Raw genomic sequence first — 54,688 nt, forward strand, 5'->3', positions numbered from 1 at the left:
ATTTTTATTGTGTTACTAATAGTCTCTAATATAAACTGGGTGATTCAGATTATTGTTGCGATTGGACTGATGGGAAGTGGTTGACACATCTTTGAAGCACTAATTAGACCCAAACTAAAAGGTAATTTTTGGATCCATGGCTAAGGCATGTTCTTTTTGGTGCCAACACACGAAACTCTTGTTTGTATCTGCTGCGCAGGCACAGAGGTACTGGCTCACCTCTGCCCAGCCTGGCTCTTCCAGGACAGAAATCCACGTCCAGTTCAAGAATCTGGGTGATAAAACCACTCTTTTTTTGTGGTTTTGCCATTTCAGGGGTCTCTGACCAACCTACCTGCACCCCACCGACGTTCCCCCCTTTTCCACAGCACCTCGATGAGAACGGTGAAAGGTAACCCCCTGAAAAAGGGGCTCGATCCAGAAGGGAGCTCAGGGAGAAATTAACTCTTGGTTGTGTGAAAGGGAAAAGGCAAAACTGGCCATGGATCTGCTGTTTTGAGGGCTCCACAGCCCAGACTTCCCCACCCTCCCCAGATCCACCTGGGCAGGCACGCGCACACACACGCACACACCGCTTTGGTTTATAATTTTTTTTTTCTTAGCAAAAAAATAAAAATTTATTGTCCTCTAAAAAAAAAAAAAAAAAAGAAAAAAAAAATCCATCCTGCCCTTGGAAACTGTGACACAGATTGAGTTCTTTCCAGCCCCACATGCAAAATTCACTCTGCCAAGAAAAGAGTCTAAACCAGGTTTCCGACAGCCAAAACACATATTTACAGAGTACGAGAGAACGACAGCTGAAATCACAGTTCTATACATGGAATCAACAACACGTTTTACACCACTGATCACCATTCTGCCAACTTCTACACGGACTAGGGGCGCTTCTGCCCAGTGCCCTTCCTCCTGGGGAAAGCAGGGAAGGGACTGGGCAAGAATTGCCACCAGAAATACTGCAGTGTGTATTATTATTATTTTTTTTAAAACGTATACTGTATTTATTTTGTTTTAACATTGGAAGCTACGGAGTGGGGAAGCCCCAGAAATCTCTCCGATGCAGTCACTACTTTGCAGGAATATTTCACCTTTAAAATACTAGGTTTTACATCAGTAACATCTATTTTGCTGTTGGCCATCACTCCAAGGATTATTACAACTCTGGAGGAAAACACTGGTAATATTCTTCCTTCTCAGGTGGGGGAAAAGGAGGAAGAGAGGAGGTTTGGAGGCTGGTGGAACAGCAATGGATGACTGAGTCCATTCAGTGTTATGGGCTTCCTCCCAGGGTAAGGAATTCTCTTCATTGTCTCAGCTGCACAAGCCTTGCAAGTGGCTCAGGTTCAGCTTCAGAGATGTACAGAAAGTGTAAAACCCTTCAGCAGGGGATCAGCTGCACTGACCCCCCCAGGGGTGGGGACCTGCTTAAGGAAATGTGCTCCAGCTCCGAGACCTTTCCCAGGTCCCTCCTGTGTCACCGGGTCTTTGCCACTGCTGGTACATGGCTACAGCATCTAAGGCTGGAGATGAGCTAAAAGTGCTCCTGTTAGCCCAAAATGATAAAATCCTTCAGCTCCTGGCTCTCATCTACAGCTCCAGCCTTGCTTTTTGCTCTCCATCTACCCAGCATAGTGTTGTCCTAAGCCAGCTGCTTCTAGACTGGTTTTCCATAATAATGTAAAAATTTATTGACCTTTAGGATACTGTGGTTTCACAACACAACCACAACTCCCTTCCCCCCAGCTCTTAATTCAGAAGTGCCTGACCTGCACCATTAGTCACAGAGGTTCAACACTTCTGAAGCTCCCAAAAACTGGGGGAGGAAAATGTCATTATCCAATAAGGAGTCTGTGTGAGGAGGCAGGACCCAGCCGTGGTCAGGGCTGGGCTGCTCCTCAGGGAGCCTCGTGGACCCAAACTTCGTTTTGAAGCCCCCTCAGTTCTGACGTGTTACTGTGTGTCCTGTAAAGGGAGTTCCTGCTTCAGAAGGAAGCCTGACAGTACGTGACAGGGGCTGCACTTATTAGCACCAGGTTTATTTCAGCTCTTTTCACACCATACAGAAGCTGATCACAGACTCTTAAGCCTTAACTGCAGTGCTGTGATTATGGTTTGTCCTTCCTGCCTAGGGCAGGCAGCAAAAACTGCTGGAGTGGGTCAGGAATGCTGCCCCTTCCCCCTGCTCTCACCTCATTTGGTTTGGAAATTGTCATAAAAGTGGCCCCCCAGAACATTCACAAAATATGCAAAGATGAAGTTCTCTTTTCCATCTGATGCTTAAGAAAATAAATTCACATTTCAGATATTCCTTTTTCTTTTTTTTTTTTTAAAGCAGCAAACAAATTAATAAAAACCTAAATTTAGGAAGTGTTGCTTCAAGAACCAGAGGAAAGTGAGAAACAGACTATGTGCTTGTGCAAAGAGAGTGTTAAGAGGTTGGGGTGGGGGCAAGGGAAGGGTCGAGTGCTAATTCCTTCAGGCTGTTCTGCCATGAGTGCAGTGTGGCAATGGAAAGTCAAAATTTAAGGGCCACAAACAGGTGAAATTTTGAATTCTTTGGTCCTTCAGTATAAATTTTAAAACAGAGAAACTGTTTTACTCAAAAGGGAAAAACATATTTTCTCTGGCCTGGAATTTTCCTTGTACCCCCTCCCTGCCTAAGCAAATGCACCCCATGGAAAGTGGGGGCAAACAGCTCTTCCCCCTCGACCCCCCAGCCCTGCATCACCCCGTGACTGGAATTCCCAGGGACACAGCCCCGAGGTGCCACCAGGGGACAAATTCCAGCTGAAGGGACAAGTGAAGAGCCCCTGTGGGAATTGTTGCAGTCACAGGGCTGGTGCTGGACAGATCTGAAAACAGAGGGTTGGCCAAAGGCAGCATCACCCTGAGCAGCCCCCGGGGAGGCAGAGGAGCAGAAAAACCCCCACGCTCATAAAAAGTGTTACAAACCATAGCCAAAACGGGCTGATCAGCTCTGCTGCTTATAAATATTAAAGTCCTGATTCAAGAGTTTATTTCCTATGATTTAAGTTAGTTACAAAAAAAAACTTTTTAGTAAATTTTTTATCTTAATTGGGCTTTTTTCCTCCTCCCCCCCCACTTTTAAATTTTTTTTTTTATTTTTTATTTTTCCTAAAAAAAAGAGAAATGTTCACGTATTTTAATAAAAGGTCTTTCCTTAAGATCAGACCAAGGCAGATGTGCTGCCCCATGGCACAGACATTCAAAGGCTATAACCAAACAACATAGCCACAATAGTCACTCAACAGTGTCTCTCCATTAAAAAAAATTTTAAAAAAAATGATGCTAGTTACAATAAAATACACATGGAAAAAAAAAAGCATTTTTACCAAAAAACCCAAAAACAAGTTAATGGGAAAACATAAAAAAGAACTACACAGAGCTGCACTTAAGAGATCATCTGGGAATGCATATTAACCCTTTCCATGGAGAGGAAAGGTGGAATTACGGAAGCAAACCTAATTATGTGTTTGTATTAAATATGAAGCTTTCTGAGAGGCTCTGGTAAAAATTCAGTTTTCCTACAATAGTGGGCTGCTGGAGGTTCCAGTGCTTTTCCAGGTCAGGGAGGGGCAGCACGGGAGCATCCCTGTGCAAAATAAAAATGTTTAGTCCAACTGAGTGGCCTTTTGGTTGAGATCCCAGCAGGTTACTGCAATCCACCTGATGTGAAAATCCAACGGACACACTGGTAAGGAAAAAAAAATCACAGGAAAGCTCAGCTGCTGGACAGGAAAAGGTGGTGGCATTTCCCTGTCCTGCTGGACTTTCTGTCACCACACACACCTCTAACATGAGGCTTTCTGGAGCCAGCAGTCCACAAACCAACCTTGAGCTGCTGACACAGGCAACATCAACTCTGTTTAACAAAACTCAGCCTACCTGGAACTGTTTCATGCACTTCAGCAGTGACTACAAATCAGGTCCCTGTGGCTAAAACAAAACTGATCTGGTCTGAAACAGTAAAAAAACCTCTAGACAGCCACCAGACAAAGGGGTGCCTGGAGAGAACTAACCTCTGCATCCAAATTTCCTTCATAAAGGGCTTTAGCTGACCCAAGGGCAATACTTTTAAGGCTGCTCAGACCTGGAACATGTTGGCTGTATCAGCAATGAACACCAGTCACTGAATTTTGGGGCTTGGCTTGCTCTAGGTCCAATAGAATTATTTTTTTTTTCCCTCTTTTCTTCTTTTCATACAAATATACAAAGAGCGTAAAAAAATTTAAAAAGTGAACTTTGCTGCTTAAATGACAGACAAAGTTCCTGCACATTCAGAGATGGGCAATGTGAGGCCCACCAGGCAGAGCTTCCATCAGGGAGGACGGCTTTAACCAAGCTGGGTCAGTGAAAGAGCAGGGGGACCGAAGGCATGAACGAGTCATTTCAATCCACCTCGGTCCTCCCCGTGATCTCAACTCTTCCTCTGGAAAGCACATGGAAGCCCCTCTTGCCCACTCTAAGTCCTTCTGGAAATAGTCAAAAATTTGTTATCACCTAAATAGAAAAGAGGAGAAACACAGACTCTTTGCAAACGGCCCTTTGATCTGTATTAAAAACAGCTCTCAAAGTTCATCAAGAGTTAGAATTAGTGGGGCACGGGTGAGGGGCAGTTTAGATACGGGATGTAAAATATTAAAAAGTGCTCTGCAACTAATTTTTTGTTTCATGTGTGTATGTGCCTGCGTGTGCATATCCCTACACATGCACACACACGCACATACACACACATATATACATATATATATATACACATACATATATATGTACGTATGTATAAAGTTAAAAAGTTCTATACGATATGATTAGAACAAGTGTCCTTGGAAGGTCACGACTGGAGAGAGTGGGGCCTGTTGGGATGGCAGATGGGGCACTCGCCCCCCTCCTCGGCGCAGGTTTCACACAGCACTGCGTGTTGGCACGGTAACACCACCCGGTTCTCCTTCTGACACTTAAGGCATTTCACTGACTGCATCTGAAATACCGCCTGCAAGAGAGGGGGACAGGGCACAGCGTCAGCAAAGGGGGCTGCACGGTCCGGGGGACAGCAGGGAAGGACTTGCAGCTGCCCATCTCCTGAAGCAAAAGCGAAGAAGCACGGCACGATGCCTTTTAGGAGGTTTGGGATCAGCAGAGCAGCTCTGATTGACTCAAACTCTGCACATCAGGCATAAAGGTGGAGGCATTTTCCTGTAAGCTGGCTAAAACTCACTGTGGTTACATAACCTGGAAGTGCTCTGATTTCTGGTTACATTAAAGAAAAGGGGAAAAGCTGAGATCTGTAGGAGCACAGGGAGCAGAGCCCTGCAAACCCCTGGCACTCACCTTGTCGACCTTCTCCAGGTTTGCCCGCAGCTGTTTCTGAAGGGTGTAAAGCGACGAGAGCGAGAGCGTCTCCAGGTCAGAGAAGGAGCGCAGGAATTGTGGGTCCTGGCCTGTGTGGATCCTCTCCAGCTCCTCCTGCAGTTTCTTCACTTGCAGCTCCAAGGCTTCCCTCTGCTCCCGGGCCAGTTCACATTCCATGTTAGCTGTGTTGGCGCGATCATTTGCTTCCTCTGCCTCCTTTTTCCAAGCATCACAAGCCTACGAGTTCCAACAAAGAGGGTAAAAGAAGCACCCTGAAAACTCAGTCTCCCAAGAGAATTCCAGGCAAAAGAATCCACTTCCATACACTTCTCACCAGTTCTGTCCAATCTGCCCTGGTCCCAAATTCTGAAACATGTCTGGAGCTTTGCTTCAAGGCTCTGCTCATTCCAGACATCCCATCTGGCTGGGCTGTGGTTCTACACATCTGGCTCACACCGTTCAGTGGATGAACTTTGCATGCTGGCAAATTACCATGGATCAAAGTCAACTGGCAGGTCTGAGACACTGTCAAGTGCCTCAGTGCATCTGTTATGACACCTGGCCTTGCACTGCCAGCACCTGAACCACATCAGGCACGGTGATTCATCCCCCTTTCCAAGGGATGGGAAAGAAGAAGAATGCTGAAGAGAATCTGTAAAACCTACAGCTCTATCCATCACCTCAGTGTCTGGAGGACTCCTGTTGAAAGGCTGACACCCTCCTATTCTATACTCCCTAATCCCTGTTCCCAGGAGTTGTCCAAGTACCTGTTTGGCTTGTTTCCAAGACTCTTCCCACTGCTTTATTGTGCCGTTGGCCTCATCCAGTTCTTGTCGCAGCCGTGCCAGCTCCGCAGCACCTGGACCTGACAGAAATGCAGGTGAGGTACTGGGCGAAAAACTCCCCGAAGCAAAGTGTTCCCATATGCTGCTGTTCATCCCATTTAAACCTGTTTCACAGGGAAATAGAGAGGGTTATGTCACAGGTGCTGGCAATTTCCCCATTTCCTCCCTACCCCTGTGAAATCCGGGATTCAAAAATGTACCAACAGGATAAAAAGTTCATCTTAAGAATCAGTTTCATCCCCAGGACCCCGGAGTCCATCACAGAGGAACTTTATAGGGAAATTTCACACCATTAAGCCTCATCTTTAGTGGAGGACCCACGATACTGAGTGGAGGCAACTCTTGAATCAGACTGCTTTTAGAAGCATCGATTTTACAGCAGAGCTGACGATCAGCTGGAATCCCCCTTCTCACAGGAGAACCCCTGACCTGCTACTACATTCCCACTTTTCCATGCAGCACAGCCACCACAGTTGGTTCACACAGCCCAGGTGGTGCTTCCTCTCACACTGCACCCTAAGAAACTTCTGCTTTTGGCTCCTCAGTCTGGGGCTTAGAAAAGGAGTCTCACTTGCAAACAGTGGCATGAAAATGTTCCAAGTCATCACTGTTTCCACGTGCAAAAAACAGAACTAACTAGAAAATCCTGTTTATAAAAGGGTAGAGAGACAACAGTATCTACATCAGCTTCATCCTCAGCAGAGTTCTAGCACAGAGCTAGTGAACAGCATCAGAGAAGACTGACTAACCACCTCCCTATTTTAGCTTGTTGAAATAAATGCCCTTTTCAGGAAGAAATTCAAGGTTTAGGAGACAAAGCAGTGGGAAAACAGGAGTAGACAAAACTAGCTATTTTTCCACTGAGTCCAATGTTTGTACTCTTTTAATAACAAAAATGTTTTCACCTAAATGAATTACCCACACCTTGTACTCAGGGGAGAACTAGTAGGAAAAGGTAATATTGAGACAGAGTGTGGACTCTTACCCACACAGTTTGCTCCAGTCTGATGTGGGAATCATTTTCATGCTATGGTGCTCACCACTGGCTGTGAACATTCCTAAATTAAGTTGCAAGTGATAATTCTGATCTTAGAGCAGCTGAACTGTGTCTGCAAGTAAGCCCTGGAGCCAACGGCCTCTCCCCAAGGTCTAACCCACCACCACCGACTTCCCATTTAGTACCAGCCAAGACACAAATAGTTACAAAAATGCAGTTGAAAAATGGTAACTTGTCTTCACCAAGGGTTCAAGGCACATTAACAACTCATTTAGCAGAGCAGCAAAGGATCTTTGCTGGCTCAGGCCACTTACCAGAGATCATTTCAGCTGCTCTGAAGGGTGCTCAGTAGAAAGCAAGAAGTTTTAATGGAACCCCAACTCACATTCTGTTTTTTAAACTTCAGTTTTCTTGAATGGGAATCTAGCACTAAATGGGATGCTGGCAAGCCACAAATTCTGCCATAATGCTGATCGAGCTGATCTTGCAATTTGTTTTTACTCTCTCTTTCCACCTGCTGTTCTCATTTCACATCTGAAGTCTCAAGCCTCTTTGGTCAGGAATGCCTTCTCTGTGCATTTTGCATCAGCACAGTGGAAACCAGCCCAGGACTAGGTATTTTTCACTCAATTGCAATACAAAAAAAATAATAACTACACACTCTACACGTTACTTATGTGCATTCAGTAATTTACATGGAACAGACAGATTCCAGATTACCAACTGCTAGGTAACTATTTATATATCTTCTCAAAACCTCACCAACCGGTATTTCAGGAAAATATCTAACCTTTTTCTTATAAATGAATTATTAAAATGCATTTGTGAATCTCCTGCATTTTTTTTGGCTTTTCATTTGCATAAATACATAGTCAAGAAAAAATATAACTCTTATTTCTTCAGAAATTAAAAACAGGCCTTATCAGCAATTTTTCTTTTCCTTACTAAAACGGGGACAAACAGCCAGCCTCAACCCTAATTAATAGCTGAGATGCCCTCTGATGTCTCTTATTATAGTAATTGTAAAAGCTGCTGAAGCCAAACAAACAGCAATGACAAGCATGGAAACATGGGTTTGGGCTGTGCAAACACGGGATGCAGTTACACAGATAAGTGCATGCTGAAACAGATTACAAAAGCATGTAATCGTTTTATTAGGTTAAGCTGAATATTAAAGATTAAAGTGTATCTCAAATTTGAAGAGGCATTTATGTCTAGCATCAATAGAGAGAATTAATATTTACTGTTATTAACAGAAACGAGCGGAACACTGGTGTCACTGTAGCCTGGAGCCCAAACAGTTTTATTTCTCATGGCAACCCTGTGTCTTGATAACAAAATAGTTTGTCCCCTCAGTTCCCAGTTCTTCCTGATACAGCTGAAGCTCCAAAGCACTTTCTCCTCCCTTCACTCCCTCATACAGGAAAGAGATTCTCAAGGGGGGGAAGGAGCCAAGGGGACAAAGCTGGAAAATTAACTTTTTGCAAAGTCCACACTGCAAAACTGGTGCAGAGCATCAAACAGAAAAATTACAATGCCCTAAGCCTGCTCTAGAGCTTCCAGAGCCAACCTGACCCACAAGCAGCCCCAAAGGCAAAATGCAATCCCCACCTTAACTAAGCAAAGCTGAGGACCCAGCTCTGAGTTTTATATGAAGTCTCAGCACAGAACTGCTGTCAGGAAAAGGCAGAGATCTTTTCCCTGAAAGGCATCATCAGAGCAAGTCAATTAACCTATCTGCCCCTTTCTCTCAGCCTAGAAACACAGAAAGTAGAGGGAATTGCTCCCTTGCTCACAAGGTATTAGCTGATTTTTTGTAAAGCAGCTTCTAGTACCATTGCTGTTCTCATGGGAAGAAGAGATACAAATGACAGCAGTGAAATAACACATTAAATTAAAGCTAACTTAAAAGAAAATACTTACATGGCACAGACAGGCATGTACATGGGGACACACACACTGTGCATTTACCTAATGATCCATGAGAAGCTGATGTCCCCAGGAACGTGTTTTCTGATTGGCTTAAGTGTCCCTGGGGCTGATGGAGGAAATGCGATGAGAGGCTGACCGGTGGAGAAGGAGAGGCAGAGTGAAAGGAGGCAGAGCTTCCAAGGGACCCGGGGATATTTACAGGAGCAGAACTTTGCAGCAAACTCCCACCTGGACAAAGAACACACAGAGAGGATGGCTATGTATGACCATGAGGTGTGGGCACAGGGCAGGAGTTCAGAGCAGAAGGCGGTAGGTTCCCTTTCTCCTCCCTAAGCCCCTCGGGATTCCCTCCACTTCTCCTCATGTTTTATTCCCCTCTTTTAGAGGGGCCTTTAAGAGGAGCACTGAAGCTGCCATCCCATGACCCACGTAGGTTAAGACCCTCCAGGATTCAATGGATCATTCTTTTACTGGCCAAAGCAACAGAAGGTTTCCTGAGCAGAGTTCAGTCCCTGTCAGCCTAGAGAAGATGAATTTGGTAAAACACTCTGTCACGAAAAATTCACTGCTAAAACATGTGTCTCTGCCTCTAATGCTTCCAAACAACCTGTAATGAGAAGACTGTCATGCCAGGTGAAGTCATGATCTTAACCACTAAAAATCAGTGCCTAGCTTTAGATAGTTCAGATATACCTGAGTGCCTGGATCTATCAGTAATAAAAAAACCAAATAAAGGAAAGCCTAAGCTCAAAAGACATCAACTTCCCTTACACTGGAGGTTAGTCTGCCTGCCACACAGATTAAGGGAGGTCTGAGCCCTGCTCCCTTCTCAGAAGATCACTAGGTAACACCAGCCCTGATGGGAACAGAAGGATCCCTAAGGCACTGCAGATGGGGAGCAGCAGAAGCAGGGCTGGCAGCAGAAGGTACAGTAAACTCTCTGACCAGGTTCTAACCTTTGGCAAGGAAGTAGAAGTGATATTCTCTAGAGCTCTTTCCACAGCTCCCTTCCTACCTCTACAGCTCCAGGCAGTGCAGCTCCCTTGGAAACCTTCAGACAAGCAGAGTTTGCTCCTGTTCAAACACTTGCTTTACACAGCAAGGGCGGCCAGAAACTACAACCACTTCCAAAAAGCTACGAGACGTTTCGTTTTTCCCTGGACACCCATCAGAGACAGGCAGAAGAGGCCTTAGCCTACCTCCACGTATCAAAATGAGACAGACAGTACAGGAATCAGATCAGCAGACCATGACGACACTCTGTGACAGATGGATGGCATTACCAGGTCAGTGAGTTTCCTCTTACAGCTAGGGAGAACTTTCTGCTTAAGATGCAAATTGTTATGCTTTGGTTTTTAAATTTATCAGATGCCTTCTAGAGTCCACTTACACACTCAAAAAAAAAAAAAAGGAAAAAAAAGAAAAAAAAAAAAAGAAAAAAAGAAAAAAAATCAAGCAAGTCCCATTCAGTCTCAAGAAACATCCCCAAGACATCTGGGCCCAATGGCAACAACTCAGCTCTGCTAGTCAGTAAGGGCAAGCTCTCACTTCAAAGATGCTCAGGGGTTGCCAGAGTTTGTTATAATTGCTGCTTTAACCAATGTTATTTTGGGACTGGTTTTAGAGCTTGGTTGGGCTGGCTCCACTGAGGTGACTGGGCAACACTGCTTGGCAGAAGATAAAGAAAGCTCTGTTGCTTTCATGTACCTATCATGATGCCACTCGTGTGGGGCACTGTGCTGCTGTCAAATGTCTTCTCCAGGGCAGCCACTCCGAATTCATTCAGGTCCAGGTCATCCAAGGCAGACTCTGCCAGACACAGAGGTACCAATTATGTTATAAAGGACCAACAACTTCAAGAGATAGGATGGCCCAAAGAGCCTACATGCAGAGGAGCCTGCACTCTTTATCTGTCAGGGCCCTACTCTATGCCCTGTTCTGAGACTGTTTGGCAGAAGAGTCATGGGCAGCTTTTCAATTCAGGTTCTTTTACCTGATCTGATTTCTTTTTGTCTCAAAGTATTCCCAAATGTTTTATGAAAACAAAAATCCAATGAAATAACAGCAGATCCCATAAGCCTTCCCCAAACTGCTCTCCTAAAGCTGTCTCTAATATGCAGGAACACTGGCTTATGGAATGTCTGGGTCTGGTTTGTGCTTTGTCCCTACCTTCCCAAAAAGTAGAAGGGAACACTGAAAAACATCTCTGAGGTTCAAAGATAGGGTAAAATAAAGCTTATTAATGCCTGCAAGTGTTATATCTGTTTGAACATGCCTCATCACTAATGATGATCAATATAATTCCATCCCACACATGCCCACTCATTTCTATTATTATTTTTATCAAATTAGTGAGATCACCTCAGAAATGTTATATTTAATTAAATAAAAATGAAAAAAGAAAAAAGAAAAACAGGTGACCAAAAAGCCTGTACCTATCTAAGAGTGACTCCACTCTCTGGATTCTCATGTTTTCCTTTTTCTTTCAGCCTCTGTCCTACACTCTGTGAAGGGCAAGTCCTTACAATCCACCTGGAGGCAGCCCTGGCTATAAAACTGTCATTTAGAACATAAGGGATTGTAACTGTGGAAAAATGCCCCTGTGATTTCCTGCCTAGTCCAAGACCTCTTTGTCACTTTGACAAACCTAAAACTAAGGCCCTTTACAACCATGTGACATTCTGAGTAAGTGGCTCAGAGGCCTTCAGTTGGTCCCGTGGGTGAATTTCATCCATAATGACCTGCAGAAAACATCAGATGTGTCACAGTCACAGAACAAGCCTCAGGAATCTGCCAGCACTGACAGAGACGGAAAACTGGAGGTCACTGGAACACCCATGATATTCCAGCTCTCATACCTGGCAATCCATGTCTGAGGAAGCCCTACCAGCACGAATAAAAAAAAGCAAAGTTACCTATGACAGACTCAACGGTGTCACTGGTTGGGTAGAAGGGAAGGGCATTGGCATTCATGCCTGGAATGCTGCTGGTGCCAGCAGGGCTCGGGGGTGTTGCAGCCAGACTGGAGGTGATACTAGAGGAGATGCTGGATGTCAGTGGGCTCCCCACTGGGAGAATACCCAGAATGTCCTGAAACAAGAGTTTGAGAAGGGAAAGAGGAAGGACATAAAACATCTTTACAGAAGAACCCCTTCAGAAACACGCAGCAACGAGCCACAGATCAGCAGCAAACCTGTTTCCTGCCTGCTTCCAAGCTGACAGATGGCTACTGCTACTACTGGGCTGGGGGTGGGGAGAGATTAACAGCTTTTCTTTAATTTCTGTCGACTGGTCTCCATTCCATGTCCCTCCCCCAGTATTCTAAACATCTTTCAGGCTGCCCCAGAATTAACTCCTGTGACCCACAGGTTGCATGCAATCACAGCCATGGGCCACACAATCACTCACTCGGTTCAGCACACGACTTAGAACCTGATATTAAATTCCCTTTGCCAAATCCTTGAACTCAGATGACTCCAGAGATCCATTCCAGCTCAATTTTCTGTAATTTGAAGACTCTCTCCAGCACAGTTCATCCCTATGAATCCATCCTGAATTCATTCAGGTCTAACTACTGACAAATAACACCTCCAGCAAATCATCCCATCCTCATAAAGTAATCCCTCCAGCTGAGCATCCCTAATGGTGTCTGGACTGTTATTTACTCCCTGCAGAGCTGTCTGGATCCACAGAGATTTCTCAGTGGTGGTTGAAGCACTGAGCTGGGTTCAGAGCCCTGCTGGCAGTACCATACCTGTTTGGGCTGTAACAAAGGTTGCTCCTGGCTCCTGTGTTCCAGTGAGTGGGATTTCATTTTTGCTTGCTGCAGTAAAGAAACAAAACAAAAGATAAGCAGAGGGATTATTTAGCAAAATTTGAAATGGTAAACACAGCCCACTCCTCTCTCAGTCTGCTCAAGGCACTAGAGAATTTGGAGAGAGGGAAAGCACAGCAAACTGAAAACGCTCCAAGTAATTTATGCTTTCTGTACACCAAGATATCACCCTTAGAGTTATGTAAAGACTTGTCACAATGACATTTGCCTTCAGTGCTGCTCCAAGTCCCCTGCTACCACAAAGCACATCCTAAGAACCAAGATCAAAAATGAATTATTTTGCCTTGCTATAACTAACTCATCAGCCCTACTAGCATCTAAAAACCAGAAAGGGCCAGAAATGGTGGGAGGCATACTACATTTTTAAATTATGTAAATATTTTTCAGTTTGGGGAAAATAAAGTCTGTATATTACGTTTTTGCTCAAACTCTTCCAGTTCCCAGCTAGGACTGCAAAGTAAAATACAGAGATAACTAATCAACTTTCAAAAAAACATCATTAAAACTGATTTTATAAAAAAATCCTTCCCCCATCCATTAACATGAGAGCTCAAAGCTATAAAACATAAGTGAGGTTAAGACTGCCTGGAATTGCAAAAGTTCACAATGCCAACATACACTTAGAATTCCACTACCCAGTCTAAAAATTCAGCTTAAGGACCTTCCAGCACTATATCCTTAATGGATATCAATTCTCTTGCCTTGCAACATCAGTCAATTCTGATGGAACTCAGTTGGGAAGGAAGTGGCCTCAGGAGCCTGTCAGTGTGTAACAGTCTGTCTGCAGACCTTGCTCCCTTCCTCCCGTGCTGTGACACGGCACAGGGAGATCAATCACAGCCTCTGGGCACAGAGAGGGAGCAAAAAAAGTACTGAGAGTCAGTGCTGCTTGTTTACTCCCTCTCCAGCCTCCCCAGTCTGAAACACAGACATATATTCCAGGCATAAAGTGCACACGATGGTTTTTATCCCAAATGCAGGCAAGGCACCATCTCTGCAGGGAGATGTGCAACAGCAGCACACGAGACACCCCGCTGACCTGAAGTGATATGCCTTGACTTCTTGGCTTAAACAGTCTCATGACAAAGATAAATGATTGCTGGAGAGGGATGACATAACCAGACAGGCGAAAGAGCAGCGGAAGAATTCATCCCTTGGTTTTACTTCATTAAATCATTTTCCCTGCTCAGCTGTACGCCTGTGGGCAGATGGGGAGGTCAAAGCCTGGCAGCCAGGCAGTTGAGATATGGACACAAAGATCCTTCTGCAGTGGGTACCACTCTCTCACGCTTCCCTGAACAACATGCAGTGTGTTTACACACAGCAGAACTGCCACTGAACCCACCACGGGCTTGTTCTCCTTTGTGAGCGGGAGCTGCGTTACGTGAGTGCATCTGTGTGTGTCTGATAACACGCCTGCTACATTATCCAACACATCCCTGCCCCCCCCGACACTCCTCTGAACACAAAATGTGCTATCACAGACGTCACAGCTGAAGGGAAGGCACTTACACAGCCGTGCCCCCACTGAGAGGCTTCCTGCCAACGTAGGGAGTTTGCTCTGCTGCAGTTTAGTCGTACTGGAAGGGGTTTTTTTCCTTTAAGGAGGGGAAAAGTGAACCCATTTCCACGTTAGTCCCAATTTCCACTGCCTTGAATTCACAAAACATGAGCAAACCAAATGTCACCACTAAGCCAGTCTCCTTTAGCTCTGAATAACATTAGAAAGGGCATACATCGAGACAAAAATTCAAAGGACAGGCTGAAATTCTCCAGTTCACTCTGCTGCAGTCAGGGAAGAGGACAAGGGACATAAATTATGAGTGAAACTAAATGTTTTCTGACCAGCATGGAACAAACCTACTGTGCTGTGTGTCAGGACTTGGGAACACCTCCTGGTCGTGGCATTCAAGTCCTTCCAGTGCAGCCAGCATTTTTCCAGCTTGCTAAATCTTTTGGGACTGGGGAAAAGTATTTTTAGCTTTAACTGCTGGCTCAGCCTTACCACAAACTATGTGGAATCTATTAAGACAGAAGGTGTATTTTTCATTCTAATAAGATAGAAACTATTTGTACTAATTCTACAGAGGAAAAATGACAAGCCCATTGCAGAGCTGAGCCAGAGCGACTCCAACGTTTTTATATAGGAGTTGACAAAGTTAAATGCCTAATTAGTGGTCCAATTTATAGGGTACATGAGAATCTCTGGTGCCCACTGCAGCCAAAGGGAATTACAGAAGAATTTAAAAAGTAAGTAATTACAGATTAAAATAAAATTAAATCAGGACATTTATGAGACACCTAATTTTGTCTGTAGAAGCCTAGCATAAGGTAATTGTGATTACTTCTGTCTATACCTTAATAGCTATTTATTCCAGTCATTTAACACAGGTTTTGCTTAATTAAAGCCACATAATTAAGAAGCTATGTGAATAAAGCATCTTTGTAGCACAGATTCAACTTCAGATATGAATGCTCATCCTCTGGTCCTCCTTTTAAAAGTCCTATTCATGCTCCAACCCCTTTCTCCTTGGCTTAGGCTTGCTGCCCATTTTCTCCAAAGCAGGGCCTCCCTGGCACTCTGCCTCTGCTGGCAGCAGACAGGGGTTCTCTCAGTCCTTCAGCTCTGGGTTCACTCCTCCTTTGCAGCAGAGGCCACAGAGAACGAGGACATGCTTTTTCTTTTGTTTCTAAACAACTGTTACAAGCTGCTGTGCCCATGAGAAGTGCCAGGATCACAGCATGGTCTGCTCTTTACCCCCAAAGACGTGTTGCATCAATTTGCAGTTTCCTAAGCCACATCCCCGTTAAGCCAGACAATGGAAGCATTTATAAGAGAGCACACATGCATATAGCTTAATCTGGATTTGTCACTGCATCATTTTAATTAGACTAAACAGTGTTCAAGACTTGGTCCTACTGCAAAGCTTGGTCATATTTTCCCAAAGCTGTAAAAATAAATAAAACAAACCCCATGGAGTCTGCTTCTAAATTCAACTACTCTATGCAAGACCTTGTCTGGACGGGATATTTCCACTGTTTTCTCACAGCAGTGCAATACAGAAGCAGCAGTACAGACTCATTAAGGCTGACTTCTTTAATGGCACAGACAAGAGCTTAAACGTAGCCAGGCTGAAAGCAGCTCTTCTTGTCATCTCTGTTCTCAGGCAACACAGACCTGGTATTCTTATTCCTTTTTATATTTATTTTTTCAAAAGAACTTGGGAGATATATTTGCAGGCACCTCCTCATGCAAGTAGCTATTCCCTTCCCCCTAAATCAAGATGTTGTTCTATTACAATTACAAACCCAGTGAGACATAAAACCTGAGACCAGAGCTCTGGGTTGGGCTCAGGTTGGAAGGGACAGTGCAGAGAAACTATTCATTGTAACATCAAGAAAGCAAATTCACACTAAGAAGCTGACTGTGGAGAAGCTCATGTGTGGCAAAGAGATGGAAGAGACTGTTGCAGGCCTAGGGAGCACTATGAATAAGGCATGACACCAGGAAGAAGACTGGGGAAGCAGCAAGGAGAGACTGGGATATCCAAAAGGGATAAGAGGGAATGTCATTAAAAGATATGGATTGGGTAAGATTCAGAGGATTCTTCAAATGAGAATGAGGAATTGAAATTTAATACAGAAGCCACAGGAGAGTCAAGGATCAGAATGATAGGGCCAGAGAGGAAAGACACAACTAACATGACATTTTTAATACACCAGAGAAATGAACAGTGAAAACAGAAGACAAACCAAGTCATAGAGGTCAAGGTAAGAGTCTGGAGTGGGAACAGAGAAGGAAGGATGAGACAATGAGACAATACAGCAAAAGAAACAGCAACTCTTGGCAAGGAACTAAATATGGAAAAAGAAAGACCAAGAAGTGATGTGAGAAGCTACCGAGGGTCAACACAGGACAGGAGTTGTGAGGGGTCGGGAAAACAAGCAGCAGCTCCACTTCCACAAAACAGAGTGTGTGATGGCAGCAAGGCAGACAAGAATGGATGTAAGATGAAAGGGGCTGGAAGGGAGGCTGAAAGCAACAGCAGAGATCTGGAAATGCACAGGAGAACAGTGCTTTCCCACTTCTGTTCCATCAAAAATAAAAACACAATCAAGCTAGACTGGGCAATCTCTCATTCTTCCTCATCCCCCCAGCTCTTCCAGCCAATATTCCCTACTAACCTGGCATTTGAAACTCTTCAAATACTCGGCCCCCACCTGATCTTCTCGCTCAAACCCCGGTGCCTTCTTGTAGCTGCCGGCTGCTGTTACTGAGTCTGGAGGAAAACCAATGGTCTCCAAGCTGTGGGGCTTTCCAATGGCACCGGGAGGAGACCCACATATATTAGATGGGCTTCCAAGACTGCTGTTCCTACAAAGAATCTAACAGAAGGAACAAGTGTCAGGAAAGTACAGCCAGCCAGGAGCAATGACATGAAGGGGAGAGGCACCCCATGGAAGGGCTCAATTCACTTCACTGTTTGCAGACTGATTACACTGACAGTCAACAAAACTACACAAGCTTTCAGTAAACAGTAATTAAAAAAACAGGGAAAAGCTCCACTGGATTTTTACAGTCCCACAATTATGGTTTTACTGTCGCTCCTTTGGAGTGCAGTCTTGTAAAATCCAACCTACAGCTCTAGAGACATTTATCCTTTTTGAAGCCTCAGATGTGACTGATCCAAGTTTCCAACCTGACCATAACTCTATTCTCTTTCCTTAGGCTACAGTGGATCCTGTCTGACTCTGGGTAGTAGTGTGGAACCTGGAAAGGTGCTTTGGCAGTCAGAACAATCAAACATATCTGAGCTATTGTGTAATATTGTATTTTTTGCTTTCCAGTTGGAAATCTGAAAGCTTTAATGCAGACATTAAAGCTGTATCAACAGCTGCATTAAAAAAACCTCAGTGATTTCCAACAGTTCCATTCTTTGGACTAACACCAGGGACCACAATCACATGCAATAAGGCTAGTTTTGCACTGTAGATGAAGCCACAGACAGCAGTAAGATGAGCTTTAGAGAATGTGTCCACCTGGATCAATGCAAATATCCCATTTCTCTGGGACAAAAAACTATTCACCTGCACTGACAAGCATGACTGTGCTCCAGACATCACAGATTCAAATGTGACACAGTCTAGGCTGGCATTAGGGGAAGGAAAAAAAAAAAAGAAAAAAAAAGGAGCAGCCTACAATGTTTTGGGTTTATTTTTATCCAGACATTCTGCTGTCCACGCTTCCCTACAGTCGCAAAGATACTACTCACTGTGGTGGAGGTGGGGCTAGTTGGCAGAGTTCCTGATTTATTCCACACCTACAGTACAAATACAAAACAGAACAGGCCACGTGAGGCTGGCGGCTACAGGGACCTTTTTTCTCTGATTAATTCATCATGTAAAATGATCACCAGCAAAGCCATATTTGTTTGCAAGCTACATGCAGATGCCCTGTGGAGTGATGAAGTCACAGACAGACATGTGTTGCCATTTGGCACATATCCAAGGATTAGGAAAGACTGTTTAAAAGACTAAGAGCCTGAGATAGAAAAGACCTAAACAGTCTAATACGTAGGAGAATCTTCAACTTCTCTGCAGCTTTCAGAGATTTTAGATGATACGTTCATAAGATGAAGGGGGTTTGGTTTTTACTTCTTTCCACAGTGTTATTTAGTAAGAGACAATATTACATCCAGACTTTTCAAGATCTGTTTGGAATTCTAGCTGCAATCAAATTCAGGACAACTATGAACTGTTATGTTGGCTTTGGCACCAATAAAATCAAACTCAGCTTCTCTTTTGAAAGAGAGGGAATAAGATAAAACAGAGGTCCTAAATGAGTTCATCCCATTCTGACCAGTTTCAAATGAGTTAAACTCGTGTCATTTTACCTCCTCAAAACCTCTACCAACCATTTGAAAAGGTTACACACCTTATCAAGAGTAGTGCAAACAAGAAAGACTTAACAAACAGAAAAAAACCTAAGTAAAAATGCAGACTTGCATTCCATGGGCTTCTTATCTTACTGTGAATATCTGTTCAGCATTTAAACATCTCCCTTCTTGTATGGACAACTAAAATAAAGTATTACCAACAGTCTGGGGCATCATTTAAACATATTTGAGAGTTTAGCTATCCCCAGCAGTAGGAGAGGGAGGGAACTAAGGATATCCTATAATGCAACACACAATATGCACAGGCTAAGCCTCTGAGATTACATATGTAAACAAACTCAATTGTAGTTATGTACTTTAGAGGTTGTTGGCTCACAGCCCTTAATTAAAGGACTTGGAAACTAAGCCCAATATGTACCTCCAGACAGGAAGGAGTTGGGCTTCATGTGCGGATATATTCCACTTTCCTGAAAGTACATCAACAAACTCTGCACAGAAAGGAAGGCTTAGAAACTTTGGAGGTGAGAGGACAATACTAAAGCCACTGAATGTATGTTCCAAAAAAAAAAAAACCAAAAAACAACCAGATCCCTCTAAAGAGTGGGGAGCTGAGAACTAGAAGAAAAATCTCATATCCTTTGGGCTTTTGGATAGTTAAGATTTGTCTTCTTGGGAGAAGGAACAGTGACTCAGAGAAACCCAGACTACAGACAAGGCTTCTCCACAGGGCTACATACATTGCTAAGGTCTGGGGCATGTGGACTGGAAGGGCTGACTGGAACAGAATCCCCAGCTGCCGACGGCATGTACATCACTGGTCCTGGCTGTGTGGGGCTGGACACGGCCGAGGATTGCTGCAGGTCTTCACTGAGGGCAGGCTCTGCAAGGGATAAAAGCACAGGCAACATTACTCAAAGCTGTAAAACTACAGTGGGGCACAAGACATTTAGGAACAAGAATAACTAGATACTCCTCAGAGGAAAAAATATTCTACAAGCGCCTGTTTGTAAGTATAGAAGCAAAGAGAAACCTTATTTGGCAAATGGCTACCACTCATCTAATGTTCCTTCCATTATTACTGCCATCACAGATACACTGTGCTGCTCTTTAGTCCATTAATGCTGCTCCAAAATTATCTTCCCTGCATGAATTGTGTGCTATTCATTCAGCTCTCTTGAACTAAGCAGAGCTTCCTTCATTGCTAGGCATAAAGTTGATGGGTGCATTATAATTAGCTGAGGGAGTTAAGTTTCCACCTGTGCTCAGTACAAACCATTACCAAAAAAAAGGTGTCAGTGGCTCAGAAGGTAAAGATGCTGTAGACTTGTAGTATCTACATCTAACACGAGTCAGCATCTTTACAGAAACAGTTATAGAACTGACACTGCACCTGTATTGCAGTATCTTTGAAGTGCTGGTTTCAACACATTTCTTGCTAATAATCAGCAAAAGTCATGCCTGGAGCAGATATTTTAATTGAATTAGGCACTCAGTGTTCAGCTGGCTAAGGAAGGACTAAAAGATGTAACTCCATAAGACAGCACAAGAAATAACCACGTTGGAATGACCAAAGTGCCACAGAATGTTACTTTCCCTTTAAGTAGTATAATATCAAATGCAGCAAGATTTTCAAGGGGCACGGCATCCCTAATTAAAAATACTACATTATACCAAAGGAATTTTGCAAAACACTGTTCCTTTATCAAGATTTCATTCTATAAAGCTTGCTGGATCACACTGTGTAGTTGCACTCCTGTGTTTTGGCTGATTACAGCCCACAGCTCCAGCTATAATTACTGCTTGTCAACAAGGCCTCCTATAAAAGGAACTGTATAACCTGTAGGGAATTTACTCTCCCCATTCCTTGACAAAGGCAGCAATTACTAATTCCCTCATTTACAAAGGATAATCAAATAACAAAGAGATTTTCTCAAGGCCATGTAGTGAGTCAGTATATCAGAGCCAATCTACTGAGTTCTGAGTAACCTGCTCTAATTGCTGCAAAGTCAGCAGTGAGATTGGAGTGTAGAAACCAAGAAGAAGCCATAGGACAGGAACTAACCATTATTTATGAATGTTAGTACCCACCTGTATATAGAACTCCCACAATCAAAACAGCATCACTAGATGATTAAAGTAAGGATTGAAATAATGCCCTATAAATCAGGGAGCTACTGAGAGAAGAGGATTTAAGGAAAAGCAGGAAAAAAGCTGCATATTTTTCTTCTTCAACCTGACTTAAAGATTTAAACTCTAAGTAAAACTTCCTAAATAGCAAAACAGCATTTAATTTTTTTTAATGTATCAATATATTATCTATAATTAGCAACTTTACCCTCAGCTTTTTAAAGCACAACACTTTGCAGCTTATCTAGGTACAGTTCATCCATGCACAGAAGAGAAGCAGTTTTGTCCATTTCCATCCTCCTGAACTGACACAGAGAACTGAGCAGGTGAGAGGGAACAGAGGGAGATCCTTCAAGAGACAGTGAGCTAAGGGCCAAGTCCTACAGAGTACCTACTGCCTCCAGCTCTGCCAACACCTTCCACACTAGCATGGTTTTACAGAAATTATCAAAATTAACACTTTGGTTTGAAAAACCTTCACAGAAGTTCTGGTTTTTCAGCCCTGTATCTTAAACTGTTTTGGTCAGAAGCTCTCCATAGCTCAAATACCCACGAAAGATGAGAGAAGTAGTCCACGTACGTTCTACATGTGCAAAGGCACAGAAGGGTCCTCGGGGACAGCTGCCAGACTGCTGCATATCATTGCATTTGGTGGATTTGTAGATCTAAGGATGGGAGAAAACAAAAAAAACCCCGACAACTGACATGAACAGAAAATAACAGTGACCACCAGCCCAGGTACAAAAGTTCTATGAAGAAACTCAACAGCAAGGTAGAGGGACAGAGATAAAAGGTGCAAAGGCCAGCAGAGCTCAGGGTGACCATTTCAGTGCTTTGCTTCAAAGAAAGGAAAACCCATTAGAGTTCTGGAAACACCAAAATATGCCCATCACAGCTAGAGCTCACCCAAAGACCAACCCACCACACACCAGCTCACCCAAAGGTGAAGTCCCCCAGTCTTACTGGAGGCTCCCTGAATATTACAAATGGCAAAAGGCAGGAAACAGTTGACAGATGACAGCACAGAAAGTTCCAGCCACATGTTTGCAAGGAAAATAACAAACCATTGACAATGATTGTAGCAAATGGATTATTCCCTTTCCCCCCAGTTTGACAGGCGGTGACAATGGTTACTTTGCCGATACGGGCCCAACAAAGCTTTTCAACACTGTAACATGAAGCAGACTACGAAAAGGTCTTAATTACACTTTCTGTGAGGATATTGGAATGCTCTGGGCATGCTGACAACCAAGAGCTCAGTGGTGTTCAGTGCTATCATCATCAACCACAAGCTTTTATTCAGGGAAACAGATGCCGTATGCTCACATGCAGACCCACATTGTGCTTTCCTAATGGCCCCATACATGAGACTGCTCTCACACTTGAGTTTTTCCCCACTTTTCTTACCTCCTCCCATGCGGTCTACCTAACAAAAATCTGTCAAGCAGGTGAATTTCAGCTTACTCCCAATATGCAGTTTCTCTGTATCCCAGGACTACACCACAAGCAGCCCACATGTTCTCCCACCTGGCACACTAATTTATTTCGTAAGACTGGAATGCTTTTGGCTTCTCTATCAACTACCAAACGGAGCAAGGAGGTTACTGTACCTCTGGATGGAACTGCTGCTCCGTGCGAGTGTGGCAGTACTGGCATGAGTCTCCATTTTCACACTTACTGGGATCTCCCCACTCGTCTCCGTGTTTCACACTGGGACATGGTGAAGATCTGTGTAAATAAGGCAGCAGGAGAATGCATCAGACTCACAGATGAGCTTTGTGCTTTCATTACTTTGAGCAGGTGGAGGGAGGTGAGTCCCCCTCTGCTCCGCTGCCCTGAGACCCCACCTGGAGCTGCATCCAGCTCTGGGGTCCCCAACATGGGAAGGACATGGATGTGGTGGAGCAAGTCCAGAGGAGGCCACGAAGATGCTCCAAGGGCTGGAGCACCTCCACTATGGACACAGGCTGGGAGAGTTGGGGTTGTTCAGCTTGGAGAAGGGAAGGCTCTGGGGAGACCTTAAGAGTCCCTTCCAGTGCCCAAAGGGGCTCCAAGAGAGCTGGAGAGGGACTTTAGACAAGGGCCTGGAGTGGCAAGACTGAGAGCAATGGCTTTAAACCAAAAGAGAGTAGATTTAGATTAGATACAAGGAAAAAATCATTCCCTGTGAGGGTGGGGAGGCCCTGGCACAGGTTGCCCAGAGAAGCTGTGGATGCCCATCCATGGAAGTGTCCAAGGTCAGGCTGGGTGGGTCTTGGAGCAACCTGGTCTAATAGAAGGTGTCCCTGCCCGTGGCAGGGGGTTGGAACTAGATAATCATTAAGGTCCCTTCCAACCCAAACCATCCTATGATGTTACAATTCCCTGATCAGGAGGCAGGTTTGGCTGCCCACCCTCAGCTGTACAATCTGCTTGGCTGCTGCTTCCCCAGCCCCCACCCAGCTGCTACTGCATCTTCTTCCCCTTCTTCCAGTTTCCCAATGAAAGAAACATGGCTCAATTCTCTATTTGAAACAGAATACAACTTGAACCAACACACACTACTTAACAATATTAGCAGCTGATGTGATTAGTGTCAGAGACGCTGGGTCTGGTTTCTGTTTTGGAACTGCACCTTCATAGAAAGCTAAGAAGTTAATTGGCTAATCCTAAAACACATAATACCCTTACAGCAGTATGTTTCCAGGTTTATAGTGTGGCCATGTGGAAAAGAGGCTGAGTCAGGTCACTGGGGAAAAGGCAAGTCCGTTTTCTTTCTCCCATACAGGAATGGTTCTTTTTTTTCTAGATCTGAATTTCTGCCGTGACCTACTTCCCCTGCTCTTTATGCTCTTAACCATTCCCTCAAACAACAGCAGAGGGAAGCAGATAGCAGCACCAGCACAGCCGGCATGAGAGGAGCCACATCAGCTGGGGGTGGGGAAAACACAGGAGTGAGTGGAGATCTGGAGGGGAGAAGCTTTCACCTCTTCCCCTCCCAAAGGGCCCAGGCAGGGGCAGAAAGCACACAGCTGCTGCCTGAAGACTGCCTTAGTGTTCCTGTTCCTCCTGAAAGTGTTGGGATTGATGTTCCTTTGGTGTCCGTCTGTTTAATTTTTTTAAATACAGAATTTCAGTGCCAATTCAAAAAATTTCTATGAATGCTGGGGGTGGGGAAGGGAAGCGAGAACATCCATGGCATTTTCTCTCCTGGCTTTCTGGTCTGCTCCTATGTTTTTCAAAAAGGAACTAAGGAAAAGCCCCACTGAGACCACAACAAAAGCTCTGTTGTGTTGGAGGAAATGAGGGCCTATAATTTGGATGAAATGCGTTCAGGGAGACACAGCACGCTGAAAAATCCAGCGACAGCTGAGTGACAGAACACCCTGGAGCCTCAAAAGCAGAGCCTTTAGCAGCTGGTTAGGAATGCATGTCCAGCTACAGTCCTGCTCACCCCGTGCCTCATGATCCCCATCACCAGGCACACACAACAAGCAGCCTGATGATTCTGAATCCTTTACCATGAAAACACTGTTGTGTGAGTTTGTTTCTAGATGGGGATTAAAATTTCCTTTTGTTTTCTTTTCTCTGCGCTGCTTTCTAAAGCAGAAGTTTATGTGGGAAGGGGCAGCCAGACACAGGTCTGTCTGCTATAAAATCAGAGCTGTAATGTGATTAACAATTCATTTGTTAGAGGCACTGGTTCCTATATACAGGAAAACTCCTTGTTTAGTTTGTTATCCTTTTCCCAGTGAGAAATAACAGCCCATCACATCTCCTGCCTTGGAGATATGCTAAAAACAACTATCTAGTGGTCAAAATCCTGGCTCCTTCATCACAGATTTCCAATACACTGCACCACTCAGCTGGGAAGTAGCATATCCAGGATCACAGTACCTGTATTTGTGTTTTCTTGGACTTCTTCTTCTGTCTTTGCTATTGTGGTAGTAGGGACAGGCATAACCCTGGCGACAGAGCCGGGGGGGTTTCTTACATTGCTCTGTCTTGTAATTTCCCAACACATACGTTGTATCTGCAAAACAAGCAGCCAGTCAGTGGGAGATGACCCCAATCTGTATTTACTGTACAAAAGCTTTTGACAGGAGCAAGCACCCCAGAGAAATCAGACTTTGCCAGCCCCACATATCCTAAGTGACACTCACCTTGCCACCTTGGCTCCTCACTGAGTATTTTCTCTATCATGGCATGGCTGGCAGCGACCGCAGACTGACCCTCTATGCCTCCTTCAGATGTTGTCTGACCATTCTGCAAAGCCTCCATGGCCTGAAGCTCCCTTTGGGGACAGAGTTAAATGAACAGACTGAGCAGATGAAGAGTCAGGTACATGTGCATAAAAACTGACATACTAGGGCATTTCCTAAGTGGGTGCATTTCAGTCATGCATTTTTTGTCAGAATATCTTTAGCTGAACAGCAACTGTAATAAAAAAACCCAACTTAATTCCCTGGGAATTCCAGATGCACTATTTTGACTCCCCCATGAAATTCCAAAGTGTGATCCCTTCCCCCCATTTTGACAATCCTCCCTAGAGATTTTGTAGATTTGCCTTATTAGGAAGGGATATTTCATCATCACTCCATTTCATGCTGAAGCAGTACTGTCCTTCAACCACCTCACTTTTCATTTGGGTACAGAAATTACCTTTTCCATAGAGAGCCCCAACCTCCACTCCCTCTTTTCCCTGCGCTGCTTTCCAAAGCATGAGCTTACGTGGTAAGGGGAAGGCAGACACGGGTCTGTTTGCTATAAAATCAGAGTTGTAACATGATTTAACAGTTCATTTCCATAACAATTCACTTCCTGCCCCCACCTGATGTCGTACACCGGCGAGCGCAGGTCATGGGGCCCATGAGCGAACGCGCAGTGGACTCCGTTCTTCGTGCAGTTTCCCTTGGAGTCTGTCTCATGGATGCAGATTCCAGTTTTGTAGTAGCGTAAGTGATACCTCCTCTCTGTGTCTCCAGTAGTTCTGTGCAAGAAGGGACACCTGAGGGAGGGAAGGAGGGGAAGAACAAAGTTTAGTCACGCGGGTGATGGATTCGACACCACCAGAAGACACGCTGCTGATGTGATTCAGGACACTGCAGTTGGCAACACCTTTGCTAACTCTGCCCCTTCTTTTATGCTGTCCCAGTGCTACAGAGAACTCCCAAACCTGTCACTGCACAGGATGTAGTTTCCCTCCCAAAAAGACAACTGGATTATTAAGCCAGTAGATCCTTATGGTTCTGATCTAGTGACTGCCAGGGACTGGAAAAGAGCAAGGACACTGCCAAGGTGTCCTGATGTACTATCTGGGATTGAAGGGACCTCACATACCATTTCCTCAGCAGCCCATCTAGACTTGGTGCTGTTACTGTTTCCTGCTGATGCACCTAGAGATGCAGCCTTTATGCAGAGCATGGGACAAGAAAGGAGAATTACAACACTTATCATTTTAACTTGTGTTTTATTTCCCCTCTTAGGCAGAGAAGGAACAAGCTATCCTGACAATTTAAAAAAAAAAATTAAAAAATGGAATAGGCAAAGTTTAGATATTGCAGCATCAAGCTAAAAATATAAATCAGTAAGAGTTCTGAGATGACAACTGCTTTCATTCCCTGAGTGCAAGCCAGATATCAACCAGTGATCTGGAAGCCAAAGCCCACAAATATCCCATTTCCAGTTTTTTTCCAGATCTCTTCTAACAAGGAAGAAACTATTGAAATTGAAGCTTCAGTCTGAGGGACTATTCCATTCTGCTCTAGTCACAAAAACTTTACTTAATTGGGTAAAAAAAAAAAAAAGAAAAAATACTGTTTTCCCAATAAATAGCATTTTTGTGTGTTTATACTGGCACCATGAAAGGGAACTGAAATTCCATCTTTTTACAACATCTCTACATAAAACACTCCCCATATTTGACCACAGTTTGGCTACACTATTTATTCTTCCATATCTGTCACATGGCTAAAGTTATATTACTGAGTTAACCCCTTAATTGCTGGGGTCTGCCACATGCACAACAGAAACACTTGCAACTCTGCCCCAGTTAAACTTATCATAGTCATGAGGAGAGAACACCCAAAAAACCAAACTCTTCCTCATGTTGCCTTATTCTGGGTACTTGTCATTTCCCTACTGCCTTCTTTAAAGTTCCAGAAGACAAAATAAACTGGTATGTTTTTAAAAGCTGGGGACAGATAACTCAGGGGGCAGACTAGAGGACAAAGCTCCTCCTTTTTTTCTTCTATCTGTGAAAAACTAAGTTACCCTGCTAGTGAGCAAGCGCTGTAACTTGAGAGTCAGGGACTTACAGGAACAGAGTTTTTTTGTCACTGAGCTGTTTTTCCCACCTGAGTTTTGCTGAAGATGCCAAGGACAGTGAATTCCCAAGAGCCAAACTCCCATCTAAGTCACCCTTAGCAGGCCTGGAGCACACAGACTGCTGTTACAGCTTTTACATCTCGTCTCATGTTACGTCTGTGACAAAGCTGCTTTACTGCTGACTTGCCTCATCTCCACAAGAACTGGCTGGAATCATCACCTGGACTGATCCCAAAAGCCTAATGCCTGAAAAGCAGGGTGCAGTCCTTCACTTACTCATCTCCTTCCGGGCAGATTCCCGTGGTCTCGTCATACTTGGTGCAGTAGATGTCGGGGCTGTAGTTGAAGGTGCCGTCGCGGCGGCGGATGGACCTGCGGCGCCGCTGGTTCACGAAGTGCCAGTGGAAGCAGGTGTAGGGCCGGTGCTGAGTGCACTTGTGCTGCACGAACAGGGGGCACTGCTCCGTGCGGAACTCCTTCAGGTACCTGCGGGCACACACCCAGCAGCAGGGCATCAGGAGCGGGATGCGGGGCAGAGGCAACGTCCGATCACCCCACAGAGTCCAGGCCAAAGCGAGCTGCATCCATCAGAGATGCCAACTGTGCTTCCCACACCCTCCCTGCTGGCGCTCCCGGGGATGGAGGCTGGGAGCTGCTTGTGTCTGTAATGGCAAGATATCCATTACACACAGGGATGTAACAAGAGCTGAAATCACTTTCTATCGGGATCATTTTGAAGAGGCTTTTCATGAGCTTAGAAAATAGTTTGTGAGAAAACAGAACTCTTAAGTACCTTTCTATGCATTTCTATCTCCAAACCAGTGACCCACCAGGGCAAATAGGGGTTTCCTTCCTGTACGTTCAGTTTAAAAAAACAAACAAATAAAACACACTTCTTTGAGCCATGTTTAAAGCTTCAAGTGATAGAGAAAGAAAGATTTTTAAAACTCTTTCATGTCTTATCCTCGTGGTTTAACTCAGCTTCTTCAGTACATGGTCAACTATGAAATTAAAATTAATCAATTTCTCTCTTGCAACAGTGTCAATTCAGGGCTCAGTCACGAAAAGTGGGATAACTATCCTCGAACTCCCACATGTTTATGTTGCTTTAATTTTAATATGTAATTCTCTGATAGTACACGTCTCCTTTTATCCTGAGAACTAAAGAAGTCACAAGCTTTTATTTGTGACACTAATAACAGTCTCTAAACCCAGATTGTAGAGGATTACAAAATGGTTTAGATCAACATAATGATCTGACTGTGATCTGTGTGTAGGTGCTTACAAAATCCACGCTGCTGAAACCCACGGGCTGCCCTGTATTTACGGGGAACACCCAAACAGCTCATGGAGGTCAGACCCAAATCCCACCAGGTTCAGTGTCAGAGACACATCCACAAACAAGGCAGAAGCATTCTGGTCTCTTACATATAGAGGTCAGTGTAAACAGCGAGTACCAAAATTTGTAGGTCAAAATCAAAATGCGAGTATTCTGCTGGAAGCAACAGGGTGACATAACAGCAGATACGGACTCATTTTAAACTGCGTATGTACTCCGAGGCAACAAAACGGAGCACAGGACTTTCTCTAGCATTCATTCCCATGTCAGACAATCTTTATCTCATATTTCTAAATAAATGGAAAGATGTCTGATGCCCAAAGATGTATTTACAGATAATATCATCATGCCAGGCTCATTCTGAAAGCAACATCTGTAAATAAAGCCTCCTTTCCTCTTTACCCCCGGCCGAAGAGAAAGCCTCGGGAAAATGCACAAATTCAACCAAAGTGGTTTTATTTGTTTGCTATGAAGAGAGAGTATCACTGGCAAGAGCTTTTCCTACATTGGATTTTACAAGCATGAAAGGATAAAAGCTCTTCCTCCTCTTCAGCCTCTAAATACGTGAGATTTGCAGGTTCCATGGCTCCGGATCTGCAGACGCCCGGGGCTGGAAGCCTCCGCAGCGGCTGTAAGCCCTTCCCTACCCAAGCCCATCTGTCCCCTGCAATCCAGCGTGGCTGGAACAGTATCTGCACCGGGGCTCAAGGCTTAACAGCAAGAAAACCAGAGCCAGCTGCAGAAACAGGTCTGCTCAGCGTAGGTAAGGGCTAAAAACATCACTCTGCTCCTGTTCACTCTTAAAAATCCAGCTCCATTCAAATGGAGATCCCTACTCCAGCCACAGCAGCAATTAGCCTGAAAACTGAAGGCTGCAGCAAAATTCATCCATTCTTGAAAAGCTTTCTAAGCTGTTGAACCAAATACAGTTGTAGAAGGAGGAATTCCACAGATTATTTTATCTTATTAGCACACTAAGTGCTCAAAAGCAACTCTAACATTTTCGTTAGAAAGCAAATTAAGTAACCTTAAGCAGCATGATGTTTAGACTGCTGTCCACAATCACCAACCAGTTGCTTGCACTCCCACATCTCCACACCTTAGAGACACGAGATTTGTGTTACTCCCATTTTATATATGGACAAACTACAAAACAGCTGGCTACATGCTCCAGCTGGTATCATACAGCAACTGGAATCTGTGACAGAAACCAAGAGCATTTGAACTCCTCCATCTTCACCAAGTCCTAGGCTTAAGTTCAGGAACAGCATCCTGAGCCTACTCAATGCTCTGGAAACTAAGGGGAGATACCAGGCTTACACAAACTGGGTATCGAGCACAGCACTCCAGACTTGCAGTGACAGGCACATATAAAACACTTAAAAATCCTAGAATTTAACAACTGCACGATCAGCTGAGCTGAAATAGCTTCCCTTTAGCAGGGAAGTTTAAAAATGTACACACTGACGAGGGATTTCGGTCTCCAGTGTCTCAATTGTTGCTGAAGAGCATTTGAAAATTAATTGCATTTCATGATTGGCTAAACTCCCTGGAGAAACATTTATTATAATGTAAATGAGAGATAATTACATAAGTAAATGGTTCACCTGAAAAGTGTTTAACACCTAACTTGCTTCATCAGAAAGTCATTCTTTAATGCTGTCTATTAAATAAATGATGTCTCATTCTTAATTTCAAAGCAAGTCCTGCAAACAGGTACCAGAGCTCCACACGAGACATTAACTGTGCATGATCACCTCTGCAACAGACTGGAGGAAAAGGAGAGTTGTCACATTAACTCGCTCATTTCAAGCCTTTCAATCACTGCTCTGGGTTTTTCTTTTTTCCAAAGCCACTACAACGTTTTAAATCACCCTCCTCCACAATAGCCTGAATGGTAAATTGCCTTATAGCCCTTTATTTTCTTGATCCATGAAGTGAGTTTCGGCTCCTCTGGGGGAACACGGACCACTCAACCAGCCACTTTGTATTAAAATATATGAAAGGCATCTAAACCACATGTGTTTTGGGAAGACAGAAAGGATAGGCAGCTCTCACCACTGCAATGTGGTGTCTCACAAAGCAGAAAGCCATTAATATTTCAGTAGCCTCCTTGCAAAGGCTCTAAACAAAAACGTAGAGAACACTGTCATGACAGATCCTTCTGGTGTCAATGGTCTCTATAATTTTTTTTTTTCCCCCCAGAACAGCTGAGAAGAGGAATTTTTGAACGACCCTTGAAGCTGAAAACATGTTGATAACTGGTACACATTTCACAGCGTGTCAGCCAAACGCTGTGTCTGTACAGGAAGAGGAAATCCAGCAATGATAACTTGCATTTCTCAACTCCTCTCAGGAAACTCTACCGCCCCTACATGAGGGGCAGAAGAATTATTACCCCTGTTTTATACAGGAGTTACTTCTATATTTAATTTTTTTTAACAATATGTGTAATATTTTCAAACTAATATAATTTTTCAAAAAAAGAGGAAAGCACATAGCACTGTCTTCCTCTGACACTACGTGAACATCAACAGCAACACCCACATTCCTGGAGGAAATGTTACCATTTATGAGCCTTAGTAAACAAAGATGAATGCAATTCTAAACAAATAGGACAAGACTGGTTAGAACAATGCAGATCAAAGTCCCCAGGCTGAACTGAACTTGCTGCTGAACAGGACAGATGCTATTGGACATCAAAGTTTTTTTCACTAGGAAGACAAGAGGAGAGGTTCTTGGGGTAGTTTTGGGAACTTCCAGAGACCAACAGGAGTGGTAAAGTATTAGAAAAACCCCAATGCTACTCTGCTGAAATTCCCACTTCCTCTGGGGTGGGATATGAGAAGGGGCAGTGATTACTCTGCGAGGAAAAAAAAAAACCTAGAAAGAAGGAGGGGGGAAAAAAAAAACCCAAAATAAAAAAACACAAACAAACAACAAAAAGAGCAAAACCAAGAAGAAACTCTAACCCAGAAGTTTCATTTCTACACGCCACAATTGCAGCCATGTCCTGGCCACTTTCATCACCTGCCACTGCAGAGATCTCTCGTTTCTCTGCAGATTTACTGGTTCACACTGGTGCACTCAAGCAGCTCAGTAGGACAGGATACCTGCATCCATCCCGCTTCCAGGGCTGCAACTTCCTGCCAACCCTGACATAAGTCACACGTGCAGGGGAGTGAGCTCAATTCAGGAAAATGTGCTGGTAATGCACGAAGACAGCTGAGCTCCAAATTCCTCACAAAAGCCTTACCCTAAGCTCCCAGAAATCACTGGAAGATGCACACTGATGCCAAGAAAGAGTCCCTGCTTTGTAACAGAGGGATCAAGAAGACAGGGGAGAGAAACAATTCGGAGGAGCAAGGAAATGAAAGGATTAAAACCAACTCTTCCAAACTCCTGTTGCTTCTGTAATGCAAAGCCAGGCTCTCCTTTGCTTCCAACACTCTGTTTGAAATCTTTACGGAGGTCCCAAGACAAGCTCCTCTCCTTTGCAGCCTTTCTTGTTCCTCCTGGTCAACCCCCTTTCTGCCAAAATTCCTCCCAGGAAGAGAAGAGGGACCAAAGTGAGCGCAGAGGCTCATAAACAAGATCTGAACCTTCTGCATCAATACAACACCAGAGACAAAACCATGAGATAATTGTTTGGCTAATCCAGACTAGGATACTGTCAGCAAATGTAGGGCAATAGTGAGATCTAACACCACCGACATGGAGATTTCACATACGTGTGGGTGTGTGTTTACACCCGTGGAACTGCTGCAGCACCTCAGTAAAGGGCCCTGCTGAGAGGTTGGTACCAGCACTGGTATCAGTCCAGTGTCAAATACACACAGCTTTTACACCACTAGCATTTATATTAATCACTAGTTCAGGCTTGTATAAAGATTCTTAGTACTTGGCACTGCCCAAAAGGGCCCACAGAGGCAAATTTAACCAAGAATTCTACAAATAAACTGTTTGGTTGTGTGTTTTGTCTTGGGTTTTGGTTTGTTTGGGGTTTTTTTTTTTCCTTCAAACCAAGGCTTAAGTTCCTGATAAAATTCAAGGCGTCAGGAAGAAAATGCTCTTCTGCCATTACCATTTATTTTAGTCCTGTCTGCCTTCTCTCAGCAAAGTATCACGCTGGCAAAGATGTCACTTCATTGTCACAAAAGTACATGGGAATGCTGGCATTTTTATATCAGTGATGTCCTGCTGCTTCAGACAGGACTGCATGAGGCCATGGACCTCCTCATAAAGTTGCAGGTGGTCTCAGTTCACATCCTTCCTGAAAAACGCAGTCTGACTGACAGAGGTCACTGCTCTCATCTGCTCATCAGCTTTCCTTCTCTGGAAGCTCCTGTTGGCACTGATCTGTTCAGACACCAGGATGGAGAAAGATTTCCTAATTCAGTTCAAGGAAAAAAAAAAACATATCTATATGTAAAAACCTACCAGCTTCACTGAAAAATTTAAATTAGTGGTTTGAGCTAACACAGATAAAATTATCTGAAGCAAACTGGGGTGCGCTTACCCAACAGACTGCACAGAAGACAGCATGGCAAAACCCAGGAGAAAATATCTAACTATAGATATTAATATTTCTAATCCAATAATGCCTGTCTATTGGAAATATTTTCAAAACTGCCATTTTCTTCTCAAGCTCAAAGAGCCACCCCAGCACAAGAGGAAAAGAGCTGTCCATATTAAATCAGCTTTCTAAATTCATTTCACCCTCATAAAATTTTATTGCAAAAGATGATATCAGACACACTTTAAGTAAGAAACCCATGACTCAATTATTTTCTTTTACTGAACTGTGGTATTCCAATTGAAATGAGTCAGTAGTGCATGACAGAACCTACTTATTCCAACAGGATACTCAATAAAAATCCTACTAATGCACCTTTCATTTAACATATTACTGACAGAGAAAACCCATGATATGCAGCTCTGACATTGCCTGGAAGTTTTTGCTCTTGGGGTAAAGGAGTATTTCAGAATAAGAGGGGAAAAATGGGGATTTAAAGAACAGCATCAGTCCAAAATAATTTGGAAAGTCTGATACCAGCACTCCCACAATGCCTTATAAAATGTTGTGCAAAGCTTCCTGAATGAGAACATAAACTTCAACTCAAGATTTCTTGGAAATTGAGAGGAAAGAGTGAAACGAACAATTTAACTTCACAGGAATTGCAATTCCTTGTTCCCAGGGGTGGCACAAGTCGACCATATCTCCCAAGCAGCAGCTGCAGACCACCAGCAGCCTGAACCTCTGCAAGATGTTTAGTGTCCTTCTAGTAAGAGCAGAAGTTAAGACAAGTCTCTTTCAATAAATAATATTTTTTACTGACTGGCAGATGTAATGTAATATTGAAACAGAGCCTCACACCAATCACTGGTGAACATCAAACAACAACAAACACTTTTAGCAGCAATCTTGAAAGTTTTAATCATAATTTCAGGAAAAATTCTGAGCATGTTTTACAACAAATCTTTATCACAGAATCACAGAATGGCTCAGGGTGGAAGGGACCTTAAATATCATCTAATTCCCACCCCTCTGCATGGGCAGGGATGCCACCCACTAGATCAGGTTTATCAGCTACTGTGGCTCACCAATATTGGCCATTTCCCCTTTTTCCATATTTAATGGCATTTAGAAAAATAACCTCACAGACCTGACCAAGCTCTCACACTTCACACCAAGCCATGCATCACTTCACACAGAATGCAAACATCTCTCACTCAGGACATCTCCACAACCATCAGTCCATCTGCCTTTCCATACCCTCAACAGCCAGATGCAGTTCTGGAAACCTTGGAAAGATTAGAAAGCATTTAAATCTCAAAGGAAAATATATGGATCACTTTATAAAAACAAAAGGCTGACCGTGAATGTGGGGAAGGAGAAAAGGATGAGGGAAAAGTTTCAGTAAGCTCACATCTGTCAAGAAGATAGACTTCACATGCCTCAGTGTTTTCTTTATCACCTAAATAAATTGAACCATCAACTGGAAAAAGGTCACACAGCAGACAGCACTGTGTGATTTTAAAGCTGTTAAGATTTCCCCTTCTCCATTAGAGCTTGACAATAATGTCAGTCTAAGGGCAAATCAAGAAAGTGAGAGTTGAAAAGACTTATTACAGATGCATGGAGTTGGGCTTGTTTGGTTGTGGAGGTTTTTTGTTTTAAGACTTCATATAACTCATTGTGTACCTTAGTGGTCAAAATGACAACTGCTCACATCCATAGCCTGAGGCTCCACCAGTTTTTGTTATAGAAATAGGAAGGCAGCACTCAAGTTTTCCTTTTCCTAGGCATCTGAATGATTTAGCAAGTAGAGTTGAGTTGGATGCTTCCAAATGAATGGAAAAGGAGAGTATATATTGCAGAAGGTAAAAAACAAACTGCTAGATTACAGAAAAGTAGGGATAACACAACAAAATGCACAACATTTTCATATTCAACAGTAACCTGATCCTCCTGTAACTCCAGTTCTGGATTTTAAAGGAGATCACGAGGTGGACAAGAACACAACTAATTTGTTTCAGCCGTGACGAATGAATTCTGTACCACCAAAACTTCACAGATAGGGACATTAACTGAGTGACTGCAAAAGTTCATGCTAAAAATAACACGTTTTGGCAACTATCAGAAACTATCAGGACATTTTTCAAGAAAAATGTCAGGCGAACAGTTGTGCCTTGTCTACACTGAAAAACTAAGGGAAAACAGAGAGACACTACAGCGTGGTGCCAGCCCATCACAGGAAGACAGCTTTGCACCAGTCTCAGGCAAAACACTCTTTGGTTTCCACAGCTATAGCAAAAATGGCTTTGTTTTGAAAGAAATGCTGCGGCTGAGTAGCTCACCAACGCTCTTTCCTGATGAGGAAAGAAAATCAAAGCTTTCAGCTGGGAGTTAACTCAATAAAACGAACATTTATCACATCTGTGAGCAGCCAAGGCGTGAGCTCCACGAGTTACAACTGCATTCCCGTCTGCGGGTGTCGGGGAAGAGAAGCTTGCTCAGACTTCCCTGGAGCTGTGCATCCCTTCAGCTTGGAATCCATCAAGTCGTGTCACTCAAACCCGACAAAAAACCCAATTTGTGTCATTTCTTGACAGTGTTGCTCTCTTCAGAAAGCACTTGTTGCGTTAGCAGACCATGAAATGTATATAACCCAGCCATACCAACAAAATCCTTTTCAAACACGAGTGTTTGTTTACACAGAGCTTTCACCTTCTTAATTAAAACAATCCAAGCCTGGGTGTAAGCAAACACTTAATGGCACTACATTTCAGAGGCATTTCCTTAAAAGCCACTCAGCAAGACTCAGAATTCTGCATAAAGCCTTGAGCCTACATTTACATTTCCTTGCGTTTGTTCTCCTTTTTCCAAAATTAGTTGGCCATGAATATGTATTACTTGACATGACCTCAAAATTAACTCAACATTTAGGCAGTTCATGCAATATTTTAAACACACAGCCCATCCTTCCAGGTTTAAATGGCATATTTGCAACTTGACACCGCTAGTTTATGTAAACTCTGCCTAAAGCACACCTCCCTGTTTTCAAACACGGATCACCCCCACTGAGACAGCCCTCATCCCTCTCTGGGCTGGTTTCTGCTCCACAAACTATTTAGTTGCCATTAATCCTTCCCTACAGCACCTGTGTAAGTGCTGAGTCTATGAGAACAGGATCATATGGAAATGATTATTTTTCAGTAGGTTGAGCCTGCCTAACTTTTTCAGGGAAAACACTGGCGCTCACTGCATCCTGACAGCTGCACACTGCTGAAGGTTTATACGTGCTTTAATTGTTAGCACAGCATATGTGCAATTAAATACTTTAATGCTAATTACTTCACAAAAACATCCATCCACAGACTTATCTATTCATCTTATATCCAGATAAATCTTCTCTCCTATTTTAACTAGATGGGATAGACAATGCTTTTTATCCCAGCATTAGTGTCTGTAGGCTCAGACACATGGAAATGTCTCTCCAGAAAGGTGAAGCTCAATTGGGGTTAACAGACATAAGGTTTGCTACAATGAATTAAAAGTCTGAATAACACCCTGATGTTCTGTGCTGTAAAAATTAAAGTTCCAGCTTCCGGTGAAGTTTTTTTCTCACACTGTACTTCTCTCACCATCAATCAAGCACTAACAAATCCTACCCAGGGCTAGCAACTGCAGAAACACCAGTGAAGGCTGGGAACAGGGCTGGGCTGTTTTTAAAACTTGTGTTACTCACTCTGCTAGTTCCCTAAAACAAAACATCCCACATGCAAGAATTCATAGTGGCTAATTCAAAAAAACATTATTTCCATACAAGCCATTCCATAGCTCAGGGTTTCAGTTACAGATTGTTATGAGTATTTTTAGGCAGCTAAGCCTCAGCATCTTGTCTCACAAGAGGTGCTTTGGAAGTAGAGCACAGTAGCCTTCCTTCTCCTGGCCACGCCAAGACCCTCATGATTTAACAGACAGCTCGTAGATCAACTGCAGTCCCACACTCACAACAGTTTTAAGACAGAACATGAGCTGTTTGAAGGGCTGTACTTACACAGGACCAAAACCAGACAACCAAAACTCCACAAGACACGACAGCTCTCCGGTGCTCTCACGTCACCCAGGCTACATTTGAAAATGAAATGGCATCTGCCTCTTCTCAGGTTAAATACCAACCAGATTCAGCAGCCCCTTTGCACAGGCTTTCCTTTGTGAACAGACATTTTCTGTTATGAGTTTGAAACAAAACACAGTGATTATCCAACAAGCATGAACCTGCATCCATAACACATGTGCCAGCACAAAGATAAAAGCCATCTCTTACTGGTTGATTTTGAAGAATCAATGTCAACCATTCAATCGATTTTCTTTTCCGTTCAGCACTCAAATCAGACTTCATCTGTGTCTGCTATAGCCAGGGGACTCTTTAGACATTCCACAAGGCAGGAACACCTCCAAATAAAAGTCCTACACACTCTGGTGTCCCAAGAAGCATCACTGGACACCGACATCAAGATGCACCCCAGCTCTCCTCCAAGGGGAAGGCAGCCAAACTCCAGGCTGTACCACAGCTTCTCATTTCCCACTCTGACTAATCAATAAATGAATAAATCTAGTGGCACTTTCATGTTATTTTAACTGTGCAAACAATATTTTTTTTGTTGCTGTAAAGCTGCACAGTTGTCCTGAGGCATCTGCTGTTTGTATTTCTGCTGTGACAGTCAAGTGCCATCAATGAAAACTCACAGTCTTTTGAAAATTTTAGAGGAGAAAAAAAAAATCACTTCTGATCATATTTAGACTTAGAGCTTCTTTTTGTACTGTGGTGACATGCTGAAGACAAAGGACAAGTAAAACGATACTGACTTTAATTCAGATTTTTGCAGATATTCACAGAATCACAGAATGACCCAGGTTGGAAGGGACCTTAAAGATCATCTAGTTCCAACCCCCAAGTTCATCAGGTATAGTTTCAAAAAGCTATTTCCCCTTCCATATGGGCATGGCTGCATATTCATCAAAAGCAATTTGAGGCCTACAATGATAAAAAGCAATTCAACATTAATTTCTTAGCTGCACTTAGTGCCATCAGCCTCACTAAGTCAGTATGCTCTGCTGAAACATATTTGCAATTTCTGATCAACAGATAGATAGGGATGGTCTAAGATTTTTCTTGTCTGACCCCAAATTTGGTGCAAGTTTCTGACAACTCCATTCAAATAATTGTCTTTGACGTTTATTAATAAGATATAAGAATCAGGCCAATATTGAGCATTTCAGTGAGATGGCTCTTATATTACCATCACTGCACTTTAGTGGTTAAAACATTTCTTTCAATTAAACCCTAGAACTTTTCTTGTTGTAACAATCACCTTCTAAACCTGAATGAACACTACAGCAGGGTGAGGGGTCTGAGTCAGAAGGCAGCCTGCACCAAAGCTGAGGAAAGAAGAAATTGTTGGTATTCATCTCAAGGGAACATTCATTCCAGCTGATATTTCAAATGTCAAACTGGCATTAACTGCATCAAGCACTGATCAAAATACACAAGACAAGAGATTGCTGAGAAAATCATCACAAGCATCTAAATTGGTTGTCATCACTAGGAGGAGTCTGAGAAGGTACAAGCCTTCAGTATCTCCCTTTGTACCCTCCTGCTGAGGCTTCGTATTTTTGATTGCCCTGATATAAAAGACAAACTATCTCTCAATAAATTAGAGAAAAAAGGTAGCTTGGAAATTGCACTTGCTCCACAGCCTGTGGCACGTGACCACTCATTAATTTAGGACACAGGAGGAATTGCTGGCTGGCTCTGTGCACACACAGCTTTCAGCAACAACTTTGTACCTGATTTGCAGGTGATGTGCTGAACCTTACAGGAAGTTTATAGAGTATATGAATTCTTTATAAGATAGAAACCACTATGATTTACTCCCTCTTATAATTCGTGATTTCACCAAAATCTAATTTAAGGACTTTTTAGAGAGGAAGCTGATGCAATATTAAAAATCAATGATGATTAAACGAAAAAATTCTTAGCTAAACTGTTGTAGGTGATTCTGCTAGGAAAAGGGATGGACCAGGTAACTTCTCACCACCCCTTTCAGCCCATTTCTGGTGCTTTCAAGAAGATTTATGAAGTTTTAATGGAAGGAACGAAAAACAACCTCAGCATCCTGTGAAAGTGAAGGCAGCTCTTTGTGTCCTGACAAGCAGGTTCTCAGGAGCCTGGATGCAGCAACTGAAGACATTGTTGCCTCTTCGTTTTGCTCCTCTCTCAGAAATTACAGCTCCTTTGACTGGGACTCACAGAAGGGAAGGTGCTGCCCCGGCTCACAGCCTGGTGCATTAACACAGCCCCCAGTGACAGCTCATGCTAATGTGCCACACAGTAAGTGTGATTAACTGATGTCCTGACACATTCCCTCCTGCCACGCTGCCACAGGGGCAGGAACACCACAGCCAGGCAGGGATGCTGGAATGCACTGCGGGAAGATTGTCCAGAGGACGTTGGTCAGATCCTTTGTAACAAGGAGGCTGCACATTTCAGCTCCTCCTAGAAGTTATTAAAACCTTATTCTGGTGGAAAGAATAGGTCTAAAGACAATAAAATTCTGAATTCCAACAGAATTTTCCTTAAAATAAAGCCATGTGATATAAAAAATATTACCGATACACAAACCTAAAAAAAATGAGAAAAACTGGTATAATGGGAAACTCTGAGCTCCAAGGTTTTTAGAATCATACAATACCCTAAGATGGAAGGGACCCACAAGGATCATAGAGCCTTAGGTTCTCTACAACAATTATTCATTTTAACTTTGTCTCCCATGCCACAAAAAAACCCCATCCTACATACTAATGTCAGCAATGTATAAGCATCAACATCATAATTTTTATTGAATTGAAAATTAAAGGCCCGTTTTCCACATTGGAAAAACTCTGCACGACTGAATCCCTCCCCTCTTTCACAGAGTTTTGGATTTTCCAAACACCAAGCCTTGCCAGACCAAAACTAATTGTGAAAACGTCACAGCAGCACGTGAAGCTTTTCGTTCTGCAGAATATTGATATGTCGCCTATAAAGCACTTATCTGTAAGGGAATTCCCTGTTTGATTGATATCCAAAAGTACTCACGAAGTGGAAATGCAGCAAGTAAACCACAGCTCCAGCCCCAGTTCCACACGAAGGAGAAGCACCTTTCTGCCCCAACAAGTGCATTTATCAGCAGACTGGGCCCAAATGCCCCTCATCAGCCCCTCTCTCGAGCTGGAGCCTTTCAACACTCGGCCTTTGAAGGACCATAAAGTCTAAAATGTTATTTTCAGCACATGTATTCGGTGGTGAGCACATATTGTGAAGGCAGCTCTTCCTGTTCACACTCCAGCACTTCATATTTCCAACTTCCTGCACAACTATTCACACTTCCTAATAACAGCTGGACTTGGATTCAGTGAAGTTCACACAGACTTAAAAAATAGCAATAATAACCAGCTTATACTTCCCTGATAAGCTGACTTTGCAGGTAATGATGTAGTAGACACTGGTAAGTCCCAGGTTTAGAAGTATTGACTTATTCTGTGCTTTCCTAAAGATATTACCTAATATTACATATAATACAATAATAATATATTTTATATATTCTGTGTTTTCCCCTAAGGGCATTACCAAACCTGAAACCTAAAAGCAGACAGGTTTCTTTTTGTTGTTTTTGTTTTCTGTCTTGTTTGGGGTTTTCTTCTTGGTTTTGTTTCATGTTTGTTTTTATTTTGCTGTTTGGTTTTTTATTTAAACAAACGGACTAGTTTCTATTTTTGCATAAGTCCATATCAGCCTATTGATCTAAGGGCTATCACCAGCAAAACTGAAGCAGAATTAGGGCAACAGTTTGTTATTTTAAGCGTTCTAATGGTTTGAAAAGAGCACAAAAGGTTTCTAAAAACAATTCTAAAAGCCTCAACCCATCCACGAGGTTGTGAGGACCACCCAATCCAAGCACATCAGATGCATAATCTAACAGACTGTGCAGACAAATGCTACAGGCCCTGGAAGAGCGAGCAGTAGCTCTGAGAACTTGTTAGCTACACATCTGGTTTTTGGTTTTCTTTCACAGACACTCAGTCTGCACACTTGAGATCAGACACCCTGTGTGTGCCCTGCCAGTGGTAAGACACTGACCACTGCTGAGAAGATAAGGATTACTCTGTGCTGCTCCAGACGCTCCGAGGTGCGTTTTCATGTGCCGTTCGTTCGGAGTTTAAACGTAAGGTTTTGAGATAAATAAGACTTTGCATGCAAGTTTTTCACTGGAATCCAAGCACACCTATGATCTTGCTATTTTTATTTCTTCTTCACCCCTATTTCCATCACTGCCCTAATCTGAGTTTCCATTTAAGGCTGAGAAAGCACCAGCCAAGGCACGACACAGACACAAGAGTGTCTTTTATTTCAGCTATAACCAAAGCATCGCAGCAACCCGATTTTCATCCCCATTTATAACGTCCTTCACTCGAGTGCTCTGGTCCTTGCACCTCTAAATGGCACTGAAGAAGCTGCAAGACAAAGTGGGTGAGCACAAGCCAGCAGTCACTGCATGACAGCCCGACCAGCCATGTGGATGCAGCTCCAGCACGACTTACAGGATACTAATCCTTCAGGAATTTCCCACAATTCCTCCCCTGGTGCAAAAGGAAAGACAAGTTTTTTGCCTTTTATGCCGCAAAGGCACAATCACAAAGCTTATCTTGCTGCAGTGCAAAGGAGGGCAGGGTGTGCTCCCAGGCATCTCGTCCACAACCCAAGTGAGGGTACAGCCAGTGGGGATGTGGAATCCTGAAGTTCACTTCTAGGATGGCTGCTCATATTTAAGACACTCAAGAGAACTGTCTTGAGTAGGAATCACCCAGGTTATGCCCAATAAATCTGTGTCTCAAAGTTTATCACCTAAATCAGGATATTTTCAGCCCCGTTTCTGAGCGTGTGTGCTCTGAACAGACTCGACTGAAGGGAGTCTCTGTTTTTTTTATTAAATGGGTTAATTTATCTCCACCCGAACGTTTGCTTTCCTGCAGAGTTATTAAACTGTCTGACTTTCAGGTGAATGCACAGTGAACAAAGGACTGCTCCACTTTCACTTATCTAAATTCTGCCAGATCAATAAACACCCAAGCAGTGGAAACAATCTTTACAATTCACAATTAAGGCATCCAGTCTGACTGAAACCAACAAGGCAGCAGCGAAGAATGAACAGACTGTACCAAAACAAAACTACACCAGAGCACCCCACATCTACAACTCCAGTGACTGATCACTTGCTTTCAGTTTCTTTGAACTCAGCCTCTCACCCACATTTGTAGACACACATTAAAGACAGAAGAAATAACGTGCCAGTCAGAGCTGAGAAACAGTGCAGAGCCAACCCTCAGCTGAGGTTTGACAGAGCCTACCCAAGCCAAATTCACCTCTCACCACCATCCAGGCCCTGCAGAGCACATCAAAGCCTCCAGGTACCCCAGGAACAAGTCTGTCTCACTCTGTGGTTCCCAGGAAGATGCTGGCCTCATCCTGCCACAAGAGCTGCAGGATCACAAGAAGTAGCCCCATGAACAGATGCCTAATCCAGCAACCCAGAGAGAACACAACAGCAGCCGTGGGGTGTTTCATTACTCACTCGGGTTCTCCACACGGAATACCAGATCCCCAGATGAGAAACAGGCCATCCATAATTAAATAGCAAAGTTTGGCATATACCAGGGACTTGTCTCCAGGAGTATCCAGCTGCACGCTACAACTGCCACCAAAGGACACAAATCATGGAAGTTCAGGCTCTTCTTCCGCTAACAAACAGTGCCAAAGGTGTGAGAGAGCATCACCAGCTCTGTTTTTCCCCCACATTTCCCTTTGCTGCACATCCAAACAAATACAAAGGTTCCCTGACAGAAGAACTGCAGTCCAAAGTAACTAAAATCTCATGCAAGTAACACCAAGAGTTTAGAAATCTACACTAATAGAGAAACTGGAACATTTCCTCACGTATACAACCGAAAACTTTCCAAGAGATCCCCAGCACCAGATTGCCTGTCCCCAGGGAACAGCAAAGTATGCAGATAATTAAGCTTACTCGAGTTTACAACTTGTAACCTTCATGTCATTTTATGGAAACAAACTGTATTTAAGGAAAAGAAAAAAAAAAGGAAGAAAATATTTACATTTTGACAACATACAACTTGTTCACATGAACGACCACCAAATAAGTTCCCATATGTTATCAGAGGGAGGTTTACAGTATGATGTGACCCAGTGCAGAAATCCAAGACTTCCAAAGGATGGCTCGCATCCCGCTGTCAGCACTCGGCAGCCCCAAACCCATCCTTCACTTATGGTTATTCAGCTCCTCTGCAACTGTTTTCACTGAAGTATTTTTAGCATCCATCTGAAAAACACAAGTTTTGCCCCCTGGAAATAAGCTGATTTCACCACCAGCTTTGCTGCACGCTGTCCCATTTCCCTCCTCTGTCCCAGTCTCCTCCCATTTCTGGAACTCTTTCTTCCTCTATTTTTCCTAATCCTCGATATCCTTCTTTCCATGGTCATGCTTAGCCAGGTTATCACCTTCATCTTCCTCCACCCAGTGTGCTTACACTCTCTAACTCAGCTCCCTGTGTTCCCTCTCACTTTTGATCGATTCTTTCTCCATCACTGGCGTCACTCCACCTCTACAGCCAGCTCCTGTTCCCTCTTTTACCTCTACAGCAACATTCCCAGCAGACTTCTCCATGCCCATTTCTCCTATAAAGTTGTCAAACTTGCAGATCCCACCAGAAATAGCATAACCTACGAGGCTGTGACTCGCCATCTCCCCAAGATCACAACAGGATCTTCACAATGGAGAAAAAACCCAGGAGCCCTCATTCTGCCATAGACCTGGTATTCCAAATGGCCTGAAGGAAAGGGATGGCAAACAGCCTGTGATCCCAGCAAAAGGTTGCACAGATCAGTGTCTACAAATTTTCTGAAGCTCTTTTTATTCCATACATCCCAGTGTGGACGCAGGGAAGAAGTCCATCACCAACTTTATGAAAATGGGAATTAAAAGTTAACAAAACACACGTCTCACTTTGGGTGGGGGCATCGACACAAGCCAGAGATACGGGTATTTGCAGGACAATTTTCAGACAACACCCTAAAATGATAAGGGCAAACAGCTCAACACATATATTTTGTTCACGAGGAACAGTCCCAAACTTTTCTTCTTTTAAGGGCAGGAACATCTGACCTGTTTCCATCCACACACGTCCATCGCCAGCCCATGTCACAAAGAAAACGCTCGCTCCCAATCTACCCCGTTATCCTTTTTGCACAAGGAGAAGGGAATATCATCACCACAACTTCCAACCCAAATGACTTATCACACACTGGCCAACTCCACACAGCTCCAAGGGGTCGTACACCCTCGGGACAACACAATGAAATGGTATCCTTTGGTCAGGGAAGACACATTCCAGAAATATGCCTTCACTGAGGGAATATCCCCCGGGATAGAGGTGACACACACACAGTGGGATCACGCCCGAGCGGTGCAAGGAGAGGTGGGAGCGGGGCAAACGCTCCTCGTGATTTCGGTGTAACACTTCCAGTGGGGATATTCCCCATGTGTGCAATTCCCAAAGACACCTGCCTTGAGAGGAACCCTCTCCAGCCCTCCCTCACCGACCGGGGACCTCCCATCACCTCACACCTCCCTACACAGGTGCCCAGGAGCCCCTGGGAGCCCTCAGGGGGTGGAGGATGGAGGTGACAGCCCTGGTGGCAGCTCACCAGGACCAAAACTGCCCAAACCACAGCACCATGTGAGGTGGCACAGGGGGAGAAGGACCCCCACCCTGGGAGGAGGTGACACTCGAGGGTCTGGGGGTGACAACTGAAGGTCCCCTCACACCCCAGGGGAGGGACTCCCACCCCAGACAGAGGTGTCACCCGAGGCCTGGGGTTGACAGCTGAGGCTCCAGGAGTCTTCTCACATCAGAGAGAAGGACCCCCATCCTCGGACACAGGTGACAGCTGAGGGTCTCACACCCCAGGGGAGGGACACCCACCCTCGGACAGAGGTGACAGCTGAGGGTCCGGGGGTGACAGCAGTGGGTGCGGGGGGTCCTCTCGCACCGGGAGGAGGGATCTGCACCCCCTCACAGGGGTGTCACCCGAGGCTCTGGGGGGTCCCATCACTCCCGGGCGGGGGTGACAGCTGAGGGTCCGGCGATCCCCTCACAGCCCAGGGGACGGGCCCCCACCCCCGCACAGGGGTGTCACCGGGGGGGTCCCCTCGCCCCCCAGGGGAGGCGCGGCCGCCCCGGTGCATCACGGGGGAGGTGTGTGAGCGACGGCGCGGGGGGGGTTGTCGCTCATCCCCCGCCCCTCCCTTCTCCCTCCCCATCCTCCCCCCCTCACGCCCCCTCCCTCCCCGGCCCGCGCCGGCCGTGGCCGGTTTCCAGCCGGTGCCCGCGCGCCCCCCCCCCCGCGCGCCCCCGCGCGGCGCCGCACGCTTTGACGTCAGGCGCGTGTTGGCGCGCGGGCGGCGCGGGGCAGCTCCGCTCTACGTACGTGTAGTGCTGCGGCTTCTCGGGCTGCCGCCTGCAGCGCGCTGGCGGCGCTCGCCGGCCGGCCGCGGCGGGCCCCGCACGGGGCCCTTGGACATTGCCTCCCCGCCCCTCTCGCCGCCTTCCGCCGCCCGCCCGCCGAGGAGACCTTTTATTATTCACTCTGCGCGGTCCGCACGGAGGGCGCGCGCGCAGGCGCCGCCCGCCGCCATTGCCGCCCGGCCGGGCGCGCGGGGCGGGGTGGGACTTGTAGTCCCGCCGCGCGCGCGCCGCCCGCCGGCGCGGGGTGCGTCGGGCCGGTGGCTTCCGGCCGGCGGGACTACAACTCCCAGGGGCGCCCCGCGGCGGCGCGGCCCCACGCTTCCTGCCGCGCGGGGCGAGGCGGGATTTGTAGTGCGAGGCGGGGCGGGGAGGGCGGGGGTGGAGCGCTGGGGCGCCCCCGGTGGTGGGGCGGGATCGGGGGGCCGCGGAGGGACCGGGACCCGAAATCCTGGGACAACACTGGCCCCGGGGGCTGCAGCGAGCCCTGGGGGGACACCGCCCCTGGGACGGGACCGAACCCGCGGGGTAGCCCAGCCCGCCCGGCCGGCCCTGCAGGCAGCGGCGGAGGCGCGCCGGGGGGCCGGGGAGGGGGGTGGATCGGAGTTATTTGTGGCCGGCGGCCGCACTTCCTTCTCCCCCCCCCCCCCTTTCCTCTGCCTCAGGGGCCGAGCGTGGACGCGGGGAGGGTTATTTTAGTGTTGGCATCCTCTCGTCGTTCCTCCACGGCCCTCCCCGCCCACGGGACAACGCCGCGCAGGAAGCGCCTGGGAACAGCACTGCGAGGAGGAGGAGGAGGAAGGCCCAGCAAGAACCTACCTCGGAGCAGGTGACACCAGTGTCACCTGGCTGCTGGGTCGTGGCAGATCACGCCTGAGGCCCCCTGGGGGGAAAACCCCCACCCGAAGGAGCCGTGTCCAAGGAATCGGCCGAAATTCCCGTGTGGAGCAGCGTTTCCCCCGCCAATTAACTTCTCCCCCAGGAGAGGAAATGATACGGGTTTCTTTTAATAGGACTTTGATCTCTTGGGCTCCACACAGGACCGCTTCTGGCACCGGGATCTCCAGCGCTGTGGGAAAGGGCACACGGGATTTATCGGGCAAACACCTCTTTTTGTGCCAGCACACGCAGGGTGGACACGTTAATAATAAACTTTGAGGCCTCTGCGGCTGTTTGGGGAGGGAAATCACCTTTTTTAATTCTTAATTACTCTGATTCAGCATCTGCTGCGGGCAGGCTTGTGCTGTGTGGTTTAGTAGCTCATTCCCAGGCATTCGCAGGAATTAAGTCACAGGATACCAGTACCTTGTTATTCATCCAACCACCCTCCATGGGAGGCTGGAGCACTGTGATGACACAGCTCCTGGTCAAGCAGGACTTTTCCAAAGTCAATATGTGTGTATATCTCCACACACACACGATCCAGAATCACTGTCAGCCACGAACCTGCAGGAAAACCCTTCAATTATCCAGGAATCACACTGAAAACACCACCAGCCTGCACTTTGTCCACAGGGATTTGGGAACCACAGGCTCCCAATCCCTGGTAGCTGATGTTTGCTCTACAATCTGGTGCTGACACCATTTCCTCTCCCAGTTCTCCCTCGTTCCACAGTTGGGACATGTGCTCGTTTGCTCTCCTCAGCTTTGCTGTTCACACCTGTCCCTCAGCCTGTTCCATCCCAGAGGACACACAGCTTTTCTCCAGGCTTCAGGAGGGCAAAAAAATCTAAAATATCTCCAAAATGAGGAGTTTAAGCAGCCATTGCTCTGAAAACATGGAAAAGGAAACATCTCAGGAGTAACAAACATTCCACCCGGCCTCCTGGCATTAGTGACAGTGCAGGGAGCTCTTAAAGGGAACAAATTAAACATATTAAGAGCTGTCACCGTCAGAACCGGTTCCTAAATTTCTTCTTCCTAAGCGTGAAACAACCCAGATGAAAGGGAAATCCTCCACTTTTCATTTTCCAAACCAACACAGCGAGTGTTTACCCGCAGCCTCCCAATCCATTCTGTGGGTACGCAGCTTTTTGTGTCTTGATAAATAATTAACCTTTTCCCTTTATGAGAGAGAAAATTAACCTGGAAAATAAAGACAGGAGGAGATGGGTGGGAGACGACAGCCTGGGCTCACGTGGTGGTCCTGTCGCACCATATTGGTGTGTTTGCCCGAGCGACCGAGCGGGTGGAGGAGCAGGACACGCTCCCAACACATTCCTGTGATAGACTACGCTGGGTGGTATTGTTTATCAAACAGGATGTGTAGCTTAACTGCTAAGCCAAGCTGAAGCAAGTGCTAAACCACAAAGAGCTGTGCTAATGCTTAAGCGAGATATATCTTAAGATTGTTAAATGTTCCAAGAAATGCATAGACAACCCATATAAGGAGGACAAAAGCCACAAGAGCCAAAGGGCAGAAAGAGGAAGACGTCTTACTTCAGCCTCAACGACCACCGGGAGGCAGAAAAGACCCCTTAACAACAGCCCAGGCATGCGCAGAGTACTATTGCCACATCATGGAAAGCGGAACTAGAAGGATATAAAAAAGACTGTCTTAGCGTGATATTGCGGTAGTTGGTGCAGCGGTGACTCCCCTGTCGCCCAGCGCTGCCCTTTGCTCATATTCTCTTGCTGTAATTAATAAATTCTAATTGGTTTATTGATCTGTTGTGGTCCAATTTATAACAAATTGTTGCCGAAACCCGGGATCAGGAACGGTGGGCTATGGCTCTTCGGGGAGGCGCCCCGCGCTTGTTCGCGGCCCCGTATGAGACCGGCAGTTCACTGCAACCTGACCGACGAACCTAAATTGGGAATATTGAGCAAAGGAAGAACCGGTCAAATCCTGTAATATTTTGTGCACAAAAGTCCGGACGAAGACGCGGGACGCGTAAGTATATCGCGATTTGGTTCGCGGGGATTACCGTTCGGCGGGATTGGGTTTCCTGGAATATAACAGATGAGAGGCTCAACACACTGAGCCAAGCGAGTGCGGACCCTTTAGTACTGCGGTTCCCAACTCCCGCGAGGGATTGGGCCAGGATTAAGGGGAACAAGTGTGTGTGTGGTTGCAGATATTCCAGAAGATGGGTGCGAAGGGCAGCAAGCCTTCGACTCCCATGGGACGGGTACCCTCAGTACCTCAGAATACCCCTCTAGGTTATATCTTAATCAATTGGAAACACTTCCAAGGAACAGCACAGAAAGATAAGAGAAAAATGATAATATATTGTACTAAGATATGGGGAGGGAAGAAAATCTTACCCGATGTCATCTGGCCGGTCTATGGGTCAGAAGAAGACTGGGTAAGGCAACAGTTAAATCTTTGGGTTAATAATAAAAAGCTCCTTAACTCAGAGGAAAGCCAATATGCGGAAGGGCCCAAGAGTAGGAACTCAAAGCAGGACCCCCTGGGAAAAAGACAGTCTGTACTAGGCAGCTGCGGCTTTCAGGGTAGAAGGAATCGTACTAGGGACACATCTATCGCAGAAAAAGAGGAACCTCTGAATGAGGTTAAAAATAGTAAAAAAGAGGAACCTCAGAAAGAGATTGGAAATAGTTCTCTGGAGAAAAGAAGATTAGTAAAAAGCGGCTTTGAGGCTAGGTCGCTGGGGATTCCCCCTGATAGTCCCTTGGGAAAACTCCTAAAAAACTGGAGTTGTTATTCCAGCACTTATAGAAGATCAAGGGAGAAAATGGTTTACTATTGTATTGAAGTGTGGGGAGGTAGAAAAATAGGAGATAACACCTACTGGCCCATGTACGGTACTTTTGAGAATTGGGTCTGTGAACTTTTAAATTGGTATGTTAGCGATAAAAGACCCTTTTGCCCAGAGGAGAGTTTTTATGCCGTTATATGGTTAGAAGCCAGTGAAAATACCCACCTGTTCCCTTTAAGGGAAAGAAGGAGGCAAATGGACTCTGTTAAAGATTCAGAGTCATGGAGCTCCCCTCCACCTTATCCATCAGATGCAGAACCAGATTCTCCCCCTAGACGAAGAACCAAAAGTCAAAGAGGGACCACCCGAATGTATCCTTTAAGAGAAGTACCCATGGAGGGAGCCCAAGCTACCATAGGGTATATATCAGTCCCCTGAATTCTGCAGATTAGACAGAGTTCAAAAGGATTCGAGATGAAGAAGTCTTGAAAGCGGAATAAGACAGTCAAAGGGCTCTATATTTTAGGGGACCGTAGTCATCCTGAGCCCCTGATAAAATTAAAATTAAGTCTCCATAAATAGGAGTCCACCTTTCAGTCGATACAGGGACTGAAAAGTCAACAATTAGACAAATCCCTGATGGCTATAATTGTATAAAAATGTAAAATTTGAAACTGAGAATAAATTTAGTCAAGAACTAAAACTTACCCCTTAACCATTGAACAACAAATAAACCCAAATGTTTGGAATTCTACCTAAAAGATGCCTTCTGGGCATGTCCCCTAGAAGAACAAAGTAGAAATTATTTTACCTTTGAGTGGGAAGACATTCCCTACCTCAAGGGCTACAGCAAACCAAGTCCATTAAGGAACTAATAGAAACTTTGGGTATAAAATGAGAATACCACACCTCCTGGCATCCCAAAAGCTCGGGAAAAGTAAAAAAAAAAAAAAAATTAATAAAGAACTAAACACAATCCTTACTTAGGACCTTAATGTTGCTGTATTTAATGCTGCTATATTTAATGTTGCTCTATTTAATGCTGCTCTATAATATACTGTCATTTAGACAAAGATGATGCTCATACCAAAAAAGCTGGTATGTTGCTCATTAAATAGATATACTGTGAGTGCCTATATTTAACAGGACTGTGAAAATGTAGAAACAGCAATCCGAACTGCATGGACACATGCATTGACGGACTAGTGAATCCCCCACGCTGGAAAATGGTCAGCACTCCTGGAGACACCAAACTAGTCTTGAGAAGATAAGTTATGATAGACATTGAGCAATTTCTTTGCTGCCTTACCTTTTGGAATTAAGTGTCTACTAGCATTTATTGTGGCATTCATTCTATTTTTACTTGTATATTATTTATGGAAGATCACGAAGTGGGGCAAAGGAATCTGTTAAAATATGTTGGTTCTAACATAACATATAGGAGACAAGTAGATCCAGAATACATTGATAACCGAGATATAAGAGTGAGGTGTAATGCACCAGGTTGTAAATGTTATCCATTTGTTTGTTTCAAGTGTAAAAAGTGCCAAGAGAAATGGTGGAAGCACTGTAGATTCGGATATCCTCCTAGGGGAGTTTGTGATCAGTGCTATATATCAGAACGGAACTTTACTCTTTGGGCACTAAATAAATTAGAAGAAAGAGGAGTTCCAAGAGAATCTCGTACGTGGTGGAGGTATTTCATATTTGGATTTAACCCTCAGAATTATTGTTTTCACCTGAACGAACCAGCCCCCTTTGTAGTAGACATAATAAAAGTTCAGTGCCGACGGGATATCCGTGCCTTGCAGTGTGACGGGCGTATAGTAAAAAACGCCTCGTGGTCCGCATACACGGCACGTCTTATTAAGAAAAAAGAGCGTATTCCCTCTTGGGACCCCTGCTGCCGAGAAGATGGAACACCCTGTGTCTCGAAACAATCGAGTGGACAGGCGAGGCAGAGGAGGAAACCCCGGAAGGAGGAAGAGCCTAAGCTGTGGGACACGCAAGCTGCGATGGCCGAACTCCCCCAGGACTGGTGAAGGAAAAGGAGCTGGTAACATCCAAATTAATAACAAAGTCGGAATTAATAAAAGCCGAAAATTTTCTCTAGGCACTATTTACATAATCGTAATCCCCACTGTACTATTGACAATACCAACATACGCAGGAAATCCACATGAACCTGTGATGTGGAAAATTGTTAATTTGCAGGATTCAAAAGTCATACAAAATCGTACTACGTCAGGGGGTAGTTGGAACTTTACAGTACATTTACATTCCTTAGTCCCCATTGAAGCGGGAGGTTGTTATGGAAAAACCTGTTCACACGTGGCTAAGAGACAAGCTCAATGCAAAGCATTTTACATTTGTCCAGCCTCAAATCCTGGCAAAGGTTACTGCAATTACCCGGGACATTTTTATTGTGGTTATTGGGGCTGTGAGACAATTGCATCTGACTGGGACACACCTGGAGATAAATATATAAGTGTAGTTTGGGGACCCCCTGGTTGTGTTAAACCAAGACATGGTTATGATGGGGTAGTACAAGGGTCTTGTAACAGTCCGACTTGTTGGAGAGTCGAGATAAAAGTCAAACAACCAGAAAGTGATGAATGGCTACTGGGAAGAATATGGGGAATTAGGTTCTGGGAACCTGGATCAGATAGGGGAAGCTTTTTTAAAATCATTAAAGAAAGAGTCCCTTACGACCCTCTCCCAGTAGGACCGAATCCGATTTTAAATCCTTGGGTACCCCAAAAAGTTATTCTAACCCTTTTCCCCAAAAAACACAACCCTTTGACTGCTGCTAAACCCCTTATACCTGATGCTACTAAACCTACTCCCAATGCTGCTAAATCTTTTACTGAACCCTCTATATCCGAGCTGTCAGAACCTAAAGACCCCTTATGAGATTTGATGCAAACTTCTTACCAAGCTCTTAACAAGAGTAAACCAAACCTTACATTAGATTGCTGGCTATGTTATAATGTCAGGCCGCCTTATTTTGAGGCAATAGGAAAACCTAATAAGGTCCGATGGTCAAATGGATCAAATCCTCTAGAATGCAAATGGGAGGAGCAAAGAAATCATACTCAGGGGATAACAATACAAATGGTGACAGGTAAAGGCAGATGTATCGGAACTATCCCTGTTGAGTACCAATCCCTATGTAATGAAACTCTCTAAATGGGCCATAGGACAACATAGAAATAAAAGTGATAAATGGGTAATACCATCAGGAGGAGCAAAATGGGTATGCTCAGACATAGGAGTAACTCCATGCTTATCTCTTAATGTCTTTAATGAAAGTGTATTTTGTATCCAAGTAATTATCATACCTAGGATCATGTATCACACCTCAGAAGAAGTATTTCGACATTTTGAAGGAGAATTTCCCAGACAGGTCAGAGAACCCGTCACCGCGGTAACTATAGCAGGTTTGTTGCTTGCAGGAGCGGGAGTAGGAACTGGAATAACCTCTTTGGTAAAGGGAAAGGAAATACAAGACTTACAGTTGGCTGTCGATGAAGATTTGGCAAGAATAGAACAATCCATACAAAACTTAGCTACGTCTGTCAAGTCATTATCAGAAGTGGTTCTACAGAATAGAAGGGGACTAGATCTATTATTCCTAAAAGAAGGGGGATTATGTGTAGCCCTTAAAGAAGAATGCTGTTCCTATGCTGACCATACAGGAGTAGTACAAGACGCTATGGCAGAGTTAAGGAAGCGGTTAGAACAAAGAAAGAGAGATAGAGAAACCAATCGATCGTGGTATGAGAACTGGTTTAATGTTTCACCATGGCTAACCACTCTACTCTCAACCCTAGCAGGACCAGTAATCATGATCATACTGGGACTAATGTTTGGACCATGCATTTTAAAATATATTTTACGCTTTATTAAAGAACGCTTTGAAATTGCAAAATTATTAATGCTTACTTCGAGATACAGTATTGTAGCCACTGATGAGCCTGATGATGAGAGTGAAATAACGCATTGTATTTGTGATAATAGTTGTAATCATAGTAAAAGAAAATTTGCTTACTCTCAAAGGGAACAAGAAAGTAATGTTTGATAAACAAATAATCATGAAAAAGAAAAAGGGGGGATTGTGATAGACTACGCTGGGTGGTATTGTTTATCAAAGAGGATGTGTAGCTTAACCGCTAAGCTAAGCTGAAGCAAGTGCTAAACTACAAAGAGCTGTGCTAATGCTTAAGCGAGATATATCTTAAGATTGTTAAATGTTCCAAGAAATGCAAGGACAACCCATATAAGGAGGACAAAAGCCACAAGAGCCAAAGGGCAGAAAGAGGAAGACATCTTACTTCAGCCTCAACGACCACCGGGAGGCAGAAAAGACCCCCTAGCAACATCCCAGGCATGTGCAGAGTACAATTGCCACATCACGGAAAGCGGAACTAGAAGGATATAAAAAGAGACTGTCTTAGCATGATATTGTGGCAGTTGGTGGAGCGGTGACTCCCCTGTCGCCCAGCACTGCACTTTGCTCATATTCTGCTTGCTGTAACCAAACAATTAATAAATTCTAATTGGTATTTTGATCCCTTGTGATCGTAATTTATAACAATTCCCAACATGTTTTCCCAGCAATCCCAGCTCTGCCCACCACGCCAGCACTGACCCCAGAGCCCGAGGATGCAAAACCCGGGTGATTCCAGCTGTGCTCCAGTTTGGGAAGCTCACAGACACCTTTGGGAGCGTCTGTTTGTGTTCCGTGTATGTTCTCTACGTGCTACGACTGCAGGGCATTTGGGACCTGTTCTTCCTGATCCTGGAACCCTTCCCGTGGGGGGCAGGGACCTGCCTCCAGAGCCTCTACAAATACAGCAAAATAGTGATATAAATCAAGGTGGAACTTAAGGCAGCAATTTGCCCCAAAAGACAATTATTTTTTTCACCGAATTGCTATTTATCTTAGGGAGATAAATGCTAAGATGGTACCAACAGGGAACATGGATTCTGATTTCCTACTTGCAAGGAAACTTAGTGATTTGCATTAGGGATGGGGGCGACCCCCAGAGTCAGTGGGATTTAGAGAACTGAAGCTCAGAGAGGCCCAGCCCCAACCTCCACACGTTCCTTTCCCAGGGCCAGGGGTCAGGCTCTGACTCTGGAGGGGGGGGGTCACAGCCCAGCAATGCTGAACCCAAGTCCCGTGACAACCCTTCCCTGGCTGCTGGAATGACAAACCCAGGCTAGAAACAC

At 44.7% G+C, this 54,688-nt stretch overlaps 2 protein-coding genes across 10 annotated transcripts; one reads left to right on the forward strand and one right to left on the reverse strand.

Annotated features, from left to right (window-relative positions):
- Positions 1–750: 750 nt before the first annotated feature.
- Positions 751–27,955, reverse strand: UNK (unk zinc finger). 8 transcript variants are annotated; one of them, XM_018073276.2, is made up of 16 exons: positions 27,583–27,955; positions 25,811–25,987; positions 25,143–25,273; positions 24,877–25,012; positions 22,611–22,728; positions 21,581–21,665; positions 19,611–19,753; positions 18,250–18,297; positions 17,162–17,362; positions 12,896–12,964; positions 12,057–12,231; positions 10,849–10,950; positions 9,181–9,369; positions 6,135–6,232; positions 5,347–5,604; positions 751–5,008 (listed from the first exon to the last, which is right to left on the reverse strand). In XM_018073276.2, exons 1-16 carry the CDS (start codon positions 27,888–27,890, stop codon positions 4,850–4,852), a joined length of 2,397 nt encoding a protein of 798 aa, XP_017928765.1. In that variant the 5' UTR covers positions 27,891–27,955; the 3' UTR covers positions 751–4,849. The 8 variants fall into 8 exon arrangements, with proteins under 8 accessions (XP_017928765.1, XP_017928761.1, XP_017928760.1 ...); XM_018073272.2 differs by having other exon boundaries at positions 6,135–6,316; XM_018073271.2 differs by having other exon boundaries at positions 6,135–6,316; positions 9,133–9,369.
- Positions 27,956–48,261: 20,306 nt separating this feature from the next.
- LOC108639808 (MLV-related proviral Env polyprotein) lies at positions 48,262–54,024 on the forward strand. Of its 2 annotated transcripts, XM_029959990.1 has the most exons (3): positions 48,262–48,684; positions 50,600–50,682; positions 51,265–54,024. In XM_029959990.1, the coding sequence occupies exon 3, from the start codon at positions 51,368–51,370 to the stop codon at positions 52,364–52,366; it is 999 nt and encodes a 332-aa protein (XP_029815850.1). In that variant the 5' UTR covers positions 48,262–48,684; positions 50,600–50,682; positions 51,265–51,367; the 3' UTR covers positions 52,367–54,024. The 2 variants fall into 2 exon arrangements, with proteins under 2 accessions (XP_029815850.1, XP_029815851.1); XM_029959991.1 differs by lacking the exon at positions 50,600–50,682.
- The last annotated feature ends 664 nt before the right edge of the window (positions 54,025–54,688 follow it).

Source organism: Manacus vitellinus, unplaced genomic scaffold (assembly GCF_001715985.3).
Source record: "Manacus vitellinus isolate BGI_N305 unplaced genomic scaffold, ASM171598v3 scaffold_24_pilon, whole genome shotgun sequence".
In the NCBI taxonomy this organism is placed as follows: Eukaryota; Metazoa; Chordata; class Aves; order Passeriformes; family Pipridae; genus Manacus; species Manacus vitellinus.

Bases quoted from the DNA above. Each gene is read 5' to 3' on its own strand.
- UNK (XM_018073271.2), bottom strand. From the start codon at position 27,890: ATGCAGCTCGCTTTGGCCTGGACTCTGTGGGGTGATCGGACGTTGCCT. The intron at 5,605-6,134 runs GTACTTGGACAA...TGGAACTCGTAG, and splicing joins CTTGGAAACAAGCCAAACAG to GCTTGTGATGCTTGGAAAAA. The intron at 5,009-5,346 runs GTGAGTGCCAGG...CCTCTCTTGCAG, and splicing joins ACCTGGAGAAGGTCGACAAG to GCGGTATTTCAGATGCAGTC.
- LOC108639808 (XM_029959990.1), top strand. From the start codon at position 51,368: ATGGAACACCCTGTGTCTCGAAACAATCGAGTGGACAGGCGAGGCAGA.